We start from the raw sequence: 72,089 nt of genomic DNA, 5'->3' as shown, positions 1-72,089 counted from the left end.
TCCGATTTTTTCAATACCGGGCCATACCTCTGATCTGTAGAGATACGTGAACTGACTCCTTTTTTTGTCGCTTAATGCTTTCGCATTTCTGAAAATATCACAGAGTCGCCACCGACCTTTTATTTTATCCAATTAAGGAAAGGTTTATAAAAGACACAGAAAAAAGACCTTTAAGAAATTCTGGGTAAGGGGGTAGGTTATACAAAGGGAAGGTGTTAGCACCCTTTGTATCCATGGTTATCCATGGGCTCTTAAGTTTGCTTAGCTCAATTGTTGATTGATCATTTTTGATTGCTATGAAATTGCTCATATGTGGCTCCCAAATACTTTGTGAATTGAATTTTGTAATGATCCGTGTGTGGATGTATACAAAATGCTTGTTTATCTTTCGAAAGATGTTTTGAAAAGAACGTTAACTTTGTAATAATCCGTGTTTGGATGTATACAAAGTATTGTCTTTTTGGAAAGTTTTGAAAGAAACAGCAGTGTATGAGAATTTTGTTTGTTTTGATTTGAGCAAGCAAACTAGGAGGTCTACCCTGAGTTATAAGGTCTTTATCCTTGTTTCCTTTAAAAATCTATCCTGTCATCGGATATAAAAGCAAGGTTCGATTTTGTACTTGAAACAGTGTAATTTTGACTTTGATTTTGAAAAGAATGAGAAAGGATTACCTGAAGAGGTGCAAGTGTGATTGTGATTGGATTCAGATATTTATCTTTGAAGTTAGTGATCTAACGGTTCAGTTTTATCTTTGACATACACGCAGTTTATATTTGCGGGAAATTAAAGTGCGGAAATGTAAAGTGCGGAAAGTAAATCTACGCTATTACATCGATTGTGCGGGGAATGTAAACTAGCCTATTTACATGAATTTGACATCCTATACATTTATCTAGGAATTTTAAATTGCAAGAAAAATAAAAGGCATGTTTTTGGGTTTTTTAGGATTTATTTTAATTATAATTAATACTTGATTAATTAAATTAAAATGAAGAAAAAGATGAAAATAGGTTTAAACCTAGAAAATAAGTTTAAAATATGTACAAAAGGTTTGTCAATTAATTTTAGAACAAAACTAATTTTTTTGGAATTTTTGAAATTGATTGGCAATTGATTTAAGTTAATTAAAACATAATTATGCAAATAATTACACAAATAATTAAAACTTAATGAGAAAAATAATCCTAAATATGTACAAAATTAGTTTATAATATATAAACAATATTTAACACAAAGAACAATTTTTTTTATGATTTTTTGACTAATTAAAATAATTAATAAGCAAATATATAAGTACATACTAATTAATTATGTAAAATATTGAAATTTTGAAGAAAAATAAAATATTTTTTATTTCAGAAAATAATATATTATTTTAGAAGTTTAAAATATTTTTTGTGGAATTTTTTGGATTTTAAAACTATTTTTTGATTATTTTTGCAATAAAAATAAAATAAAATAGAAAATTAAAAAGGATACTAATCTGGTGTGGAAATTAGTGAAGCCCATGGTATAGGCTGCGTGTTGTGATGCGTTGGATTCATTTTTTTAATGAAGATCTATGGCCCAGATTGAAGAGAACATGACATAATGATAAGACTGCATGCACTGAATTCAAAATGAATTCAAACTCTTGATGGGGTCCACACGCGCCAAAACTGGCCAATGGAGAAGCAAGATTTGTCCACGCGTGCAGTCAAACGTTCAACTACACTGTTCATCATCTTCTCCAAGTTACCTGCGGATTTAGCTGCGGACTTACCTGCGATTTTACCTGCGGATTCCACCTTCGAATTTCTGGATTTTTGAAACCTACAAAAACGCATGAAAATAAAAACCATAATGGCCCAGATCTACTAAAGATGACCTCCTGAGTCCAATGGTGAGGTTAGTTTTCTCATTTGATCACGCTAAGTATGAAAACGAAAAGGTTGAAGCTTTAAGCTTCAACCATGGCACCCCACGATTCTGGGCTTTAAACTCACATGTTAGACGTTAGATCTACCCCATATGATCTCAAAGGGATGGCAAAGGCATTAGATTTTGTTTAAATAAGCTTATCGTATAGATATCAAAAGTTGATAATATGCACGAATATGTTGTTCTTTAAACACGAGTTCTATGAGTATATAGCCATGATTATTGCTTCTAACTTACTATATTAAGTGCCAGGAGATGATTAGAGCAATTGGTTTGTATTGATAGTGATTGAAATATATAATTCGAAAATTACAAAGTTTGGAGAATTTTGAGAATTTTTAGAGGTTTCTTGGCTATGCTCTTGCTATATTTTGTGTCTCTTTTTGGCTCTCTTTGTTGCTGAAGTATGATAGCTCATTTATAGCCCAAAGTTGCTTGGAACTCAAGCTAAGAAGCTTTGTTGCCTTTGTTGAAAGTTTGGTTCTTTAATATTAAAAAACCTTGAATTTTTGACCAACTTTGACTCCATTCAATGCTCTTGCCTTGGACACCAATCTTCTGCCGAAAATTGAAGACTTTGGAGGTGAGTCATGCTTAGAGATCAAGCTACTAATTATCCTTGCAATTTTCCTTTAATTTTAATCTTAAAATAAGATAAAATTATGTCAAAAAATGGATAATATAGAAGTGGGATTTGTCTTGGTCGTGGGAGGCCCATAGTAACATGGCAAAGATGTTTGGACCATAAAAACTTGGCATCTTTTGGAAAAAAAACATTTTTGAGCAATGTTGATTTCATGCATTTTCCCAAAATTTAGCCACCTTCAACAAGGTGTAAATCCTTCAATTTTTGTCATATGAAGGAGATCTTGCACTTTTTGGAAACCTCAAAGAGTCCTCTAACCAATGTCTTTGGTCTCATATCAAAATGATTTTTGGTTCTCCTTGTGTGTCCTTTTGAAAAAAGTGTCTTTTTGTTGATTTTGAAAATGACCTGTAATGTCTTTGGCCATAGTTTTCAAATGGTGAATCCAATGACCATGGGATCAATGGCATTTGAAAGATAATTGAATTTCCTTCCCAATGAGCTTTGGTTGGCATTTTTTGGATGAAGGATGAGAGAGTTATGATCAGTCAAAGTTGAGTTGACTTTTCAGGCAAAAACCCTAATTTTGAATCTTAGGGTTTTGTTGATTTTTGATCTTTCCTTGATGAATTGTGATCATCCAATGATCAAATGATGAATCCTTTGACAAAATATGGACTTTGACAAAAAATTTCATTTTTGACTGTCAGTTGACTTTTCTGGTCAAACGGGTCGTCTGTTGACTGTTTGAGCTGCTGACGGTGCGTCTGAGTGAATTGAAGTTTGAAAATTTGTATGATGGTACTTTGAGATGTATGGATGTATATGAAATCCATTTGAGCTCTCAAAAACTTGTTGCTCCTGTAAAAACAAGAAAAACCCTGATTAGGGACTGTTTGTGTAGGAGACAGTTAAGCGTACCTGATTTTTGTGCAGTGTTTGAGTCTCTGCTAATCATGTGATATTCAGAAGACTTCTTGAACAAAAATCTTGGAATTTTGAATTGTGAAAGATTGATTTGATTGATGGTACAAAACACTGAGAATTGTACTGCCAGCAGTTTGGCTGTCAACTGACTGTTCAGGTATTGAAACAGCAGTTAGAAGTGAAAAATCAACAGTCAAAGTTAATTTTCTTTTTTGTTGTTTTTGTTTTTTTGTTTTTGTTTTATGCGAAAAATGAAAGTTTATTTACATGACTTGTTAGAAAAACACAGACATAATAAATAACTAATATTTACCGTATGCGGGCAAACTTACCGATAATATCCCTGAAAATCATTTAATGCACAGAAATAGAAATATTTGACTGGCAGAAAACACACAAAATATTATCTTAGTAATTAAGCAATATTATGACAAATAGTACAACATTTAATACTGACAGTACAAATATTACATACTACATTGAACAGTACGACAAATGAACGGTACATTTAAGAAATAAGAAATACGGCAAATTTTAAGAATGAGGATTTGATTTTTGAAAAAGAGATTTGAAAAGATTTTTGAAAATAATGGAATATAGTACAAAAATTAGTGGGAAACAAAAGATAATAATAATCTACTTGTTACCAGTACAGTCTGAGTTTCCTGATTCTGCGCCTGCAAAAAGATTTAACTCTGTACCAATTGTGTCAGTACTATTTATCTGTAAATAAATAAATAGCATGTGTGAAGTAATAAACAGTATTTGGTGTTTGCGTAAGAATAAATTCAACTGCAAGCCAAATTACTGTATAAGAAAAATTCTAAAAACTAAGTATTTCATATGTCAGGATATTTGTTGAAATAAAAATCCATGATTATATGAGACTCTTAATTTTCAGATTGGAGTTTTCTTGAAAAATATGTGGGCAAATTTTGGGGTATAACAATGAGGCTGGGGCAATTACTTCAACACTTCATCAGAAACTGAAGTTCATAAGAAATGACAAATTGGTAACCGTATGTGGAGAACGAGCTCTGATCGTAAGCAACCTGTCATCATTCTCCGACATAGAACCAAAAGAAGTTGTTGGAACTAAATTCCAAGCACTTTCCTTGGACAAAGGAAAGGAGAAAGCAGCGTCTATCTCTTCATACAAAGATGCAATCCAAGTTGTAAAGGATGGCATTACCAGTAGTTGGGGACACATTAATATTCCTACCAACAACAAGAACAGAACAGGAATTGGATTCTTTCAGACATCATCAAAAGCTATTCCAGGGATTGAGGTAGTTCTCCCTATTCAAGAAACTTTCGGCAGTGGAGGTTTTCTTCAACCTGTTCAACAAACAGTCAATACCATCGGTACGGAAAACACCGATGAAGAGGAATGGTTATCCTATCTTAACAGAGCAGGATACATCTCCCTACCAGAGTCTGATTCACCTTGCGGTTATCCGACTAAAGGATCTGAAAGAAAGACTCAACCAAGCAGTGATGAAGTTACTGACAGCTTCACCACCAGAAATCATGGTTCATCAGAAGAAGTTCCTCCTATCCCCGAAGAGACCTGGGATACATTAGGAGAACCAAGCGGAAAATTCGACTACATGGTGAAATACTCCGCTCCTGAAAGTTCAAGAATCTCTCTTGAAGATATTGTTCCAACTGGATGGAACATTGATTTTGAGTACCTCTCTCAGCCAAAAGAGATGTATAACCCTTGCTATTCATCATCATCTACTGGTGAAATCATCATTGAGGATTATATCCCCAAGTCACCTTCCGAGGCTACGGATCTAGAGTTCACATATCTAGTCAATGCCATCTTGGGAGAAGAGCAAGACCAAAATACAGAAGAGGACGATCTCGAAAGTGTCTCCGACAACGAGTCTCTCCATTCAGAATATTGGAAGTTTCCTCAAAAGAAAAACCGACATACTCCACTCGGAAATGGGTATGCTCACACCGCTCAGTCTGCTGAAGTAGAAGAAGATCGTCTGAGTGTTGCAAAGACAGTGGTTGGTAAATCAAGACCTACCACAGGCCAGCTTAAGCCTAAGGTTCCAGATTACTTAGTGCACAATGGGGTTCGCCACTACTGGACAGCTGTTGAAGTTTCAACTGTTGTTCGCACTCCTAAGTAGGAACTTTCACCGTTATTTTGTCCTCTCACCATAGCCCAGGGTGAAGAGATGTTTCATAGGGCTTTGCATTTTACTATTTCTTAGGAAAATGTCCCTCTTTGCTTCGCCCAAAGCAATAGAGTTTTGTTTTATAGGGTCTTTGTTTCAAGAAATGACTGTCAATAAATAAAAATGTCATTCTGTTCCTTCGTTTAGTTTTCCCTTTTCTTTTTTCGGAAATTGGTAATCCTAAAAAACACCCCTAAAAAACATCAAAATATTTCATTAACTGCATACACCGAGTCTTCCCTCGTTGTCTAAATAAAACTTATCACACATATGCAGATTAATCATAAAATACCCCGTTGAAACGTGCGACCGTATGACTTCTCCAAGCTTTGAGTTTCCTGTATTCGAGGGAGAGGAAGAAGAAGACGAAGAAATATCAAAGGAAATTTCACGATTACTTCAACAAAAGGAAGAGGCCATTCAGCCATACAATGAGCCTCTAGAGATCATTAACCTTGGTTCCGATGGAAACAGAAAAGAGGTTAAGATTGGAGCTTCGCTCAGTTCAGAGATCAGAGAGAGTTTGATACAACTGCTCAGAGAATTCTCAGATGTCTTCGCTTGGTCTTATCAAGATATGCCAGGGTTGGATACCAGTATAGTGGAGCATCACTTGCCATTAAAAGCAGAATGCCCTCCGGTCAAGAAAAAATTAAGAAGAACTCATCCGGAGATGGCCATGAAAATCAAAGAGGAAGTTCAAAAGCAGATCAACGCAGGTTTCCTCGTCACTTCAGAATACCCTCAGTGGTTAGCTAACATTGTTCCCGTTCCTAAGAAAGACGGAAAAGTCCGCATGTGCGTCGACTACAGAGATTTGAACAAAGCTAGCCCTAAGGATGATTTTCCTTTACCACATATTGATATGTTGGTAGACAGTACAGCAAAATCCAAAGTGTTCTCATTCATGGACGGATTTTCAGGATACAACCAAATCAAAATGGCACCTGAAGACATGGAAAAAACAGCTTTTATTACCCCCTGGGGCACGTTCTGCTACCGTGTTATGCCTTTTGGACTAAAGAACGCAAGGGCAACTTATCAAAGGGCCATGACTACGCTTTTCCACGACATGATGCATAAGGAAGTGGAAGTCTATGTGGACGACATGATTGCCAAATCAGAAAATGAAGAAGATCACATACAGAATCTGACAAAGTTATTTCAACGCTTACGGAAGTTTCAGCTTCGCCTGAACCCCAATAAGTGTACCTTTGGTGTCTACTCAGGAAAACTCCTTGGTTTCATTGTCAGCAAACGAGGAATTGAAGTAGATCCAGACAAAGTCAAGGCAATTCAAGAAATGCCTTCGCCCAGAACCGAGAAACAGGTTAGAGGATTTCTTGGACGTCTGAATTACATCTCGAGATTCATATATCTCATGACTGCAACTTGCGCTCCTATTTTCAAACTTCTACGGAAAAATCAAAGTTGCGTCTGGACAGACGATTGTCAGAAAGCGTTCGACAGCATTAAGGAATATCTGCTCGAACCACCCATCTTGTCTCCTCCAGTGGAAGGAAGACCTTTGATAATGTACTTAACCGTCTTAGAAGGTTCCATGGGTTGTGTCCTTGGACAGCAAGACGAGACAAAGAGAAAAGAGCATGCCATTTACTACCTGAGCAAGAAATTCACTGACTGTGAATCCCGCTACTCCATGCTCGAGAAGACGTGTTGTGCTTTGGCCTGGGCTGCCAAACGTCTCCGCCAGTACATGATTCGACATACTACTTGTTTGATCTCTCATATGGATCCAATCAAGTACATCTTTGAGAAGCCTACCTTAACAGGGAGAATTGCCCATTGGCAGATGTTGTCATCAGAATATGACATTGAGTATCACGCACAGAAAGCCGTGAAAGGAAGCATTCTAGCTGAGCACCTGGCTCACCACCCACTCAATGGTCATGAATCAACCAGTTTCGACTTTCCGGACGAGGACGTCATGTACCTCAAGATGAAAGATTACGACGAGCCACTACCAGACGAAGGACCTGAGATAGGATCCCAGTGGGGCTTAATCTTTGATGGAGCTGTCAATGCTTATGGACGAGGAATTGGGGCAATCATTGTTACACCTCAGGGTACCCATATTCCATTTACTGCCAGATTAACTTTCAAATGCACAAACAATGAGGCCGAATATGAAGCCTGCATCATGGGTCTCGAAGAAGCCGTGGATCTAAGAATCAAACACTTGGATGTATACGGAGATTCTGCTTTGGTCATCAATCAAATCAAAGGAGAATGGGAAACACGCCAACCAGGGCTAATTCCTTACAAAGACTACGCGAGAAGATTGTTACCATTCTTCGACAGGGTAGATTTTCATCACATTCCTCGTGAAGAAAACAATTTGGCTGATGCATTAGCCACACTCTCTTCCATGATTAGGGTAAATCATTGGAATGACATTCCTCGGATCGATGTTATGCGCCTGGATAGGCCCGCTCATGTTTTCACAGTAGAAGCAATCATCGACGACAAACCGTGGTATCACGACATCAAGAACTTTCTTCAAAAGCAAGAGTACCCTCTTGGGACGTCAAAGAAAGATAGAAAGACTTTGAGAAAGTTAGCTTGTAGATTCTTCCTGAATGAAGATGTTCTGTACAAGAGAAACTTCGACATGGTTCTGCTCAGATGCGTTGACAGAAAAGAGGCAGAAGTACTCATGAGAGAAATACATGAAGGTTCCTTTGGTACTCACACCAATGGACATACCATGACAAGGAAAATACTGAGAGCAGGATATTATTGGCTGACGATGGAGTCAGATTGCTACCAGTACGCAAAGAGGTGTCACAAATGCCAGATCTACGCCGATAAAATTCATGTGCCACCATCTCTTCTCAACATACTCTCTTCCCCTTGGCCTTTCTCCATGTGGGGAATCGACATGATTGGAATGATCGAGCCAAAAGCGTCCAACGGACATCGCTTCATCTTGGTAGCTATAGACTATTTCACCAAATGGGTTGAAGCAGCTTCATATGCAAACGTTACAAGACAAGTCGTCGTCAGGTTTATCAAGAATCACATCATCTGTCGCTACGGCATTCCTAGCAGGATAATCACTGACAATGGGTCAAATTTAAATAACAAAATGATGAAGGAGCTTTGTGAAGAATTCAAGATCGAACATCACAACTCATCTCCTTACAGACCAAAGATGAATGGAGCTGTAGAAGCAGCTAACAAAAACATCAAGAAAATCATTCAGAAGATGGTCATCACTTGCAAAGATTGGCATGAAATGCTCCCGTATGCTCTTCATGGTTATCGTACATCAGTACGTACTTCGACTGGAGCAACTCCTTTCTCCCTTGTATATGGCATGGAGGCAGTCCTACCTATAGAGGTTGAGATTCCATCAATGAGAGTTTTGATGGAGGCAAAATTAACAGAAGCCGAGTGGTGTCAAAGCAGATTCGATGAATTGAACTTAATCGAAGAAAAGCGCATGACAGCTTTATGCCACGGTCAGCTATATCAACAAAGAATGAAGAAAGCTTTCGACAAAAAGGTTCGACCTTGCACAATCAAAGAAGGCGACCTTGTACTCAAAAAGATTCAATCTTTTCTCACAGATTCGAGAGGGAAATGGACTCCCAATTATAACGGCCCCTACGTGGTCAAGAGAGCTTTCTCAGAAGGAGCCTTAATACTCACGACTATGGATGGAGAGGAATTCACCCGTCCTGTGAACGTCGACGCAGTCAAGAAATACTTCGCCTAAATAATTAAAAGAACAGCTCGCTAAGTTGAAAACTCGCAAAGAGCGACTTAGGCAAAAAAGAGCGTCTCGGTGAATCGAAAACCCGAAAGGGCGATTCAGGCAAAAGTTAGAGACATAAAAAATATATTAATCAATCCCGGTAGACTTAAAACCCGAAAGGGGTAGTTTACGCAAAAGTTAGGGATATATGGCAAGTAACTGTGTTCAGGACAAACTTGATCATTCAAAATCCAAAGCGGAGTATTCATCATCAGCAGGTCATCTTCTACGAAGCACGAATACAGTGCAACTCGGAGTGGAAGGGAAAGATAACGGTCGTCACGTTTCATCGTAGCGCTTTTCCCGAAAATTACCAATTTCCAACTTTGTAAATACTCCATGGAATCAAGCATTTGGCTGATTACCATTCCATATATAATAATTTGAGCCTTGTGCTTTTCCTTTGCAATCTAGTCTTATTCAGTTTCTTGGAATGCATTTTAAGTTTAAACAGTCAATTTCTTGAAACAAATGTTTTCATAAAAATAAAATTTACTCGCAAAAATAAAGGTGAAATTTCTTTCTGAGGTTTACAAACAATAGGAAGAATGCAAATAGTTGCTCCGAGAACGGTTGAGACTCCGGGAACCAAGTTTTCCCCATGAGGTCGCTTTGCGAACATCTCCCGATGACGGATCTTTACTTCAATTCATATTACTTACTTCGGACAGCGGACAACTGATAACCAGATATTCCCAACAGAGTTCGAACTACAAGAAGAGGACATCTTCTGATCAACAAGAATTCAAGTCGTATCATAGGATTTTACATCTGCGACAATTCTATTCACATTCACTTTACATTTTATCATTGTCATAATATTCATGCATACATTACATCATAATTGCATAGCCGAATCAGGCTTTGATCCTGTGAATGCCTAAGTCATTGAGGCATGAACTCAAGTTTCCCCTGCAAGTTCCGGAGAAACTTTTTCCTTCGAAACAACAGTTCATACACAAGGATCTCACCAAGCAAGTCAACAAATGGTTGTCTCCCTCAAGGAGATAGTTTATTCATTTTTGGAATTCCTCAGCTGAGATTCTCCTGCAGAGCGACATTCGACAGTCTTCTTCAGATAAGATAGTATGCTTCACATTTTGGAATTCCCTACAGGTTTGGTATTTCCTCAGCAGGGTCAAGAGGTGCCACTTCTTGTCAAAGAAAAATTCAGAATCTCCCGGCAGATCGACAAATGATTCCCCAGCGGAGTCAGCGAATGATAGTCTTCGTCCAGAAGATAGTTCAGATTCCCCAACAAAGTCAGCAAAATGGCAGTCTCTTTCATCAGAAGACAGTTTGCTCACTTTCTATCATAACAAAGTCAGCGAATGGCAGTCTCTTTCAGCAGAAGACAGTTTGCTCACTTTCTTTCACGACAGGGTCAACAAATGGCAGTCTTCCCCGGCAGAAGACAGTGTGTTCCCCTAGCAATTGGCAAATGGCAGTCTTTTCCCAGGAAAAGACAGTTTGTCTGTTAAATACTCAAGAGATCGGCAAATGGCAGTTTCTTCAAACAGTTTGTCTGTTTCAGGGATGTTTAGTTCCCCACAGAGTCGATAAATGGTAGTTTTCCTCTTAGGAAAACAGTTTGTTGATTCCCCAGGCACCAGTCGACGAATGGCAGTTTTCACCCCGAAAACAGTTCGTCCGCCTTCAAACAAAGTCATTAGCCCCTCAAAAGAGCGCGGGCCCATATGACAATCTTTCAAAGATGCCAGGTAAAAAGGGAAGATTTTGAAGTTTCTTTATTACCATCAAATGGTATCTCATCTCCAAGTGCTGATGAGAAGTTTGATGAGGAAACAACCCCTTAAAGTTTCTTTATTACCATCAAATGGTATCTCATCTCCAAGTGCTGATGAGAAGTTTGATGAGGAAACAACCCCTTAAAGTTTCTTTATTACCATCAAATGGTATCTCATCTCCAAGTGCTGATGAGAAGTTTGATGAGGAAAAAATCTTTGAAGTTTCTTTATTACCATCAAATGGTATCTCAACTCCAAGTGCTGATGAGAAGTTTGATGAGGAAACAAATCTTTGAAGTTTCTTTATTACCATCAAATGGTATCTCATCTCCAAGTGCTGATGAGAAGTTTGATGAGGAAACAAATCTTTGAAGTTTCTTTATTACCATCAAATGGTATCTTACCTCCAAGTGCTGGTAAGAAGTTTGATGAGGAAACAAACCTTTGAAGTTTCTTTATTTACCGTCAAATGGTATCTTACCTCCAAGTGCTGGTAAGAAGTTTGATGAGGAAACAAACCTTTGGAAATTTTCTCTTTATCTGAGATATTGTCCAAACACAACTAAGGCCAGTTTCGAGATATGGACATCCGAAACAAGGGGGAGGTTGTTTACCTTTTTCTAAGTATTAACACTTAGTTAAAGAAGATGGATTGCGCATCCTACATTGCCATCCATTCACCAGAATCCACATCAAGTATTTCTGCAGGAGTTTGTCTCCTCATCCCCCGCCAAGTGCGACAACAGGATCAAATCATGCAAAGATTTTATCATCTCAGGAGCGCCCAATATTCGGGCATTCTTTGATATTTAAGTCTCTTTTACGCGGGAGAGATCAAGATATCAATCTCTCTCCCTCCAGATAAAAGACACTTAAATAGGGGAATCTGTCATACCCTAATTTTTGACCCCCCTGAGATGACATATCTTCAGGATTTTCATCAAGTCAAAGTAAGTACCCAGGGCAGTCTGGCATTCAATCGAGGGTGTTCAAAGACAAGAAAACTCAGGCAAAGGATCAATCAATAGAGGGATTAGTCTCTAATACAATCATGAGACTCAAAAGCCTCATTATTTCACCTATGATTGATTAGACACCCAGTCATCTAAGTACAGAATTACTCAGATCAACAGACTAGGGTTTGGAGCCTATCAAGGACTAAAATCAGGGATCACCTTTGGGAAACCCTAAACAACCCCAGGGGATCATTCAAAGACATCAATCATCTTCAAATAGCTCATATGACAAGATCCACTGGACATCACACCTCAATTCAAAGTCTACACTCATCATTGTCCTCTGGTCGACAATTAGGGTTTTTGACCTAATTCACCAAGATAGTTGACTTTTAATCAGGGCATGGACCCAAAACTCAAGACATGATTCAAGAATCTCTACTACCTCAATATAATCTATTTACATCATTCATTTGAGGAGAAGATCTTGATTCTACACAAAAGTCCAAATCTCACCATATCTGGAAAAAAGTCAACTGTATGGGATCACCATTGACTTTTAAGATTTTTGGTCAAACCATGACTTTCAAGGATCAATATCATCAATATATGGATATTAAAGTCATTTGACCAAAGAAATTCAAAGAAATTCATCAAGGAGCAAAAAGTCGGGAATTAGGGTTTTTGAGGGCACTGTGAGAACTCAAAATTTCACCTACACAACTCAAAAAACTTCCAACATGAAAGTTGTAGATCTTGCAAAATAAAACAACATCTTACAAAGGAACTTTTTTCAAAAGATCAATCATTTAAGAGTTTTGGAAATTTTGGAGTTTTAGGCCATAAACACTTAGAAATTTTTCTAAGTGTTTTAACCTAGTTTTCTTCCAACTTTGGCCTCATTTTTCACAAATTTGCCAAAGGATTCTGAAGAAACTCCAAACTAATGATTTGAAGTAGATGTTTAGGGCTTTCCAAATTGTGTTCAACCTTCTCCAAATTCATTTTGAGCTAAGAGTTATGCTTGTTCAAAGTTGGCCTCATGAAGTGAAATTATAGGTCATGCATCATTTTGGAACTTTGGAATTTTGTGCACATGACCTCAATTATGGATGCTACACGACCCATAACACATCTGAAAACATGCCATGCATTCATTTTCACCATACCATAAGGATTGAAGAAGATTCTAAAAACAAGAACATGTGATTATGTAATGATTACATTTGTGAATTTATGGCAAATTGATGAATCACCCAAGGAATCTTCTCACCAACCAATTAGAGCTCATTTCTGGCTCAGAATTGTCCCCTAAGATCAAGCAAAATCGAGGGCTAGGGGATTGATCAAATGGAATCAAAATTCTCATCATTGCATAAGAGATATTTGCAAACTTCCTTCATGCTTAAGAAACCAAACTTCTTTCATTAAGCAAGCTCACTCTTCTGCAACTATACTGAACCAATTGCCTATAAATAGAGGCCTCATTCTCATTCAAAAAACACACCAAAGCAACAGAATTCTTGCTTTCTCTTTTCTTTCTTCATACTTAGTTTTTTCAAAGGTCCTTTGGCAAGAAGACTCGGATTCTTCAAACCAAAGCTCTCTCTTTGAAAATAAGTATTCAAACACATTGAGGGAGGCATTTAGAGGTGATCCAAACCTCTGGAACACTTCTGGGCGTGGAGAATCATCACCTCCACCTCTCATTTGGAGCACTTGCAGTTGGAGGATCATGGAGTAATTCAGGAAGTTTCAAGCCAAGCCAATCATCCAGGCACACTCCTCAGGTCATAGTGAAGCTAACCAGATGGCTGCAGCTCATCTGTAACTCCAAATTCAACAACCTCCATGTCTACTTGAAGCTTAAATCGAGGGAGGTCCATAGAGCAATTCAGAAGGATTCAAGCTCCAATAAGCATTCAGTTAGCATCATTGAGTCTCAAGGAAGCTATTGAGATCATTCATTCAAACCCAGGTGCTCTCAATCATCCTCACGACCTCCATTTTCAGAGGTAAGTTCCTGAACTTCACTTCTTTAATTTAAGCACTCTTTGAGTTAAAGCTCGATTCTATCTTGTTTAGCATCATCAGAGGATTGAAAACCCTCTATCATCATTCATTTATCTTTCAGTATAGCCATTTAATTTGATTTTTAAGTTTTAGGGTTCTTCACGATTTCTGGTAAATTAGTTAGATGTAGTTAATATCCGTCTGTGTTAGTTACATATTTAGAATCGTGAGTGAATTTAGAACAAGTTTCATCTTTATATCGCTGCAAATGGTTGAGAATTGAGAGAATTCAGAAATCCAAATCGTTGGAGCTTGAGGAAGAAGATGACAATGGTGGTGGCGCGCAAATTTCAAACCTCAGGGCAGAGTTTATTTTATATTTAATGATAGGTGTTTCATAAACAACTGAATAACTTGCCCTAGTGGCCACACATGCGCTCTTAGTCTCCTCATGCCCAAAGTCTGGGGTTCGAATCCCCCTCGCCCCAGACTTTTTATTCCTTTTATTTTTTTCATGATTTACACGCTTATCTGAAAATATAATGTGTTGGATGTGTATCACTATCACCATGCGCGTGCTGGCCCAGTGGTTTGGTTTTGGGTATGTGACCTAAAGGGCGTGAGTTCAAGCCTTGGTGGAGACATTCCTAATTTTTTATCACTTGTCACACCTATTTTCTTCACAACTTCACACAATTAATTCACCTATCAAATTAAATCATTTTCACTTCATTTTTCATACACCTATTATTTAATATATCTATTTTTGTGAATAGTCAAAAAATCATAAAAATATTATTTATTTCATGTATTTTAATTAGGTTTAAAGTAGTATGTTTTTAAGTGTTTTCTTAAATACTTTAAATATATATTGTCACTTTATTTTAACCTAATCATTTTGTAAATAATTTTATGATAAAACCCTAATTGTTTAGGTCTTAATTAGGTAAAAGATCTTTATTTTTACCTTAATTAAGTTGACTTTTGTCAATTTTCAAAACTGTTTTCAATCTCCGAACAAATCAAATGATTAAGGTTCTTAAACAACAGAACCTTATATCATTTACAAATCATTTTCAAATTGCTCTCATAACCAGTACTGTAAAGTACTGGGCCTCTAATAGAGTGTAAGTCCCAAACACCTTCTCTTCTTAGCTTGTTTTCAAAACTGTATTTTCAAAATCTTCTTTCTGTTTTTAAAACATTCTTCTGGTATTTGAAGGGCATTATTCCCGGTGAAACTCTTCAGATACCTATGTGACCTTTGTCCATCTTCACTTCTTCTGTTTTCAAAAACCATTAACTGTTTATCCTATATATTCAACTGTTATCCATCAATTACTGGTAAGGCTTTGTACATACTTCTTCAAAGGCCTCCACTCCATCCAGGTTAGGCTTTACAAGCTTTCAATTTACAGTCTTTATTTAAATTACTGTCAAATATAAATTGTGCATATATATTAGTTTAGAACTACGTTTGAGTGTAAACCCTAGGACAGTTAAACTATATATATATTATAGGAATATGACCTAGGATTGAGAATGTCTTCCCGGTGAAGGCTCTTTCCTAATTAGAGATCTTTAGTTCAAACCCCCAAGATGAATTATTCCCGGTGAAACATCTTGGCAAAAACCTTAGAATCCAAAAATATAGGACACATCCACCCAAAGAGGAATTATTCCCGGTGAAACCTCTTACCCATTTGCTTAGAGCCAAAATAAGTTCAAAACTACATAGCTTTCTCTTGTGCTATAACAAGGACCCTCGATTAGCCTCCTCTTGGGCTTTGTACAAGGACCCACAGGCTTCTTAAAAGCATTTCCAGCTTCCTCTTGAGCTTGTATACAAGGACCCATCAGGTTTCTTATAAACAAAGGAACAGGTCTTTAGTCACCTTTTAGCCTACCCTGGTGAGTTTTCTTCCAATTTAAACCAGACTTTAAACAAGCTAAGTTTGTCTCAATTTTGCATTGAGTACACCTTTTGGAATGAGAGACATGGACAGTCTCTGTCACCCTTATATTCATCAATCTTCCTTAGCAGAGTCTAGGATCTATGTTTATCTTCTCCTCAGCATGTGTCAGCCTTCATCTTGGGCTTTAAACAAGAAGTCTCCACTAGATAATCTTTCTGCCAATCATTTTTTATAAAATCCCCTGGAAAGGGTTAGCCTCCAAATCATTTCTTTCATTTCAATAAAATTCCCTGGAAAGGGTTAGCCTCCAAAATCATTCTTTCATTTTTATAAAATCCCTGGAAAGTGTTAGCCTCCAAAGTCAATTAATAAATGTCAAAAATAAAGATTCATTTCTCTTAGGAGATAATTTCCCCAAAAAAGTCAAAACCCCTGGAAAGGGTCAGCCTCCAAAAACATGATAAAGTCAGTCTTTTGACAGACAAATTCACCAGCTGAGTCAAAATCCCTGGAAAGGGTTAGCTTCCAAAGAAAAACAGTCTTTTAATAAATAAAATCTCCTCAATAGAGTCAAAACCAACAAAAACAGTTAGCCTCAACCTTGGGCTTCATACAAGGCACCCAAACAATAAAACTCCCCTGTCAAGAGTCAGCCTCAACCTTGGGCATTGTACAAGGCAGATAATAGAGTCTCCCCAGTGAGTTCTTCATCATTCAGTAGCCACAACCTTGGGCTTTGTACAAGGCAGATAAACCATATTTTCATGTGTCAAAGATTCCTAACACCTAGGATCTTTTCCCCATAGAGTCATCCATACTCAGTTTATTTAAGAGTCTGCCACAACCTTGGGCTTTGTACAAGGCAGAAAATAATGTTTTCCCTAGCTAGAGTCAGCCACAACCTTGGGCTTTGTACAAGGCACATAAAATATTGTCATTCATTCAATTATCCTCAGCAATCAGCCACAACCTTGGGCTTTGTACAAGGCACACAAATAGAGTCTCCCTAAGTAGAGTCAGCCTCAATTCTGGGCTTTGTACAGAACACAAAAATACCCTGTAATTAATCCCCAATGGAGTCATCTCCCAGAGTCAATAATAATTAATAAATCAATCAAAAAGCCTCAAGCTTGGGCCTCATACAAGCCAGCTAAAGTCAAATCTTTTATACAGTAGATAGACATAGCTTATCTCTATAGAGAGATATTTTTACTACTCTACCACATTCAAACAAACAAACATTTCCATTTCAATTTCAATTTTAATCAAGTCTCCCATTTAGGATTTTAAAAGGCATGAGCTGGCAGTAAAACCCAGACATGTGGTAACTTTCCCTAATTTGGATGAGCAACTTTCTTTCATTGAAGAGGCATTTGACTGGTATACTTGCACATACACAAGTAAGGTCCCCCTCTTGAATGAAATGAATTCAGTTATTCTGTCACTCTTTTAAATGTTTGTGGTAGAATAGTACTAATACCTCTCTGTAAAGATGATTTCATGTCTCTTTACTGTAAACAGAGATTTAATTCAAAGCTTCAACCTTGAGCTTCAAGCAAGGCACCAAAAACAAGTAATTTCCCTAGTTAGTTCCCCGAACTACATTAAGCTCTGACTTCCACTAGGGATATGTAGGCATGAGGTTCACAAGGAATCTCAGCGAGCTAATAAAATACCAAAAATAGTCTGTCTGTCTGTCTGTCTTTCTTTAATCAATTTATTTCCTTCTCCTAACACAAAGGAGAAACTTTCCCAATCATTAGCAATAAACACAATCACAATGACACAGAGAAGGTTCCTGTAGAGTACTACAGATATGTAGGGTGTTTAAACACTTCCCTATGTATAACCGACCCCCCGGACTCCAGAATTTCTAGTCTAGGTGAAATCCCCACACTTAGCAAACTACTAGGGTTTAGTTGAGATCTTTTTTTCCCTTTCCTACTCGTAGGACCAATAAGAAAGTTCGTGTGATATCGTAGGAAGAACTGAAACAAAATTCATCCCACCACGGGCGCATTCTCCTTCCAAATTTCGCGTGAAGGGTTTAGCGTGCCGTCCTCCCAAGTGAAACGGGGAGGTAAAGAAAACGACCACCACAGTTACTGATGACCATTTCTGAGATTAAAAATGGCTACTGATGGCCATGTTTCGAGAATGTTGGTTTGAGTTGGAGTAAAATATGGTTAGACTTGGAGCTAATTCGAAGAGGATTATCTTTAAAAGACTTAAACGTTTTTGCGAAATACGTAAAGTACTGAGGCTGAACGTGTCTTCGTGGTATTCTCGTTTCTAGTCACGTTGCCACGCGTCGAAAGAGGATTCAGGCGGGATGATTTGAATTTCAAAGTAGTTTGTGTAACCGCACAAAGACAGATGGCATCCCAGGGATTCTTGTGGGCAACGTGGCATTAGATTAGTATAGGACCGTTAGGGTCGAAATTAGTATAAATAAGGGTCTTAATGTTAGGATTCCGTGTGTTCATTTTGTACAAGTCACTCACAAATTACTCAAGTATCAAGTGTTTAGAGAACGAGTTCGCTGAGAAATATACGTATGACACCAACATCAATTTAAATACATTTGTATTATCCTTTATTCAAGTATCTTTTCATTATTACTACTTTCATTTACTTTCCGTTATTTATATTCCTGCATTTCTTTCATTGCTTCTAAACTTTCATTTCGAAGCACTTTACATTCCTGCATTTTACATTACTGCATGTTGTATTTCTGCACTTTACTTTTTCTGCAATTTACATGCTTTTATTTATGTTTCTTCGAAAGTTATATTAACTTGTATAACCAGTATTGTTTCAAGTGAACATTCATAAGATCGAATCACATAACAAGTTTTCTAGAAGTCAAAGAAGGCAAACATGAATCGAATCATTTCAAAAGACATTTGTTTGACTATGTCCTAGGATCAATCTAGTCGATCCTGCGAGTAACCAAAGTATATTTTATAGTTTGGAGGACTAGCGGTTGTTTACCGGAAATCACCGTAAACAAATTGGCACGCCCAGTGGGACAGTGTCAAACAGATTGTTATTAATTGATTGTTTTGTTTTGTCTAGAAAATATCAAGACCTTGTATGAACCTTAGGAACGGTAAATTAACCAACAGTGCACAACCGATTCCTAAACGAAGGTACAACAAGAAAATGGTCAATGCGGCCAGTGGAGGGGGAAATCAAGATCCCCCACAAGGGTCAGGAACAGTAGCGACAAATTCTACGCACGTTTCGACTTCTACTCAAGAGGCACAGGCTATACCGGTTTCGACAGGATCTGAACCCATAGGTAGTTCCCAGGCGATACCCGAAAACACTACAGGGACAACAGGGACTATACCAGTTTCGAGTTCGACCACCGCGCCTCCATTCATCAGCGCAAGCGAGATACCACCTTTCTCGACAAACGCTGCAAGTCAGTTATTTTCCCCAGGACCATCATCCACTTTCGAAGGTTGGAGACCCAACAATCCATATGGAATGCCATATTCATATATGATAGGATTACGAGGATCAGGGCCTACATACACTGCAACTAACCCGACGGCATTTTCTCCTAATGTCAGTTTGATAGGTCGAAGCGGACAGAATACTGGCTTCTCTGCCCAAGTACCCCCTTTTACCACAAATAGTCAAGCAGCATTTTGACAAGAAATGGATGCAAGTAACCATGATATGTTAGGAACTCTTGCTAAAGAATTGGGCTCCATCTTGAATCCGTTAGCAACAAACATTGCTAGGACTAACCAGGATAATGTGGAAACTTTCCAAAAAATATCATCTCAAATAAATCGAATGGCAGATTTTTTAGGAGTTCCACAAAATAGACGAAGGAACAACCAATCAACTTATCAGGAAGGGGGACCCATTCTAGAACCAGTTAGAGCCCCAGTACCGCCACCTAGGCCAACACCAGTCGAACAAAACCAAGTGGTAGACTTAGAAACTCGAAGTCAAATGACTAACGTTGGCCAACAAGCAGTTGCCCAGCAACAACCTAATCTAGTTGTAGTAAGAAGAAACGAACATCCTGATGAAGTGGTGCATAGGGTTAGGAGAGACAATTTGGCAACAGAGAACAATATCACTGCCATGATAGAGAGAATAATGGCTAACAATGGCCTTAATACCGGACTTCGACGTCCAAATTATACATCCCTCATAGCAGAATATATCATGCAAACAGAATTGCCAAGGGGTACCAAAGTACCAAAATTTACTAAATTTTCAGGGGACACCAATGAGTCTACCGTGGAGCACATAGCCAGATATCTGACGGAAGCAGGAGATTTAGCAGGGAACGAAGATTTAAGGATTAAATACTTCCCTAGTTCGCTAACAAAAAATGCTTTTGTTTGGTTCACCACGTTGCCCCCAAATTCCATAGATGCATGGGCACACTTGGAGAGATTATTCCATGAACAATTTTACATGGGTCAAACCAAGATAAGTCTGAAAGAATTGGCTAGCATCAAGAGGAAGTTCACGGAATATATAGATGATTACTTAAACAGGTTCCGTTTGTTGAAATCAAGATGCTTCACGACTGTCCCAGAGCATGAATTAGTTGAAATGGCTGCAGGTGGTTTAGATTATTCAATTCGAAAGAAATTGGATACTCAATACCTAAGGGATATGGCCCAATTGGCAGACAGGGTTCGACAAGTCGAACAAATAAAAGCAGAAAAGGCCAGAGCAAGTAAAAGTTACAAGAAGGAGAGAGTAGCATACGTCGAAGCAGACGACGTTGATGGCGAACCTTTCGAAGATTCATATAGCATGGAAGAGGTCGAAATAGATCTTGCTGAATTAAAAGAGGCGCCACCATATTCTTGCAAATTGCTCACCCCTTCTAATGGAAAAAATCCAGTAGAGAATGATTAAAGAGATAGATTTCCTAAGAAAACTTATACATTTGACGTCACTAAATATGACGAAATATTTGACTTATTAGTAAAAGATGGCCAGATGATAGTACCTCCCAGTTCAAAAATTCCTCCGTTAGAACAACAGAAGAAGCGAGGTTTTTGCAAATATCACGGTTCTTTAGGACATAAAACTTCATAATGTTTTCTTTTCAGGGATCTAATTCAGAATTCTATCAAGGATGGACGTCTGAAATTCGCTGAAAAAACCAAGAACCATATGAAGGTTGACGCAGACCCTTTGAGTGTGGCTGACACTAACCTGTGTGAACCACTTGACGTCAACATGGTAGAAGTATCTGAAATTGATGTTGTTGAATCGGAGATAATTTCAGGTGGAAAGCAGGCTACTGAAAGCCTAAATGCCAATTCGATCTTCAATACTGATGTTGAAGAGTCCTTGGATGCTGAGATGACTGAAGATCTGAAAGGAAAAACAAGTGAGGCCACTGAAGACCTCACAGTGAAGCTTCAGCAGATACGAATTTCCGAGGCTCCTCCGGCAGTTGTTAACATGGTCAATGTTAGACGGCCTTTATCTGAAATAGAAGAACTAGAAAAATGGCTGATAAGGGAGAAAGGAAACATTGAAATCCCACCAAGAGGGAACAGTCTGAAGGATTATCTCTGGGATTGTCATATGGAAAATGGTGAAAAATGCTGATGTGCCCAAGATGTTCAGTTATGCTAAATCGAAGGGTTCAAGCCAATTTGAGAGGGCCCTGCGAGAAAGAATGGAGCAGCCTTGGAGAGGAGGAAACTTATTGCTAAAGGTGTACCCAAGGTCTGAAGAAAGCTTGGTGGGTTTCTTAGTCAGATGTCACAAAGATAACTCTGAGATTGCATTGTGCCCTAGGTGTGGAGCAGTTTATGATGAATTACTAGCAAGATCATTCGAAAGGGTATATCTCTACATGGGTCGGGAAACTCAGGGACTTCGTCCCAACTTGTATGGGTTCGGTAACAGGACCCCATCAAGAAGGCCTGACAGCCCACACCCTAGAGCTCGAAGGGTCACATTCAAAGTTCCTGCAGACATACCCAGGGATAGATGGATGCAAGGTGGTGCCAGAACCAACAAATGGCGAAGTTGCGACCAAGGAGGAAGAATTGCAATGGCATATAGGAAGCAATTCCAGACTTCCAATCGAGAGACGTACAGGTTAGAGAACTACAAAGGCAAAAATCCTATGTCCAGATCCCAATGGAGAAGGCACCAGAGGATGAAGAAAGCCCAAAGGGAATACAAACCAAGGGAGACTGGAGAATCAAGTAGCAATCAAATCCCAATACAGGGGGCAAGGACAAATAAGCCTCCAGTAGAGCGTAAGCTGTTCGATTCTGAAAATGAGAAAGAAGAAGAAAAGATGCATTCCAGCCCTTGGAAGGAAGACGATAGGATGACAAATGATTTCGACTCAGACGGGGTATCGTCTATAAACCTCAGTTGCAATGTTGTGTCAGTACTCCCTCATGAGTTTAACCAAGAAACAGAAGTTGAAGATTGTGAGGAAGCTGATGAGGAAGAGATGGCAAGGCACAGACCTGTGTGTTACTATGTGCTAAACAATGGGGCAGTTGAAGAGCAGAACGCTTTCTTCGAAATGCCTGATGAAGGTATGAGGAACCATTTGAAACCACTCTACATAAGGGCCAAGATTGAGAATGTTGGCATTAACAAAGTCCTGGTCGATGGGGGGGCAACAGTGAACCTAATGCTCCAATACATGTTGAAGAGAATTGGTATGTTCGATACTGACATAAGACCACATAACATGGTTTTGTCTAACTATGAAGGCAAGATAGGGCAAACTTTAGGAGTAATTCAAGTAAATTTAACTGTGGGTTCCGTCACCAGGCCAACGATGTTCATGGTGATACCAGCAAAGGCTAATTACAATCTTTTGCTTGGAAGAGAGTGGATCCATGGAGTGGCGGCTGTGCCTTCGACGATGCATCAAAGACTAACCATTTGGAGAGAATATGGAATAGTAGAAAACATCGAAGGAGATCAAAGTTACTACATGGCGGAAGTCAATCAGGTCAATAAAACTAGTTTCGACAGGAATTTGGCGAATATAGGACCTTGCCATGCTGCTGAAGATATATACACTCCAATCAGAAATGCTTTATACTATTTGTATTTACATCCTAATGGATTCCAATGGAATAGAGAGATAATGGACGGTCCAGAAGATACCCCACTAGTGGAGCATTTACCAACAATACGGCCAACAGGCTGGGATGACGACGTTGGTCATGTCTGATGTAACACCCTTCTAAAACCCCGCGGAATAACAAATAAAATTCAGAGTAAAACATGAAAAGGGTATTACAATTTCAAAATATTTAAAACATTAAGCCATGTCACGTCTTATGAGGAACTTCAAAACATATTATTCAGTAATCATGTTAACACAGCGGAAAATACTTCAAAACTGAATAACATAAAACATCGGGATTCACATCCAAATTCATCGATCTAAACCAACAAAACATTATTCCAACATAAGAAATAATCCATCATTCAAATTCTAAAACAAACGTTGCCCCAGTGTTACAAGACCAGAGCATGACACCGACACAACCTTACTAACGAAGTAACTCTACGAGTTATTGATCCGCTGTCGCTCGCGGGTCAAAACGAGTAGTTTTCAAAACGTAGTATAGCGACAATGGCTCGAGTCGTATCGCAAGGATTCTTGATTTTTATTAACTAAAAGCTAAATCGATTAAGGGGGGGGTTGGTTTGGTCGGAAAAAAAAGGATTATAAAATAAGCTGCTTTGAAAATAAGTGATTATAGAGTTAAGCTAATCTGCTGTTTCGGTTCCTACTATCATCGATAAATATAATTCTGCGGATTTTATTCACATTCGAAGCACAAAAACATTCAACAAGCGAGAATGGAATTATAAGAATTATGATCCTCTTTCACCGGATTAAGCAAACGGTTCAACAATTAGCGGAATAACGATTTAAGCAGACGATATAACGCATATAAATTCAGGAAACATAAATCAATCGAATGAACAATGTTATTCTATGATAATTCGGATTAAGCAAACGAATGACACAAAATAAGATTGATATGAATAGTAATTATATTGCAAAATAATATTAACCTCAAGTCTTGGAATCCGAATTACAGCAGATCAACTCAATAGGATTAGTTCGCCATGGGATCGTACAAAAGCTTCGAAAATTCCGTGAATAGTGATGGATGATCGTGAAAAATCGTGAATGGTGACTCAAACTATTATTTTCTTCGGCTGCTACCCTAGGAGCAATTAGCACGACCCGTTTCACAACTTAACTGGGTCAAATGTGTGATCCAGGCCCAATACAACTAACCCAAACAAAATACAAAAAATAATGCAGCAGCTTGTACGAGTTTTCTGGCCTTGTTGGACTCTGAATTTGCTTCTGACTTCTGAACAAAAATCGTAGATCTTTTTCTTAGATTTCCAACGACTGGTAGAACGCTTTAATCCGATACTCCAAGCTCCAGTTATGAATTTATTCGTGCAGGCTGTTAATGCTGAAAAATTAATACGAAAAATAAATAAGTGCAAAAATAAAATAAAATATAAAAACATATTAAAACATAAAAATAAATAAAACAAACCGAAGAAATGCTTGAGTACAAACATGGAAGAACGTGCATTAAAATGCACTGATCAAATTCCCCCACACTTGAACTTTTGCACTCCGAGCAAAATGAAAAGAAAGCAGAAATACATCAACAGTTACTCATCCTAGGCTACAAATCTTCTTCGGGTAAGTTTGCATCGACAGGTACTAATCTTGCACACTAAGGACATCGTAAGAACACTAACCACAGATATGCAGACATAAGGCTCCTAAATACACAAACCAATTCAAATCATATTATTATACCATAGCCTAACTTACTCATCCTTTTTGCTCTTTTTCATTCAGGCGCAATCACATTAAGCCCGTTATCTCCACACACTTATAGCAGGACAACCGGTTAGTGATTCTGATCCTTTTGCACGGGGTTCCGGTACTTGCGTGGCATAACCCTTTGCTTACTCAGATGCAGTTGCGGGGGATCGGACCATAATCCTCCCTACCTGTCATACCCTAAATTTGTCCTACCCCTAACTTATTTCTAACTGGCTTCGACTTTGCATCCATGTACATACCTTCCATTAGGTCATCTAGCATAACTCATGCATTCATTAATCAATAAACTTGACAGGAGATCAAGGTCATTGATAAAGCGGGGGTGTCGCGTGGTTTGGAGTTCTTATCTCTGGCAGACTCGTTTCTATTAAGGTTTTCAATTGAACCATGGATTGAGGTTTACTTCCTTATGCTTGGAATTATCAAAGACATCCTGAGTGTATACGAGTTTGACTCACTTGATTATCGGAAGTACAAATCATTGATTTTGAATTTTAAGCAAGAGTTCAGTATGGAGCATGTTGGAACTTATGAATCATTTCAAGATGAAGGACATTTGGTATAACTTTTAGATTTGGTCAAAGTCAATCATGAAAAGTTAACCTTTTGACCAAAATCCATACAAATCTACTTTGGCTTTCTTCATCTTATCATGATGCCATTTGATTCAAGTATTGTGAGAATAAAGTGATGATTTGACAGTTCATTTGAGTACATGGAGAGAACAAATGTGTTTCAAGTCTTATTTGAAAAAGGAAATTACCACTGCATTATCAATTATTCCATCAATTAGAGTGCTTAAACACCTTCATTACACTTTCTCATGTCTCAAAATACGATACAGTCGGCATTACATACATACATTACATTCATCAAAAAATAACAATACAATTCATCATAAAATGGCATTACAAAAGACCACAGCTTCCATACAATTCGAGACCGTTGCTACCCGTGTCTTTAAACCAGCCCTGTATATGAAAACAAAAGAAAAAACAAAGCATTCAGTTCAACCATACAAACCCAAACATATGCATACCATACATCCATCAAGAACCATACAGGAAATCCAATCCACCCTGCATTAAAAGACCGAGTAAACCGGTTCGGAAAAAGATTACAATTCTCTGCATTCAACATACAAAACTAAATGCTAACTCTGTACAAAACCAAACAGCATCATTCAAATTACCAAACACTTGCATTCATCACCACGGCATTCCATTAACTGTCCTAACAATAATCAAATAAACAAACTTATCACTATCCTAGTTACATAGTCATGCATCCATTCTTTTAACTCATTCAGATTTTGAACAATTAAACCACCAGCATCACTATCATACCATACGCTACTAACTCCTGCACAATCCAGAAAAGTTTCTAACAGTTCAGTCATCACCGCGAGTTCATAACAGTACATATGTTCATACAGTCAAACAGTTTACACTTCCAACAAGCCAAAGCAAATTTCATCAGCCATATAAACTCATACATCAACCATCACAGTCCTAACCCTACCATCAATACTCAAAAAACAGTATGTAACCATTAGCACCATACTTTAAAAACCAATACATACCTCAAAACAGTCTTAGAGCTCAGCCCTTCATGTCAACTTCTGGCTGTACCGAAACCCTCGTCTACCTCTCCGCGACCTAGTCCCTGTCTTGTACATTGCAGCCTATCAACTTGTCACCATCTGCAAATGATACCGGCCTTGCAATCCAAAATCTCGAGCTGCCAATACCAAGCCATGTACTTCACGTTGCTAATGCCAAATCCCTGCAACCCTCGCTTCGACAAAGCCAAACCTGCATGGTTCAAAAACCAGTCCACACTAATCAGAGGCTGCCAATGTGTCCTACACAAGAAAGAAAACTCCAATCACTAACAGCCTTACGACTTCTCATAATAAAATCCCTATACAAAACCATTTCTGACCTATAAAAATATAACCTCTTTCAACAATCAGACCTCACAAAAATATTCATCAATGAACATACAAATCCATACCACCTGCAGTGTTATCACCATAAACCCAGTCAGCGACATTCAAAGGCAGTGCAACAGTTAAAAGAGAAGCATTTAGTCCAGTTCCATAAACACGGGGAGTATCGGTTCAGTGACATGAGCTTACTAGCAAATGAAGCTTTCCGGAAACGGATGAATGAGGATCTTGAAGGCTATGTTCCAATATTTGTGATTGCTTCCACCAAGAAACCTGCAGAGCCAAAGTTCATCTTAGTCCCACACCCAAATAACTAAAAAAATGTGCTGCAAACTTAGTCCCACATTCAAGAAAGGAAAAAACACATCATGAGCTGTGATCCTGAGTCCCACATCTAAGAGCTCATACTGATTGCCCAATCATTGCCCTATAAAATCAACTTCACCCACCTAGAAGTCGACACCTAAGCACTATCAGCTTTCATCATTGTCTCGCTTGCAGACTTTGAAGAAAGAAGTGAAAAGCCTCAGTTCAAACACTCTCACTGCCACCCTCACCACCACCATACGCTCTGTAACGCCCGTATAATTTTAATATTAATTTAATTTTATTATTGAATTAATAATTAGAATTATTAAAGAAATTGTGGAAATAATGAATAAATGAGGTTTTGGCTTTTGGGCCATATGTGGAAATAGAGGAAGAAGGGGGGGTAATTCTGAAAAACCTTTTTCTAATTTTATTATTTCATAAACATTGGAATTGGGAAAAAGAAAGAGCGTGAAAGAAAGAAGTCTGAAGAACGAAGAACGTGAAGGAGAACGATAGAGGGAGAGACCAAGAATCCAGAATCATCTAAGGTAAGGGGGGACTTGTCTGATTATCATCTATTATCGGGTTAGGGGTTGGTAATGCTGAATAGATGTAGAATTCGGATCAATTGAGTCATATGATAGGTTTAGGGATTGTGTCAATTGTATGATATTTGACCCCTGTGTTTGAATCTATGATGTATGTGTTGTTATAATCTCAATTTATGTATATTTGGTGCATTACGAGACGTAATTTGTGTTGTTTGTGCATTCTAATTCTCCATGTTCGCACTAGTATGTGTTGGGGTGTTTGGGATACATGGAATGCTGTTTTTCTGCAGATTGGGGTTGTTAGAATCGCGGTTCGCGCCGCGTACATAGGGGAGGCGCCGCGAACCTGAAGGCGTAAGGTCAGGAAGTCTTGTTGCGTTCAGTACGCGCCGCGAACAGGTGACCGCGCCGCGAAGGCGTTGTTCCGATTCGTTCCGCGCCGCGAACATGTGGCCGCGCCGCGAAGGCGTTGTTTCGATTTGTTCCGCGCCGCGAATGTGTGATGGCGCCGCGTGCTGTTGATGTTTTGTGATATTTTAAGAAAGTTCAAAAAGGCATAACTTTCTAACCGTTGGTTCATTTGATGCGCCGTTTTGGGCTAAATGAACCTTATCAAACGATCTATGGGATGATGATTTGACTGGTTTTAGAATGATGATAATATATGTTGCTATTTCTTGATGATGATGATGATTGTAGCAAATATGTGCATGTTTTCGACATGATGATGATAGAATTGTGGTTGAATGATGTTAATATATATGAACATACTTGGATGATGATGATTAATGAGGATGATGATGATAATGATATAAGTATGTTATATATGTTGCACTCATTCATGTGCATTGTTGATACTGTATCCATAAGGGAAGTGTTGGATCAGTGAAGGGCATGATTCCCATTGTGTGGAATCTGTGCTGGCAGGGCCGTATCTGGATGACGATAGATCGGTCATGGGTTATTCCCATTGGATGACGTTGGTACCACATGCATAGTGTCAGTTCATTCATATGCATGATTTATGACATGATTGGAGGTATTCCAGTGTTGTAAATGCTGATGATGCGTTGGTTGTTATTTGTTTTGTTTTGATTGTCTGTTTATGAAACAATTGGGTGGATGATGCAACTGTGACGTGTTATTGCTTTATAACCTTATAACATTTGTTAATTATGACGAGACTCACCCTTACATGTTGTCATTTTCAGACTGAGGATAACGGCTGTTCGACTCGGTGAGGATTAGCTCATGAGTCAGTGTTTTTAGTTAGCGTCAGGTGTCATGCTCTGGTAGTTGTAACACTGGGAACGTTTGTTTGTAATTTTGATTGTAACTCTATATTTATCTATTTTGGTTGAAGTCTGATACATTTAGTAATAATGTAGACTTGATGTGGTATTTTTCCGCTGCGTAGAACATGGTTTGGATAATGAGTTATGATTTTCAGGTGTTCCAATGATGCATGACTTATGTGACGTGTATTTTTGTTATTTATGAATTGTGATACCTCTCTACATGTTACTCTGATTTAATAATTTGTTTAATTGCCGCGGGTTATTTAGAGGGGTGTTACAATAGTGGTATCAGAGCATAGTCGGTCATTGTGTCCAGAGTCTTAGTGTCAGTGTCAGTTTTCCTATGTATACGACTAATACGAGTTATTGGTCGATGCTTTGTTCTGACTGGATTGTTGCATTTAAGCAGAACAAATGGCTGGAAGAGGAGGGAGAAACGATGATGCTCTTGCTGAGGCTCTGGGCATGATTGCTGGTGTGCTTGGAGGAGGGACTGTAGGAGCAGGGATTGGTGCTGATAGGCAACTGGGGAATTTTCAGAGGAACAATCCTCCATTGTTCAAAGGCACGCACGATCCTGAGGGTGCTCAGAAATGGCTCAAAGAGATCGAGAGGATTTTCCGAGTCATAGATTGTGCTGAGAATCTCAAGGTGAGGTTTAGTACCCACATGTTGTCTGAGGAGGCTGATGACTGGTGGTTGACAACAAAAGCTGAACTGGATGCCGGCGGTACAGCGGTTACTTGGGCTATATTCAAAAGGGAGTTTCTGAGGAGGTATTTTCCTGAGGATGTCAGGGGCAGAAAAGAAGTGGAATTTTTGGAGTTGGTTCAAGGTAACATGACTGTACCAGAGTATGCTGCCAAGTTTGTGGAACTGGCAAAGTACTATGTGCACTACAACAACGACGAAGCCAGTGAATTCTCGAAATGTGTCAAGTTTGAGAATGGCCTTCGTGATGAGATCAAACAGGGTATCAGGTACCAGAGGATCCGGAGATTTGTTGATCTGGTGGATTGTAGCAGGATTTTTGAGGAAGATAGCGTCAAGCTGAAGTCATCTCACTCTCGCGAGTTGGTTGACAGAAAAGGGAAGAAGCCTATGGACAGAGGTAAACCATATGGTAGAGGTAAACCTGTTGATTGGAAGAAACCCAGTGGGGGAGATTCCAGTGCTCGTATCAGATGCTACAATTGTGGTGAGATGGGACATCGTAGGAATGAGTGTAAGCTGAACCAGAAGAAGTGCTTCAAGTGTGAGGAAGTGGGTCATGTCGCGGCTGATTGTAAGAAGAGGGTTGTGACTTGTTACAACTGTGGTGAAGAGGGTCACATCAGTCCTAATTGTCCTAAGCCAAAGAAGAACCAATCGGGAGGAAAAGTTTTTGCTTTGACCGGGTCAGAGACTACTCCAGAGGACAGATTGATTAAAGGTACGTGTTTCATTCATGGCACACCTTTAGTTGCGATTATTGATACTGGAGCAACTCATTCTTTTATTTCTTTGGACTGTGCTACGAGGTTAAATCTTGAGATATCTGACATAAATGGAAGTATGATTATTGACACGCCTGCGTCGGGTTCAGTAACTACTTCGTCTGCATGCTTGAATTGTCCGATTGATATTTTTGGTAGAGAATTCGGAATGCACTTAGTGTGCCTTCCGTTGAAAGAACTTGATGTAATCCTGGGAATGAACTGGTTGGAGTTCAACCGTGTTCATATCAACTGTTTTGAGAAGACGGTAATTTTTCCTGAAGAGGGTTGTGCTGATAATCTGGAAATGACAGCTAGGCAGGTGAATGAGGCTATCGGAGATGGTGCAATAGTATTTATGTTGTTCGCAATGATGAATGTGAAAGAAAAGGTGGCTAGTAGCGAATTACCTGTGGTGTGTGAATTTCCAGAAGTTTTTCCTGAAGATGTAAATGAATTACCACCAGAAAGAGAAGTGGAGTTTTCTATTGATTTGATTTCGGGAACCAGTCCAGTGTCAATGGCACCGTACCGTATGTCGCCGTCTGAGCTAGCCGAACTGAAGAAGCAGTTGGAAGAATTGCTGGAGAAGAAATTTATTCGTCCTAGTGTTTCTCCGTGGGGTGCGCCTGTGTTACTAGTAAAGAAGAAAGAGGGTTCGATGAGGCTGTGTGTAGATTACAGACAATTGAACAAGGTTACTATCAAGAATCAGTATCCATTGCCGAGGATTGATGATTTGATGGATCAGTTGGTTGGAGCGCGGGTATTTAGTAAAATTGATTTGAGGTCTGGGTATCACCAGATACGTGTGAAAGATGATGACATTCAGAAGACTGCTTTTAGAACAAGGTATGGACATTATGAGTATTCTGTAATGCCGTTTGGAGTTACTAATGCACCTGGTGTTTTTATGGAGTATATGAACAGAATATTCCATCCTTATCTCGACAAGTTTGTGGTGGTATTTATCGACGATATCCTGATATATTCTAAGAATGAGGAAGAACATGCCGAACACCTCAGAACTGTGTTAGAACTGTTGAAGGAGAAGCAACTTTTTGCCAAACTGTCGAAGTGTGAATTCTGGTTAGAAGAAGTTAGTTTTCTTGGACATGTGATTTCTAAGAATGGTATTGCTGTTGATCCTACAAAAATAGAAGCCGTGTCTCAGTGGGAAGCTCCGAAGTCAGTATCAGAGATTCGTAGTTTTCTTGGCCTTGCAGGTTATTACAGGAAGTTTATTGAAGGATTTGCAAAGTTAGCATTGCCGTTAACTAAACTGACCAGGAAGGGACAAGCCTTTATTTGGGATGCAAAGTGTGAAGAAGGATTCCAAGAGCTCAAGAGGAGATTGACTAGTGCTCCTATCTTGATTTTGCCAAGTCCGACAGAATCATTTGTGGTTTATTGTGACGCATCACTAATGGGTTTAGGTGGTGTGTTAATGCAAAATCAGCAAGTAGTTGCTTATGCGTCGAGACAACTTAAAGTGCATGAGAGGAATTATCCGACTCATGATTTGGAGTTGGCAGCTGTAGTGTTCGTTTTGAAGTTGTGGCGACACTATTTGTATGGTTCAAGATTTGAGGTATTCAGTGATCATAAGAGCCTGAAGTATCTCTTTGACCAGAAAGAGTTGAATATGAGGCAGAGAAGATGGTTAGAATTCCTGAAAGATTATGATTTTGGTTTGAATTACCATCCGGGTAAGGCAAACGTTGTTGCTGATGCATTGAGTAGGAAAACCTTGCATATGTCTATGCTAATGGTGAAGGAATTGGATTTGATTGAACAATTCAGAGACTTGAGTTTGGTATGTGAAGGTACTCCTACTAGTGTCAAATTGGGTATGTTGAAGTTGACTAGTGGCATTCTTGAAGAGATCAGAGAGGGTCAGAAAGATGATGTTGAGTTAATAGATAAGTTGACTTTGATTAATCAAGGCAAGGGTGGTGAATTTAGAATTGATGAAAATGGTATACTGAGGTTTGGTGATCGAGTGTGTGTCCCTGATATTGTTGAACTCCGGAAACGTATTTTAGAAGAAGGACACCGTAGTGGGTTGAGTATTCATCCTGGTGCTACCAAGATGTATCATGATTTGAAAAAGTTGTTTTGGTGGCCGAGAATGAAGAAAGAAATTGCCGAGTTTGTGTACTCTTGTTTAATTTGCCAGAAGTCAAAGATTGAGCATCAGAAACCGTCTGGGTTTATGCAACCGATGTTTATCCCTGAGTGGAAGTGGAATAGCATATCAATGGATTTTGTTTCGGGTTTGCCGAGAACTGTCAGAAATTGTGAAGCTATCTGGGTTGTGGTAGACAGGTTGACGAAGTCTGCACATTTTATACCGGTGAGAATGGATTATCCGATGGAGAAGCTAGCTCAGTTGTATATCGAGAAGATAGTTAGTCTTCATGGTATTCCTTCAAGTATCGTGTCAGACAGAGATCCGAGGTTTACGTCTAAGTTCTGGGAAGGTTTGCAGAAGGCTTTAGGTACTAAACTGAGGTTGAGTTCTGCTTATCATCCGCAGACGGATGGACAGACGGAGAGGACAATACAGTCGTTAGAAGATTTGTTACGTGCTTGTGTGCTGGAAAAAGGAGGTACTTGGGATAGCTATCTGCCTTTGATCGAGTTTACTTACAACAATAGTTATCATTCGAGTATTGGTATGGCTCCGTTTGAGGCTTTGTATGGTAGGAGATGTAGGACGCCGTTGTGTTGGTATGAATCTGGTGAGAGTGCTGTGATTGGGCCAGAAATTGTACAACAGACTACGGAGAAGATTAAGATGATTCAGGAGAAGATGAGAGCTTCTCAGAGTCGTCAGAAGAGTTACTATGATAAAAGAAGGAAGACACTTGAGTTTCAAGAGGGAGATCATGTGTTTATGAGAGTTACTCCTATGACAGGAATTGGTCGGGCATTGAAGTCAAGGAAGCTGACTCCGCGTTTTATTGGGCCGTTCCAAATTTCTGAAAAAGTGGGAGAATTGGCATATCGTGTCGCTTTGCCGCCGATGCTTGCAAACTTGCACGACGTGTTTCATGTGTCTCAATTGAGGAAGTACATTTCAGATCCGTCCCATGTGATCCAAGTAGACGATGTACAGGTAAAAGACAACTTAACGGTTGAAACATTGCCTGTGAGGATTGAAGATAGAAGACTGAAGCAATTGCGTGGCAAGGAAATAGCTTTAGTCAGAGTAGCTTGGGGAGGACCAGCTGAAGGGAATGTCACCTGGGAGCTAGAGAGCCAGATGAAAGATTCCTATCCGGAGCTCTTTGCTTGAGGTATGTTTTCGAGGACGAAAACTCTTTTAGTGGGGGAGAGTTGTAACGCCCGTATAATTTTAATATTAATTTAATTTTATTATTGAATTAATAATTAGAATTATTAAAGAAATTGTGGAAATAATGAATAAATGAGGTTTTGGCTTTTGGGCCATATGTGGAAATAGAGGAAGAAGGGGGGGTAATTCTGAAAAACCTTTTTCTAATTTTATTATTTCATAAACATTGGAATTGGGAAAAAGAAAGAGCATGAAAGAAAGAAGTCTGAAGAACGAAGAACGTGAAGGAGAACGATAGAGGGAGAGACCAAGAATCCAGAATCATCTAAGGTAAGTGGAGACTTGTCTGATTATCATCTATTATCGGGTTAGGGGTTGGTAATGCTGAATAGATGTAGAATTCGGATCAATTGAGTCATATGATAGGTTTAGGGATTGTGTCAATTGTATGGTATTTGACCCCTGTGTTTGAATCTATGATGTATGTGTTGTTATAATCTCAATTGATGTATATTTGGTGCATTACGAGACGTAATTTGTGTTGTTTGTGCATTCTAATTCTCCATGTTCGCACTAGTATGTGTTGGGGTGTTTGGGATACATGGAATGCTGTTTTTCTGCAGATTGGGGTTGTTAGAATCGCGGTTCGCGCCGCGTACATAGGGGAGGCGCCGCGAACCTGAAGGCGTAAGGTCCGGAAGTCTTGTTGCGTTCAGTACGCGCCGCGAACAGGTGACCGCGCCGCGAAGGCGTTGTTCCGATTCGTTCCGCGCCGCGAACATGTGGCCGCGCCGCGAAGGCGTTGTTTCGATTCGTTCCGCGCCGCGAATGTGTGATGGCGCCGCGTGCTGTTGATGTTTTGTGATATTTTAAGAAAGTTCAAAGAGGCATAACTTTCTAACCGTTGGTTCATTTGATGCGCCGTTTTGGGCTAAATGAACCTTATTAAACGATCTATGGGATGATGATTTGACTGGTTTTAGAATGATGATAATATATGTTGCTATTTCTTGATGATGATGATGATTGTAGCAAATATGTGCATGTTTTCGACATGATGATGATAGAATTGTGGTTGAATGATGTTAATATATATGAACATACTTGGATGATGATGATTAATGAGGATGATGATGATAATCATATAAGTATGTTATATATGTTGCATTCATTCATGTGCATTGTTGATACTGTATCCATAAGGGAAGTGTTGGATCAGTGAAGGGCATGATTCCCATTGTGTGGAATCTGTGCTGGCAGGGCCGTATCTGGATGACGATAGATCAGTCATGGGTTATTCCCATTGGATGACGTTGGTACCACATGCATAGTGTCAGTTCATTCATATGCATGATTTATGACATGATTGGAGGTATTCCAGTGTTGTAAATGCTGATGATGCGTTGGTTGTTATTTGTTTTGTTTTGATTGTCTGTTTATGAAACAATTGGGTGGATGATGCAACTGTGACGTGTTATTGCTTTATAACCTTATAACATTTGTTAATTATGACGAGACTCACCCTTACATGTTGTCATTTTCAGACTGAGGATAGCGGCTGTTCGACTCGGTGAGGATTAGCTCATGAGTCAGTGTTTTTAGTTAGCGTCAGGTGTCATGCTCTGGTAGTTGTAACACTGGGAACGTTTGTTTGTAATTTTGATTGTAACTCTATATTTATCTGTTTTGGTTGAAGTCTGATACATTTAGTAATAATGTAGACTTGATGTGGTATTTTTCCGCTGCGTAGAACATGGTTTGGATAATGAGTTATGATTTTCAGGTGTTCCAATGATGCATGACTTATGTGACGTGTATTTTTGTTATTTATGAATTGTGATACCTCTCTACATGTTACTCTGATTTAATAATTTGTTTAATTGCCGCGGGTTATTTAGAGGGGTGTTACACGCTCAAAACAACAACTCTTAGAGCTTCAACATCTGAAGCTCTAAGCAGCGAGCTAAACCTCCATCACACCTTCAATCATCATCTCTCAGATCTCAATCACTCACAGCACAGAAGTTACAAAAAAAGAAGAATCGAAAAAGAGAAAAAAGAATAGAGCAAGAGGAGTTACCGGGATTGAAGGAGTATCGCGTCTATTTCGCCTTCGCAGCTTGGAGTCTCCCGGCCTTCTTCGACGGTCTTCGCCGATTCACGCTTCAGGTACCATTCACACCTTGTTCCGATCATGTTTGCTTAATCCTTTTCGTTTTGGGTCGTAAAATACGATGAAGCTTCGATTAGATCCCAATTCCTCTGTTAAATCTCGATTGAATATTGAGCGGTAAAGACTGAGAGCCAATTTGATTGAGGACCTTGGTTTGGAGAGATGAAGGCGCGTACGGTGGCGTTGGTGAGCTTCGACCGGAGAATGAAATTCATCGCCGTCGCGCCATCGTTTTCGTGAGAATGGGAGAGACGAGCACGAGGGAGACGAATCGTCGTCCCTTTTGTTTACCCTAACACACTAAACGCACCGTTTTGTTGTTTTTAATTTTCTATTCAATTCATTGTTTGTTTAATTGATATAAAAAATGTGAAAACCAAAATCTGAATTCTCCTTGGGCCTGTCACGAAATGCTGAAGACACCACTCCTCGAGGCCCATCTTAAAACCATTTTTTAGGATATAAGAAAATGCTGTAACAAAAACCTTTGGGCTGGGCCCTGCGCCCCTATTACTCTTCACACCCATAATCCAGTTCACCCCCCCTGTTTCCATGATTAGAATTTAAGTTTTAATTAGAGTTTTATCATTTTCTTTTGTACAATAAAAATTGCTAATTTTCTTCCTCTTATTTTAGACTTTAGTACATATTTTTTCATATAAAAATGTTCATAAAAATGTTAGCTTTAGGTTCACATTTTAGCTTCTTTAGCTTGATTAAAATTCAACTTCTTTCATAAAAAACCATAAAAATAAATAGTACCTTTAATTCACTTTTGTGCTATATTTTCTACTTGTTCTTTTTATGCTCTTATGCTATTTTCATATATTCCACTTTTTGCTTTATTTTTCATGTGTCTTCTATTCCTAACCTTAGGTAGAAACCATGACAATATTAGGTAGAAATTCCCATTCATATTAGGCTAGTTTCTTTTTCTTTTGCACCATAAAACATCTAAAAATACTTGAATAAACTCCCATTAAAAAATACCAAGAAAACGCATAAAAATGACTAATAAATACTTTGACTAATAAAAAGGGAATGATAGCTTGTAACTTCCCTTGCTTAAGGGATGTTCGAGTGCTTGGAGCTCCCTTGCTTAAGGGTTCCATTCAGGCGTAAGTTCCCAACCTCTAAAAAACACAAACCAAAGAGTAACTCGAGTTTCCCTTGCTTAAGGGATTTCCTCGAAACGCTCAAACTCTCTCTCTTCTCTCCTTTCTTAAGGGCATTGTTATCTCCGCTCCATTGCATCCTAGGCTGTCCCTTATGCAAGAGCGCGGGCGTTAACGCCGCCCAACTATAAAACACAAAACAAACAGAAAATCTTGAGCCGAACTACGGCGCTCTGATTCCTGAAAAGGATACGTAGGCATCAAGTCGCGGGGCTTGAACGAGCACACTTGTAAATAATTCCTTCTTTTCCCCGTATTTCCTTTTGCACTCATTCGCATATAGACATAGACATAGTACACACCCTTTAGATAGAAACAAACATAGGTGGATACCATCGAGTACGATGGGCGTGAGGGGTGCTAGCACCTTCCCCTTGCGTAACCGACTCCCGTACCTAGATTCTCTGGTCGCAAGACCCTGTTCCTTCCTTTGTTAGGTTTCCTGATATTCCTTTCCCTTATGGGATAAATATATTGGTGGCGACTCTGTTCATTTTTCGCGAGCGTGCGACACTACCAAGTTCAGCACCAGAAACCGCTGAACCAACTAACAAAGAGTTTTGAAAACTTTTTTTTTTGAAGATTACACAACCGTTGGGTTAAGTGACCGGGTGAGGATCACCAAACTTAGAAGGTGTATTACCTTTTTCTTTTCTCTTTTTTTCTTTTCTTTTCGGAACATTCACTTATATTCATCGGCTTCCTGCGTAAAGTGTGTGAGAGATGGTGCCGACTGCTGAAATAAACTTCTCAAGAGCTGTCAAAGAATGAGAAATTAAGGCTAAAACATAATAACAAATTCAAATCAATTTCCGTATGCAGGAGACTTACGGTGTTAGAACGATACCGATCTTGTGAATTTTTCCCAAGTCTCCGCAAACCCGACTCAAATCAGTGTGTAGCCTAAAACTTTCAAGAAGATGCATTTTTTATTGAAATTAAACAAAATACTAACACACAAAACAAAAAAAACAAAAAAAAAACAAATAAAACACACAATTTCCTCCCCCACACTTAAACTAAGCATTGTCCTCAATGAAAAGACATTACTAATAAAGTAGAGAGAAGGAAAGAAGGACTCCCTAATCAAGTTGCAGTGTAGTCAGGTGCTTCTAAAGAAAGCTCCTCTATGCTGACATCTTCAGGCACCGGACTTTCATGGAATAACTTCAGCCGCTGCCCGTTAACCTTGAAGACTTTGTCAGTACCTGCACTTTTTATTTCTACTGCACCATGAGGGAAAACATTAGTAACAACAAAGGGGCCAATCCATTTGGATCGAAGTTTCCCAGCCATTAGCTTAAGGCGGGAGTTAAATAGTAAAACCTGTTGGCCCACAGAAAATTCCTTCCTAGAAATCATTTTATCATGGAAGTGCTTAGTTTTTTTCTTTATAAATCCTAGAGCTCTCATAAGCTTCTAATCTAAGCTCTTCCAACTGTTGCAATTGGAGTTTTCTTTCAATACCTGCTTGTTGCATCTCCAAATTACAACTCTTCACCGCCCAAAAAGCACGGTGTTCTATCTCAACAGGAAGATGACACGCCTTACCAAAAACAAGTCGATAAGGAGACATCCCAATGGGTGTCTTGAAAGCTGTCCTTTGAGCCCAAAGTGCGTCTTCTAGACGACGGCTCCAGTCTTTCCTGTTTGGCTGCACCATTTTCTCTAAAACCTGTTTGATCTCCCTGTTTGAGATCTCAGCTTGCCCATTAGTCTGTGGGTGATATGCAGTAGAGACTCTGTGCACAACTCCATACTTTCGGAGTAAGGCTTCCATGGTGCGGTTACAGAAATGAGTGCCTTGGTCACTTATGATAGCTCGCGGTATTCCAAACCTGCAAAAGATATTAGACCTGACAAACTCTGCAACAACTTTAGAATCATTAGTCCTAGTGGGGATAGCTTCCACCCACTTTGAAACATAATCAACAGCAAGTAAAATGTAAAGGAAACCAAATGATACAGGAAAAGGACCCATGAAATCAATTCCCCATACATCAAATACCTCACAGAAAAGCATAGGCTGTTGAGGCATTTCACTCTTGCGAGTGATGTTTGTACCTGCTATCTGGCACTCTTTACAAGTGCGATAAATCTCAAAAGCATCCTAAAAAATAGTTGGCCAAATAGAAGCCTGAATCAAGGATTTTTCTTGCAGTCCTTTGAGGACCGAAATGTCCGCCGACTTGAGATGCATGAGAAAATTTTAAAATAGATTCAATCTCATTGTCGGGGACACATCTCCTGATTACCTGATCACTACCAAACTTCCATAGATATGGATCATCCCAAACATAATATTTGGCATCACTCTTGAGCTTGTGAACCTGTGATCTAGATGCACCTGTAGGAAAAACACCAGCAACAAGAAAATTAACAATGTCAGCAAACCAAGGTGTAATCCCGTGCAAAAGAAACAACTGCTCATCAGGAAAGTCATCCTGAATAGGAAAAGGGTCTTCATCTCTCTCTATCCTGCTCAAGTGGTCAGCCACTAAGTTCTCAGCTCCACTTTTGTCTTTAATCTCGACATTAAACTCTTGGAGCAGCAACATCCACCGAATCAATCTCGGTTTTGCATCCGGCTTCTTCAGCAAGTACTTTAAAGCTGCATGGTCAGTAAAAACAACAACCTTGGAACCTAGCAAATAAGATCTGAATTTGTCAAGAGCAAAAACAATAGCTAGCAGTTCTTTTTCAGTGGTAGTGTAATTAGACTGTGCAGAATCTAAAGTCCTAGAAGCATAGTAAATAACATGGGCAGCCTTGTCAACTCTTTGTGCAAGGACAGCCCCAACTGCATAATTGGAAGCATCACACATAAGATCAAAAGGAAGTGTCCAATCAGGGGGTTGAATGATGGGAGCGGAGGTCAATGCTTTCTTCAAGAAGTCAAACGCTTGTTTGCATTTGTCATCAAAATCAAAAGTGACGTCATTCTTCAACAAGTTCGACAGCGGAAGAGCTATCTTGCTGAAATCCTTGATGAAACGCATGTAAAAACCTGCATGACCAAGAAAAGAACGAATCTCGCGAATGCAAGAAGGGTAAGGCAGTGTAGAAATCACATCAATCTTAGCAGGGTCAACAGAAATTCCTTTTTCAGAAATAATGTGACCAAGAACAATTCCCTGCTCAACCATAAAATGACACTTTTCATAATTCAACACAAGGTTAGTCTCGATGCATCTTTCTAAAATCAAGTTTAAACTGTTCAAGCATGCATCAAAAGAAGAACCATGAACAGTAAAGTCGTCCATAAACACTTCCATGCAATTTTCAATAAAATCAGAGAAAATACTCATCATGCATCGTTGGAAAGTGCCAGGAGCATTGCAAAGGCCAAAAGGCATCTTCCTGTAAGCAAATGTACCGAATGGGCACGTGAAAGTGGTCTTTTCTTGATCTTCAGGTGCAATATGAATCTGAAAGTAACCTGAAAAACCATCAAGAAAACAATAATGTGATTTACCAGCTAGCCATTCAAGCATCTGGTCAATGAACGGCAAAGGAAAGTGATCCTTTCTAGTAGCCTGGTTCAGTCTCCTGTAATCAATACAAACTCTCCAGCTGTTCTGGACTCTAGTGGGAACAAGTTCATTCTTTTCATTTTTTACCACTGTGAGTCCAGATTTCTTGGGTACAACCTGCACTGGACTTACCCACTTACTGTCAGAGATAGGATAAATGATACCTGCTTGCAAGAGTTTGGTTACCTCTTTCTTTACAACATCAAGAATCAAAGGATTAAGCCTCCTTTGGGGCTGCCTTACTGTTTTCGCTCCATCCTCAAGTAAAATCCTATGCATGCACATCGAAGGACTAATACCTGGAAGGTCGGCTAATGTCCACCCGATTGCTTTCTTGTGCCTCTTCAATACCTGCAAAAGTCTGTCTTCTTGATTGAAATCAAGGTTAGAAGAGATAATAACAGGAAGTTTTTCATTATGCTCCAAGTAAGCATATTTCAGGTTCCCAGGGAGCTCTTTTAGCTCTAAGGATGGGGGCTGCTCGATGGATGGAAGGCTTGGGGCAACCGGGATGTCAAGAGCATCGACGGTAAAAACAGCTTCATCGGTAACAACTTCACCTGTAGAAAATGTATCAGGCTGCAAGGAAGCATCAATCTCAGCACAAAGGACACAAACGTTAGTGTCAGTGCAATCAGGACATGAATAATTATCATCAAAATCAGAGAGAGATGGAAAATCAAGTGCAAATAATTCAGAACAACTCTCATCAACTAATTCAGAAAATCAACTCAATATTAAAAACCGAATGCTCCTCCATAGGGTGTTTCATGGCATCGAAGATATTAAATTTTGCGACGATGTCACCAAATTCCATGGACATGGTTCCATCATCAACATCAACTTTTGTCTTCGCCGTTTTCATGAACGGTCTGCCTAAGATGATGGGAGCTCTTCTTGACTTAGTTTCTCCTTCCATGTCCAGAATGTAAAAATCTGCAGGAAAAATTAAATCGTTAACTTGAACGAGGACGTCTTCCACTATGCCGGTGGGACGTGCATTGCTCCTGTTCGCCAGTTGAACGATTAAACCTGTATGCTGCATGGGACCAAGACAAAGGTTATTATAAATAGAAGTAGGCATAACATTAATGCCCGCTCCTAAATCAAGCAAACAATTATCAAATTTCTTATCCCCGATGGTACAAGGAATAGTAAAAGTTCCCGGGTCTTTGCACTTTTGTGGCAAGACCTGAGAGATGGCCGAAACAGTTTGTTCGGGCTGAATGAAAGCAGAGATGCTTCTTCCCAAGTTGACTCTGTCACTTCCTTTTACTTTTCTCTTGTTTGTACACAAATCCTTCAGAAACTTTGCATACCTTGGAACTTGCTTAATCACATCAAGAAGCGGAATGTTTACCGCTACTTTCCTAAACATATCCAGAATTTCTTTTTCTTTGTCTCCCTCCTCAATTCTTTTATTTTTCAGAACTCTATGTGGGAAAGGAACTGGTGGCACATACTCATTTTCTTTATTTTTTTCAGTTCCGACCACAACAGAAGAAGGAGAAGAAAGCTCAGCTGGAGGAGGTTCAGAAGAAGAAAGTTCAGAAGTTACCTCAATGATTTTTTTATTTTTTTCAGGGGCTGGTTCTGTAACCTTTCCGGATCTCAAAGAAATAGCGCTCACATTAGCATTACCATTCGGATTGACAACAGTTTGTGCTGGAAGTTGGTTTGAACCTTGAGCTTGCATATTATTTATTTGAGTAGCAAGTTGTCCCATCTGTGTGGTCAAGGTCTGAATGCTAGTGTCGGCTCTTTGTTGAAACTGAAGGTTGTTCACGGCCATTTGTTTAACAAGATCTTCCAAGGATGGTCCGGAAGTGGTAGCTGGAGGAGTGTGATGTGGCTGGGGTAATGGAACGGTGAGCTGTTGTTGGGAAGGCTGCTGATTTCCATATCGAAGGTTGGGATGATTCCTCCAATTGGGGTGATATTTGTTGGTGGACAAGTCAGGAGTGTTGTTGTACCTGTTCTGGTTGTAAAGGTTGGCTGCATAAGCTTGAGGCAGCTCGGTAACAGTATCATCTTTCAGAAGAGGACAAGTATCAGTGGGATGATCATGAGTTGTACAAATGCCACATACAGTTGCTGTTTGAGGTTTCGCTACTGCAAGTTGTTTGACTAGAGCGGTCAGCTCATCAAGTCTGGTTTCTAAAGCTCTGTTCGAGGAACCTTGAATTTGATGTACACCCTTGGTTTGGACAGAATTGGTTCGAGTGGTGAACTGCTGGGAATTTAGGGACATATTTTCAATGAGGGCCCTGGCAGCAGCTGGAGTTTTGTCAACAAGTACTGAATGAGAAGTTGCTCGGTAATCTGATGTTGAGGGCAGCTTAAAACCAACTTCTTGAACCTATCCCAGTATTCAGCCAATGACTCGTTGTCTTGTCTAATGCCACAAATCTCTTTTCGGATTGAAGCAGCTCTAGATGCAGGAAAATATCGCTCCAAGAACACTCTCTTCAGAGCATTCCAGCTTGTGATTGAATTCGGTTCGAGATCATATATCCAGTCCTTCGCTGCACCCTGCAAAGAAAAAGGAAAAGCACGAAGTTTGATATGATCTTCAGTGATACCTTCGGGCTTCAATGGTGTAGAGCACACCACCTGGAATTCCTTCAAATGTTTGTGTGGATCCTCACCTGCAAGACCATTAAACTTTGGCAACAAGTGTATTAAACCCGATTTTAATTCAAAAGGAACAGCCACAACATCATATTCAATACACAAGCCATTATAATTAACATCAGGGGCTGCAAGTTTCCTTAGAGTTCTATTTTCAGCCCTTTCAAAAGCAAGTTCAGAATCAGAATCAAACAAATTATGCAAATAATCAGACTCAGAATCAGACTCAGCTATGGTCGGTGAAGGTGAACTATTGCTAGCCTGGCCTGCTCTACGAAGTGTGTGCAAGGTTCTCTCTACCTCAGGATCAAAAGCAACAAGTTCAGGACAGGAAGACCTAGTAGCCAGGACTAGTGCACAACAAACGCAGCAACAATCGTGAAAATGCCAACTATGTCCCTAAAACAAACACAATGAAGCAAATCGATTTAAAATAATACAAAAAAATAAACTGACACCGAAAATAATCTAATGACGTAAAAATAGAATTTTGGTATTTTTTTCGGAATTTTTCGACTCTATGAAAACAGAAAATAAATCATTAAAAATAGTAAAAGGGCGTTATGGACAGATTTTCGAAACGGTGAAATTTTCCCAAAAACCGATTTTTTCGACTCTAGAGGCGTTATGGCCGAAACCGCGAGGAACCTATGGCCAAAACGCACAAACACTACACCTAAGACTCTAATATCAGTTAATATTCACAAGAATCCCCGGCAACGACGCCAATTTGATCCGCTGTCGCTCGCGGGTCAAAACGAGTAGTTTTCAAAACGTAGTATAGCGACGATGGCTCGAGTCGTATCGCAAGGATTCTTGATTTTTATTAACTAAAAGCTAAATCGATTAAGGGGGGGGTTGGTTTGGTCGGAAAAAAAAGGATTATAAAATAAGCTGTTTTGAAAATAAGTGATTATAGAGTTAAGCTAATCTGCTGTTTCGGTTCCTACTATCATCGATAAATATAATTCTGCGGATTTTATTCACATTCGAAGCACAAAAACATTCAACAAGCGAGAATGGAATTATAAGAATTATGATCCTCTTTCACCGGATTAAGCAAACGGTTCAACAATTAGCGGAATAACGAATTAAGCAGACGATATAACGCATATAAATTCAGGAAACATAAATCAATCGAATGAACAATCTTATTCTATGATAATTCGGATTAAGCAAACGAATGACACAAAATAAGATTGATATGAATAGTAATTATATTGCAAAATAATATTAACCTCAAGTCTTGGAATCCGAATTACAGCAGATCAACTCAATAGGATTAGTTCGCCATGGGATCGTACAAAAGCTTCGAAAATTCCGTGAATAGTGATGGATGATCGTGAAAAATCGTGAATGGTGACTCAAACTATTGTTTTCTTCGGCTGCTACCCTAGGAGCAATTAGCACGACTCGTTTCACAACTTAACTGGGTCAAATGTGTGATCCAGGCCCAATACAACTAACCCAAACAAAATACAAAAAATAATGCAGCAGCTTGTACGAGTTTTCTGGCCTTGTTGGAGTCCGAATTTGCTTCTGACTTCTGAAAAAAAATCGTAGATCTTTTTCTTAGCTTTCCAACGAATGGTAGAACGCTTTAATCCGATACTCCAAGCTCCAGTTATGAATTTATTCGTGCAGGCTGTTAATGCTGAAAAATTAATACGAAAAATAAATAAGTGCAAAAATAAAATAAAATATAAAAACATATTAAAACATAAAAATAAATAAAACAAACCGAAGAAATGCTTGAGTACAAACATGGAAGAACGTGCATTAAAATGCACTGATCAGTTATCCTCACCCAGCACAAGCCGCTATCCTTTAATCTGAAAAATAATCAACAGTAAGGGTGAGTCTCATTCACATTTAACCAATGTTATAAGATATAAATAATAAAATATTCAATCACATATTATTCACCCAATTACAGTTATAATCAGATTCAGGCTATACAAACATACACCAAATACAACAATTGGCCAAACACACAATATTATAACATTGGACAACTTCCATTCATGTTATAATAAATCAAACACCTAATGCAATGCAACTACATGCATGTGGTACCAAACATGGGATAACCCATCTCACCGATCCACCACCATAAAGATTCGGCTACTTCTCTCACTAATTCCACACAATGGGAATTAGCTACCGCTGCCCCACCACCATAAGGGATACAGCCCACAACAAAATGCCTTATGAATGGATGCACACATATCACATACTTACAACACCACCGATCCGATGAACAACATCGTCTCACATAACTCAACATATTTATCACCAACAAGTATGTACATGTATCATGCATTATTCATAAACATCAATCATCATCACACAACCAAAACAATCACCACATGATCACATTATCAACATTATAATCATGTTATCACAACATCGCCACTTCAATCATATGAACAACATTATCATATCTCGACTCATCACATAGTGCATACGACAATAATACACTCCACAATTATGTACCAAGTACATCAAATCAACACAACAACAATATGAGATTTACATCACCATAATACCACGTATAACACATCCATCACAATTCAACATCTTGAATTATCCACCATTGGTATAACATACATTCATCATGTAACAATCACAACAATACATAGAACTTATCATTTACCAATTCCATGTATCACAATTAGCACATAATACACAATACCCATACCTGTTATTCTTAAATAACATTAATCCACGACATACACAAACACAATTACATGTCATTTTCAAAACCACATAATAATTAATTTATATAGTTCTAATTAATTTATTTTAATCACAAAGAGCATTTCATTAGCTTCGTAACGCTTCGAACGGCACCCAAAACGGACTTACGGATCAAAAGTTATGAGTTTTATAAAAACAAGTATTTTTCAAAAACGTACAGCGGTAACCGATTACCCAAACACCACTAATTGGTTACTGAGACTCAAAAACTCAAATTTGCTGTTTTTACTATGGGTAATCGATTACCCACCCTACGGTAACCGATTACTTCGAGCCTGCAACCCAAAATCACTATTTTTACAGCACCGACATCATTCCAAACCATACCAGAACGTACCATAACGTATTGCAACGTCAAACAGCATCAACAAACACAATTTGGCATGTTTATAACTCATTTCAAACACCCAAACACTACCATACACAATCAATGCAAACAATTCAACAATTCTTCCAAAACCTAACACCCTAAATCTAACCATAACCCAATTGACACAAACAACATGCTCAATCTATCCTACTATCTATAATCTCATAATAGAAGTTAAACGGAAGAGTCCCCCCTGTCATACCCCAATTTTTGACCTAAGATACCACCTCATATCATTGCATATGCATCATTTGCATCTCTAACAAATTGCATAGCTTGTGTTTGTTACTTGTGACTCAACAGGATTTAATCAGGAAATCACTCATCAGTACAAGTAACAATCAATTAGGGTTTTGTTCTCCCTTCATCTCAAAAAGAATTATCTTCATCAATAATCAACATTTGGTCCTCAGAGATTCATTTCAACAAGCTCAACAGCTTTGAATCGACTGAATTAGGGTTTTGACTGAAGACAGCACACTCCTGACTTTTGCTCAGAATTTGACCTAATGGCCTGGGACATGATATAAAGGCCTCAAGTACATCATTTTGACCTAATCCATTGGCTCATAACATCTCCTACACAAAGATTGATCAGACAAATCCTCAGATCAGGGTTTTGAACTATCAGGGACTGAAATCAGGGATCACATTTGGGAAACCCAAAAAATCCCCAGGGAGTCAATCAAAGGTTTCAATCATCCTCAAATAATCCCTATGACAATATCCCATGGAGATTGCATCTCAATTCAAGGTCCACAGTCATCAATTTCATCAGGTCGACAATTAGGGTTTTTGACCTAATTCACTGAACAACTGACTTTTTAATCAGGACATGGTGCCACAACTCAAAACCATGGCTCAATATCCTCTAATGCTTCAATGTGATCCATTCATACCATTCATTTGATGAGGATAGCCTGTTTCATTGAAAACTCCAGAAACGCGATTCGTCTAAAAAAGTCAACTGTACAAGATCACCATTGACTTTTGGGGAATTTTGGTCAACCATGACTTTTGAAGTTTTTAATCATCAATATATGATATATGAAGTCATTTGATCAAGAAAAATCAAGAAAATCAATCAAGAATCAAAAAGTCAAAAGTTTGACTTTCATACTTAGAAAAATTTCTAAGTGTTTTTCATGGTTTTTTCCAAACTTTGAAAGGGAATTTCTCAAAATTTCACCTACAAACTGAAAAAAACTTCCAACATGAAAGTTGTAGATTTTGATCCAATAAACAACTTTGACACATATAAATTTTTTCCATAAGATCAACCATTTAAGAGATATGGGGCTTCAAAGTTGGTACTTTTTGAAAACTTCTCTTAAAACTTCATTTTCTTCAAAGTTCATGGAACTTTTTCACCCATTTCCTTAAGAGACTTGAGGAAACTTTCAACTAGGCTTTTGAAGTATGTAATATGAGCTTTCCAAAATGTCAAAGAGCATGAAAAAATATGGAGTGTAGGTATGGTTTTGAATTATGCATTTAGTGATCATTTTCACTTGAATTTTCACCATTTTTCACTAAGTTTCAAGACTACATGACCTATAATCCAAGCAATGATGCAAAGAGGCAATAATTGAAGAGATATTTTCTGATATGAGATCAGAATGGAAGAGGATAAGAAGCTTGGGATTTAACCATGGTTTAGTAACTTTTAACCATGTGCATTAAATGTAAAGATTCCATTTTATCTTCAATTGCCAAATCACCAATTCTTGATCAACTTGCAAAGCTTTGTATTCAGAAACCTTGGCCTATAAATAGAGGTCCAAACTCCATTCAAAATCACACCAAAACCTCACAATTATAGGTTTTCTCTCTTCTTTCTTGAATTACAAGTCATGTGTTTCAAAGTGAGGTAGAAAACTCAACCTCCATCTCTTGCAAGTTCTGACCAAAGTGATGCTTCCCACAAACCACAAACATCATATGGGATGTGTTTGATCCATCCATACACCCCAAATCACCCTAAATCTCAGAATCACTCTTCAACCACCATATTTGCATAAAATGAGCCTTAACATATCAATTCTCATACCAGGCCATATCTGTCCAAGTTAATCATCTAAACACACTCCATATACTTCACATGAACTGTTCCAACCATCATACATGATCTGAAACATCAAAATCAACTAGCTTGATCCTCACTTGAGCTAAACTGCAGTTCGGGTACCACAAGGTGATCAAGAGGTTTCCAGTTCATTCCAGGCATTCAAACACATCACATAAGGTTCATTGAAGCTATCCAGATCATCACAAAGCATCTGTAACACCTCCAGGCACGATTTCAATTTCCAGTTTGGCCGTTTTTGAGGTAAGTGCTCATGAACTTCAAACTCCATCATACATGCATCATAAATGAAAAATGAACATACCATCTTGTTTCTGCACCTATGAGGATCATTAACCCTCAATCAATTGCATCATAACATGATCATACACGATTTCACATTGAATTTCAGTTCTAGGGTTCTTCGTGTTCATCAGAAAATTGATAGCCTTAGAGTGAAAATAAATGAAATTAAAGATCACCATCATGTTCCTTATGAAAAACCGAGTGAGATAGACTATCTACTTGATCAAAACAATCCAGTTTCAAAGATTTTCAAAATCAAATGGGGATGGTGTTCTTGGCGCGTTTTTTTGTTCAGAAAATTCAAATTCTTGTTTTTCAATATAACTAAATGGACGCGTGTATGTTACAAGCCACAAGCGTGGCTCAGTTGGCTTTTGTTTTGAGAAATAACCTCCAGGTCGTGGGTTCAACACCCTTAGGGGCCAAAACCTCTTTTTTATCACTTTTTTTCTTATTTTTCTTCACAACTTCACCATTTGTTTTAACCAATCAAATTAACTCATTTTTTATTCATTTTTTAAACACTTCTCATTTAATATATGTATTTTATGAATATCCAAAAAAATCACAAAAAAAGATTTATTTAATATGTTTTTAATTAGGTTTAAAATGATACATTTTTAAGTGTTTTTAATTACTTAAAATTTTGTTTTTCATTTAATTTTTAACCTAATCACTTGTAAATTTTTTTTGTGATCAAACCCTAATCATTTAGGTCTTAATTAAGCATTAAAATTTGTTTTAACTTAATTAAGTTGACTTTTGTCAAATTCAAATCGTTTTAAGACGAGCGATCGCGATTCTTTTTCAAAACGATAAACCACTTCTTTTTGATTAAATCTTTTTAATTGATCATTTGATTTTCAAAACGAAGTGGGGCCTCTCGAATATTAGAGAGTGTAAGTCCCATTTCTTTTCTTTTTGTACAGTTTGTTTTTTTTTTCAAAACAACAAAATTTCTTCAAAAATAAAATATTTTCAAACATTTTTCAAATCATTTTCAAAACAACCAAACTTCAAAGAAACAAAACTTTTCAATATACCATGGGCCTCCATGTAGGTATAAGCCCCAAGCCCTTTTGTACATACCCATTCCAGTACATGAAATTAGGTATTTCATTGTACGCATTTTTGTACATATCTCGATCAGTTGTTTTTTTTAACTTTGAATAACAAACCAAAAATGAAGGTTTCTTTAAATCTTCACAAAAAATATCATGGGCCTCCATGTAGGTATAAGTCCCAAGCCCCTTTTGTAAATACCTGTTTACATAGCTTTGAATAAACTCAAGTGGACTTCTCCCCGAGTGTGAGTCTCGAGCCCCGTGTATACAAATGGATCAAGCTCACAGGTATATTTCCTTCATAAACTCCATTATATACACACTTTGTCATATATGTATAACTGTTCATACTTGTTCATGTACTTGTGCATATTTATTTGTACTTGTTCATATGTGTGATTGTGTTATATATACTTGTTCAACTTAGTACAACACTAGGTTCCCCATAGCCTCCTATTTGGCTTCGTGCAAAGAATCTCCACTAGTTTAGGTTAGGACATAGAGTATGGTTTCCCGGTGAAATCGCTCTAAGAGCTCAGACCAACTATACCATGCCTCCCCTTGGGCTTTGTACAAATGAGTGACCCTCCCATAGCCTCCTCTTGGGCTTACAATGCAAGGACCCTGGATTGTCCCTCCCATAGCCTCCTCTTGGGCTTACAATGCAAGGACCCTCGGATAGCCTCCTCTTGGGCTTCGTACAAGGACCCACGGGCTTCTTATAAGCATCCCCAATATCCAAAACCAAATACCCTAGGAGATTAGACATTTTTCATCTCTATGCTAGGAGTATCTCTTATATATCATCACAAACAATCAATCAATCAAACTTTTTTGCCACAAGGCTGGCTAATCAATCAACTTCTTTTTGCCACAAGGCTGGCTAATCAATCAAACCGTTTTACCACCGTACTGGCTGATTAATCAAAGTTTTTGTCACAAGGCTGACTTCATTGAAACTTTTGCCACAAGGCTGGCTGATTAATCAAAGTTTTTGTCACAAGGCTGACTTCATTGAAACTTTTGCCACAAGGCTGGTTAAACAAACAAAAACATCTTTATCATTCTAAGCACCATAAGTGGCATGACCCAGGGCTTATAATGAAAAGATTTTCAAACAAAAATCAAACAGATGTATGTGATGATATAGATTAGATACATCTAGCATTTAGACGACATTTGTCTATTTTCCTTTGCTTCCACTAGCATAAGTGGGAACTACGATTGCTCTGACTTTCTCAACATCCCTTTGAGAATACGTAGGCACAAGGTCGATCCTTGGCGAGCAAAACAAAACAAAAAAAACCATTCAAACCTTAGCACCCGTAGACCCCGAGCTACAGATGCTCTGATTCCCTCTAGGGGATATGTATGCAGAGGATCGCAATGATCTTTGCGAGCATAATCAAACAAACACCTTAGGTCCCACCAATTTCACAAGAACCTCTCAACAATATGGAATGAAAAACAAAGAAAAGAAACCTATAGAGTACTATAGATACGTTGGGTGCTAATACCTTCCCTTCGTATAACCAACCCTCTTACCCGAGATCTCCCCCCACTTTTAGGTTATTGCAGCTTTTTTCCTTTTCCTCCTTTGGAAATAATAAAAAGTTTGGTCGAAACAAAAGAAAAATCATTTTATGAGCACTCGAGCCCAAAGAAGGCATCAGGTGTCTCATCCCACAAAAAAGAGGAACAAAACGGTTTTTCGCCCGCGACAGAAAAATGGCGACTTCACTGGGGACCATCTTTTTATTGTTTCCAAAGGAAGGGTTATTTCTATTTTCTTTATTTTTTCATTTCATTTTTTGTTATATGTGTGGTTCTGGTTCTGTTACTTGCGTGGTTCTGTTACAAGTGATACATTATGGACAAATCCTAACCCGGATTAAGTACACATAAGAAATTAGGTGGAGGGTATAGTCATGTGCAGGCGCACGTGAGAATCCTTCCGCTCAGTGGAGGTTCCTTGTTGGTAATATATGTTTAGCATGTTTCGTAGCGAAGACATTATTACTTTCATTGAACTGTAGAAGCTGAGAGACCGTAGAACCCCAACCCATCCTGGCCTTATTAGGTTGTGGTGCAGAAACTATTCAGGTGAAGACTTGGATTAGTTGTCATGCGGAGAACCACACTCAGACGGGTTTTTCTTGAGAATATTACTGGCTCATGAGTTTAATTGTGGAAGGCCGGTAATATCCGAAAGAAAAATGTAGACTCTGACGTATCAGTAGAACATGTCATGCAGGTGATTAACTAGATCTATCCCATTTTTGGTTCTCTGACCTCATGCTCGTGACTTTGGACCTTTGAACCTATGCGTTACCATGTTTGTGTTACCATGTTTGTGTTACCATGAATGCGTTACCATGTTCGCGTTACCCTGTTTGCGTTACCATGTTTGTTTCACCATGTTTGAATATGTGGCATCCATGCATCCATGCATCCATACATTCATTAAAAAACCCATCTTTTTCCATAAAAAACATGATTTTTTCAAAAATTTTAGAGAATTTTCTTTGCAAACATTATAGGATTAAGTTATGGAAAAAAGGTATACCAAAAAGTACGGTTTCAAAACGCCTGATGTAGAAAGACTGATAGAGTTAGCATCTTCTGTACAAGATCCTTCTAATTTTAGGAAAAGTTATGGAAAGCTTTTGCCTATCCTGAATACTCATGTTGATGAAGGACTTCTCAAAACTCTGGTTCAGTTCTATGATCCCGTCTACCGTTGTTTTACCTTTCCGGACTACCAGTTGGTACCAACCTTGGAAGAATATGCCAATCTTTTGGGTATTCCTGTGTCTGACAAGATACCCTTCAATGGTTTGGAAGCCATTCCTAAGTCACACGTCATTGCAGCAAGTACCCATTTGAAAAAGTCTGAAGTAGAGAGTAATTGGACTACCAAAGGAAACCTCCCGGGTTTAACTTCACACTTCCTGGTAAAGAAAGCCTTTGATTTCATTGAAACTGGTAGCATGATAGCTTTTGAAGCTGTACTAGCCTTGCTCATCTATGGGTTGGTTCTGTTTCCCAATGTCGATAACTTCGTTGATATCAATGCCATAAAGATCTTTCTGATTGGAAATCCTGTTCCGACTTTGCTTGGTGACATGTATTTCTCTGTCCATCATAGGAATCGCCAAGGCGGTGGAATCATTGTATGTTGTGCACCTTTGTTGTTCAAATGGATTGTTTCACACTTACCTGAGTCTCCTATTTTCACGGAAAACCGAGAAGGCTTGCGTTGGCCTCGAAGACTCATGTCTCTTACTAATAATGATATTCATTGGTATACCTTGGCTCGCTGTGGTACAGAAACCATTGAAAGCTGTGGAGAGTTCGCCAACGTACCCCTCATTGGTACACAAGGAGGAATTAACTACAATCCGGTCCTGGCCCGATGACAACTCGGGTATGCAAATTCAGTTAAACCTGTTGGTCCCTCAGTGGAAGGTTACTTCTACCGAGAAGGGGATAATCCTAAAAAGTTGAAAGCAAGAATGATGAGAGCTTGGTACGACGTCCGATGGAAAGAAAAAGGTGAGGAAAGAAATTGCATTGCCATGGACGCCTACACCTGCTGGGTAAAGAAAAGAGCCAAGGAGTTCCAAATGCCTTATTCTTATGAAAAACCCATGTTTCCTGCAGTGCCTCAACGACCCAACATTCCAGCTATGGAGGAATACCAACGCACTTTGGCTAAAATGAGGACAGAAAAAGATGCTTGGGAAGAAAAGTTTCGTAGCACTGAGGTGGAAAATAGAAAGTTGAAGAAAAGAGTGAAAGATCACGAAGAAACTCTCTATTATCAAGATGGATGGCTCATGAGTAAAGATGAGAAGATTCGTCAGAAAGACGCTGCAATCAAGAGGTATATCAAAGAAAGCAAGAAAAATCTGGAAGGCTCGACAAGCAACGCTCCGACTCCTGATGATTGGAAGAATGTTGTTGACAAGCTGAAAGCTGAAAAGGCCGAATTGAAAGCTTACTATGGGAAAGAAATCATGAAGCTCAAGCTGCACAATGCATTTGGTTCTTCGTCTGATGAAGATGCTTAGGATTTTATTTATCATTTACTTTTGTAAGGAGCTACGCTCCAATGTTGTAACATTTCCCATTATTGCAATAAAAGAAAAATGAATGAATAAAAGATTTGTTTGTGTTCAAATGTTTGCAAGGAAATAATCTTTAAAATGTTTGGAAAAATCATAAATTTCTTTTTAGCATACATCATTCTGCATATCGAGTCTGTTTTATAGAGTCTCATCTTTTGGATCTTTCTCCAATAGATCGTCAAGCTGTCGCGTCTCAAAGTTTCTCGACCGCGCTCGCAATCAGATCACAGATACAATACTCGTTCAAGCAGAAGAAGAGTAATGGAACACTCTGAACAAGAGAATATTGAGCTTCGTGGTACGGTGACCACCCTTCAGGAAAAATTGGAAAGTCTCACTACTCTGGTTGACTCCTTAATGGCCGCACAGAATCAGCCGCCACCACCCAACAGTCAAGCAACAGTAACATCTGAAGTCACTACTCCGGTTTCTACAGTTGCATTCGGTATTCCATCTTTCTCTATGCCAGAAGGTTGGGGCCCGCCTTTTAGCTTTGGTACAGGTTTCCGTCATAATTTCTCTGGGGTTCAAACAGCTACAACTGAAGCGCCTGCTGCACAAGGTTCGGCTTTTATTCCACATTCAGGGGTAACTTTTTCCCAAATCACTATGGCACTTTCTCAACCCACTATGACAGTTCCGACCCCTACGGTTCACACTGTTCCCTACGATGGAAATGAGATTTATCATGATCAAGGTGATAGCACAAATCAGCGTAATCTTGTGGGAGATCTCCAAGAGCAGTTTAACAAGATGCAGTTGGAAGTTAAAGCTATCCGTGGAAAAGATTTGTTTGGAAAGAATGCCCAGGAGCTATGTTTGGTTCCCAGTGTACAAATACCTGCTAAGTTCAAGGTCCCAGACTTTGAGAAGTACAAAGGTAGTTCTTGTCCACAAAGCCATCTTGTGATGTATGCTAGAAAGATGTCTACTTATGCAGATAATCATCAGTTGCTTATCCATTACTTTCAAGACAGTTTGACTGGTGCCGCACTGAAGTGGTACACAGGCTTGGATAGCACTAATATTCGAACATTCAATGACCTAGGTGAGGCCTTTGTCCGACAATACAAGTATAACTCGGATATGGCTCCGGACAGAGATCAGCTTCGATCCATGGCTCAGAAAGACCATGAAGCTTTCAAAGAGTATGCCCAACGATGGAGAGAAACTGCTGCTCAGATTAATCCACCGTTAAAAGAGAAAGAGATGACAAAGATCTTCTTGAATACTCTCAGTCCGTTTTATTATGAACGCATGATTGCTAGTGCTCCAAGTGATTTCACCGAAATGGTAAACATGGGGATGCGTCTAGAAGAAGGAGTTCGAACCGGACGTCTAACTAAAGAAGGTGGATCTTCAGGTGGAACCAAAAAGTTCGGAAGTGGTTTCCCAAAGAAGAAAGAACAAAGTGTTGACATGGTATCCCAAGGGAGGCCGAGAGGAAATGTCAATCGTCAGCGACAGGCAGCTGCTATTGCGCCAGTTGTTAATACAACACCAAATCCGGGATTCACTCCGCAATTTCAACAACAACAGCCTCGACCACAGGTTCAGCAGCTTAACAATAATCAGAATCGTGTACAAAGAGCTCCACAGTTTGATCCGATTCCAATGACGTACACAGAATTGTACCCTGCTTTGGTTGAAAAAGGTCTCGTTCAAACTAGAGCACCACCACCAGTACCTGAGAGACTCCCATGGTGGTACAAAGCTGAGGTCTCATGCCCTTATCATCAAGGAGCACCTGGCCATGATCTTGAGCATTGCATAGCTTTGAAATATGAAGTTCAGAGGTTGGTTAAATCTAATCTCCTCTCTTTCAGAAATTTGAATCCTAATGTGCAAGCAAATCCGCTGCCCAATCATGGAGGGCATGTTGTAAACATGGTGTACGGATGTCCTGGCCAATACCGAGTCTATAATATCAACTTCTCAAGAGCAGATTTGGTACAAATGCACGCCACTCTTTGTCGGGGGCAGAATTTTCGCCAGCAACAATATGGTTCCTGTAGAATATGTTGTGTGGATCCTCACGGGTGTTCGATTGTGAGAAGAGATCTCCAAGTTTTGCTAGATAATGGTACTATTGAGATCTACAGAAATAGGGATGAAAATGAAGTTAACATGATAGGATGTTATCCGCATGAGCTTTTAGTCTCAGATATCAACTCGGAAATGCCTACAGTTAACGTCATCGTTCCTCATTTCAACATGCCTGAGCGCATGGAAGTTACATACAACAAGCCGAAGGTTCCTGTTGCTCCTTTGATCATCTGTCTACCTGGACCTGTTCCTTATGACTCTGACAGGGCAGTTCCATACAATTACAATGCTACAATGATAAAGGATGGACAAGAAGTTCCTTTACCTACTCTCTCATCCGTTGTAAACATCGCTGATGTGAGTCGAGTAACAAGAAGTGGACGTGTGTATACTCCACTACCTCCAAAGCAGCCTGTTGCTCCTGCAGCCGGACAAAATCCTGTTGTTATACCAGTAGGGAATCCTGTGGAAACTCCTGTCAGTAATACAAACATTGATTTTGGTCAATCCAGTGGAACCAATGTCAATCCTGACTTTGATGAAATTTTGAAACTTATCAAAAGAAGTGAATATAAGATTGTGGATCAGCTTATGCAGACTCCTTCGAAGATCTCAATACTTTCATTGCTTTTAAACTCAGAAGCCCACAGGGAAGCCCTGATGAAGGTCTTGGATCAAGCTTTCGTAGATCATGATGTGACTGTTGATCATTTTGATGGGATAATAGCCAACATAACAGCTTGCAACAATTTAAGCTTCTGTGATGAAGAACTCCCCGAGGAGGGTAGAAATCACAATCTTGCTTTGCACATTTCTATGAACTGTCAGTCGGACTCTTTGTCTAATGTACTGGTAGACACCGGATCTTCCTTGAATGTGATGCCAAAGACGACTCTTGCTCGCTTGTCTTACCAAGGAATGCCTATGAAGTTCAGTGGTGTAGTAGTCAAAGCATTTGATGGATCGCGAAAATCTGTTATCGGCGAAGTCAACCTTCCCATGACAATTGGTCCACATACATTTCAAATCACCTTCCAGGTCATGGACATTCAAGCTGCTTATAGCTGTCTGTTAGGACGACCATGGATCCATGAAGCAGGGGCAGTAACTTCTACGCTCCATCAAAAGTTAAAATTTGTAACAAATGGAAAATTGGTAACAATAAGTGGGGAACAAGCCTTGATGGTGAGTCATTTATCCAATTTCTCTTTTATCAGTGCAGATGACGTGGAAGGAACTCCGTTCCAAGGTCTCTCTTTAGAAGACGAATCTTCCAAAAAGAAAGCATCAATCTCTTCTTACAAAGAGGCGGTAAAAGTAGTGAAAGATGGAACTACCACTGGCTGGGGGCAAGTTGTGATCCCTACCAAGAATGAAACTAGAGCAGGACTCGGATGTTCACCAACATTCTCAAACTGCACCAAGAAGGATGAAACCCTTCGTCCGATCAAAGAAACATTCATTAGTGGAGGGTTCCTCAATCCAATTCCTCAAGAGGTTAATGTCCTTATCGAAGAATGCATCGAAGAAGGTCTACCTGATCCTGAAGAAGAATGGAAATGTTATCTCAATGACTCGGGGTACATATCTCAGGAAGAACCATATTCTCCGTCAGAGAGACCCAAAGGCAAAGAAACTGAGCCTGTTCCTGCAGAAATCTGGGACACCTTGGGACAACCAAGTGGGAAATTTGATTATATGGTGAAATATACTGCGCCTGAAAGTTACAAGATTGCGATTGAGGATATCCAACCAACTGGATGGGGAGATTCCTTTGAATATGATAGTCAACCAGAAGAGGTTTATCAGCCCTGTCAATTTTCTCAGCAGCCTGAAATTACTGAAGGTTTCAGCTTCAATGCATCTGCCAAGGTTTATAATCCTGAAGATGGTTATTATCACATAAATGCCATTTTTGAAGATGAAGGGGAAGATGGTCCCGCAACTGACTCGGAAAGTGTCGCTAACAATGAGTCTCTTCATCCTGAAGACTGGGAAATACATCCTGAAAATTCTGAAGATTGTGACTCGTCTTATGCTCTTCAAGAAGTAGAAGAAGACCATTTCAACTCTACAAAGAACAAGGTTGACAAACCAGGACCTTCAAATCCTGCTCGACCAGCGGTCGATGTCAATACTGAAGATAATTCTGGGGAGAATTTTCCTGAATACATAATACACAGAGGAGTTCGTTGCTACTGGAAAGCTGTCGACGTTCCGAATGTTGTTCGCCGCTCAAAGTAATCACCTCACTGTTATTTTGACCTCCTGCCTTGCCCAAAGCAGAGAGATGTTTTATAGGGCTTTGCTTTTAAATATTCCGCCCAAATAACTTTGTGTATAGGGCTTTGTTTTAAAAGTTTCCCTCTTTGTCCTGCCCAAGGCAAATGAGTTTGTGTTTAGGGCTTTGTTTCAAAAATGAATCATAAATAAAGTGTCATTTTGAATTCCCTACATTATGTGTTTTACTTTTTGCTTTTTTCTGGAAATGGTAATCCTAAAAAACCAAAATAAATAAAAAAAAAAAAACTTTTTCAAAAAAAAAAAATCTGCATACACTCCTGCATTCATAAATTTTCTGAAATAAGTATAAATCACATGTGCAGATTTACTATTGATAAACCCATTGAATGCAATAACCCTATGCCCTCTCCCAACTTTGAGTTTCCTGTGTTCGAAGCCGAAGAAGAGGAAGAAGAGGAGATCCCGGACGAGATCTCTCGATTACTTAAGCACGAGGAAAGAACCATTTTGCCTCACAAAGAGCCTTTAGAAAAGATCAACTTGGGTTCTGAAGAAGACAAAAAAGAAGTGACCATTGGATCGCTGCTTGATACTGATGTCAAGAGTAAGTTGACAGACCTTCTCAAAGAATATGTTGACGTGTTTGCCTGGTCCTACCAAGACATGCCTGGGTTGGATACCAATATTGTTCAGCATTACTTGCCATTGAAGCCAGAATGTCCGCCAGTTAAGCAGAAATTGCGAAGGACTCACCCTGATATGGCTAACAAGATCAAAGTGGAAGTTCAAAAGCAACTCGACGCAGGTTTTCTTGTCACCTCAGAATATCCTCAATGGTTGGCTAACATAGTGCCAGTTCCGAAAAAAGATGGCAAAGTCAGAATGTGTGTTGACTACCGTGACCTGAATAAGGCCAGTCCAAAAGATGACTTTCCATTACCACATATTGACATGCTGGTTGATAACACTGCTAAGTTCAACGTCTTTTCTTTCATGGACGGGTTCTCTGGTTATAATCAGATCAAGATGGCTCCCGAAGACATGGAGAAGACATCTTTCATCACCCCATGGGGTACCTTTTGCTACAAAGTGATGCCGTTTGGATTAAAGAATGCCGGCGCAACTTACCAAAGGGCAATGACTACTCTCTTCCATGACATGATGCATAAAGAAATTGAAGTATATGTGGACGACATGATAGCCAAGTCCAGCACAGAAGAAGAACATATTGAATACCTTTTGAAGTTGTTTCAAAGATTAAGGAAATATCAGCTTCGCTTGAATCCTAACAAATGTACTTTTGGGGTTAGATCTGGAAAACTCTTGGGTTTCATTGTCAGCCAAAGAGGTATTGAAGTAGATCCCGACAAAGTCAGAGCTATTCAAGAGATGCCTGCACCAAAGACTGAAAAACAAGTAAGAGGATTTCTCGGACGATTGAACTATATCTCCAGGTTTATCTCTCAGATGACTGCTACTTGTGGGCCAATTTTCAAGCTTCTCCGCAAAGATCAAGGGGTTGTATGGACTGAAGATTGCCAGAAAGCGTTTGACAGTATCAAAGAATACCTGTTAGAACCACCGATATTGATTCCTCCAGTTGAAGGAAGACCATTAATCATGTACCTTACTGTGTTGGAAGAATCCATGGGCTGTATGCTTGGACAGCAAGATGAAACTGGTAAGAAGGAGCATGCCATCTATTACCTGAGTAAGAAATTCACAGACTGTGAGTCTCGTTACTCCATGCTCGAAAAAACATGTTGTGCTTTGGCTTGGGCTTCAAAACGTCTCCGCCAATACATGATCAACAATATTACTTGGTTAATCTCCAAAATGGATCCGATCAAGTATGTCTTTGAAAAGCCTGCATTAACAGGAAGGATTGCCCGATGGCAAATGCTGTTATCCGAATATGACATTGAATACCATGCTCAAAAAGCGGTCAAAGGAAGCATTCTTGCCGATCATTTGGCGCATCAACCAATTAATGAATATCAATCTCTCAAGTTTGACTTTCCTGATGAAGATGTCATGTACTTAAAGATGAAAGATTGTGATGAGCCGTTACCTGAAGAAGGTCCTGAGCCTGGATCAAGATGGGGCCTAATTTTTGATGGAGCAGTAAACGCTTTTGGCAATGGAATTGGGGCAATCATCATCACTCCCAAGGGTACTCATATCCCGTTCTCCGCCAGATTGCTATTTGATTGCACCAACAACATCGCAGAATATGAAGCCTGTATCATGGGTCTCGAAGAAGCCATTGACTTAAGGATCAAGATCCTAGACATATATAGAGATTCAGCCCTTGTGATTAACCAAATCAAAGACAAGTGGGAAACTTACCACCCTGGCTTGATTCCTTACAGAGATTATGCAAGACGTCTGTTGACTTTCTTCAACAAGGTTGAATTGCATCATATACCTCGAGATCAGAATCGAATGGCAGACGCCTTGGCTACTCTATCTTCCATGTTTAAAGTCAATCACTGGAATGATATGCCTACAGTCAGAATTACGCGCCTTGAAAGGCCCGCCTATGTATTTGCAACCGAAGTAGTCATCGATGATAAACCGTGGTTCCACGACATCAAACGCTTCCTTCAAACTCAAGAGTACCCGCTTGGGGCATCAAACAAAGATAAGAAGACTCTAAGGAGGCTTTCTGGCAGTTTCTTCCTGAACGGAGATGTGCTATACAAAAGAAACTTCGACATGGTTCTGCTCAGATGCGTGGATAGACACGAAGCAGACATGTTAATGCATGAAGTGCATGAAGGGTCCTTTGGAACTCATTCAAATGGGCATGCAATGTCCAGAAAAATGTTAAGAGCAGGATACTATTGGTTGACAATGGAATCTGATTGTTATAAACACGTGAAGAGATGTCACAAGTGCCAGATCTACGCAGATAAGATCCATGTGCCACCGACTCTACTCAACGTTCTCTCATCTCCATGGCCTTTTTCCATGTGGGGTATCGATATGATTGGAATGATCGAACCGAAAGCTTCAAACGGTCATCGTTTCATCTTGGTAGCCATTGATTACTTCACCAAATGGGTCGAAGCAGCATCTTACGCCAATGTTACAAGACAAGTGGTTGTAAGGTTCATCAAGAATAACATCATTTGCCGATATGGTATTCCCAGCAAGATCATTACTGACAATGGTTCAAACTTAAATAACAAAATGATGAAAGAACTGTGTGAGGAATTCAAGATTGAGCATCATAACTCTTCTCCTTACAGACCAAAAATGAACGGCGCTGTTGAAGCCGCCAACAAGAACATTAAGAAGATCATCCAGAAAATGGTCGTCACTTACAAAGACTGGCACGAAATGCTGCCATTTGCTTTACATGGGTACCGTACTTCAGTGCGTACTTCAACAGGGGCAACTCCTTTTTCTCTAGTATACGGCATGGAAGCTGTGCTCCCCGTAGAAGTTGAAATCCCATCAATGAGAGTCCTCATGGAAACTAAGTTATCAGAGGCTGAATGGTGTCAAAGCAGATACGATCAGTTGAACTTAATTGAAGAAAAACGTATGACTGCACTATGCCATGGACAGTTGTACCAAGCAAGGATGAAACACGCCTTCAACAAAAAGGTTCGACCTCGTGAATTTCAAGAAGGTGACCTCGTGCTTAAAAAGATCTTGTCTTTTCAACCAGATTCTAGGGGCAAATGGTCTCCTAATTACGAAGGCCCGTATGTTGTCAAAAGAACATTTTCTGGCGGCGCCATGATTCTTGCAACCATGGATGGTGATGAACTCCCACATCCTGTGAATGCTGATGCAGTCAAGAAATACTTTGTCTAAAAAAAAAATACAAAAGAACAGCTCGGTAAGTCGAAAACCCGCAAAGGGCGACTTAGGCAAAAATGAGCGTCTCGGTGGACTGAAAACCTGAAAGGGCGGTCCAGGCAAAAATCAGAGACAATAAACAGAAAAATACATCCTGGTAGATTGAAAACCTGAAAGGGCAATCTAGGCAAAAATTAAGGAATTATGACAAAGTAACTGCATCAGTCTGTACTTCGTCACCTGAAGAGTTTGTACTTCATCAGAGGATCTTCGATCAAATCATCGCCAATCTGAAGTGACCAGCACAGTTGGAACTCAAAGTTGTTGGGGGGAATAGTGGTTATTGCTTTCAATGTAGCCTTTTCCGCATAATTACCATTTCCAACTTTTGTAAATACTCTATGGAATCACGCCTTTAGCTGATTACCATCCTATTAAATAAATTTGAGCCTTGTGCCCATTTGTTTGCAATCTCTAATTTCTTTTAGCTTGCAAAATGACGCTTTAATTGTGTTATTCACTTTTGAAACAAAAAAGAAAAAAATAAGTTTTAAATGAATTTACTTCACTTTTCTTTTTCAAAATAAAAGCGAAATTTTCCTTTGAGTTATGAACAACAGAAGGAACATCAGCAGTCTCCATAGGATGAACAAAAGGATTCTCCCTGAAAAATTGTTGAGACAACGGTATTCTGGTCCCAGAAAAGAATTCTTGAAGCAATTATCCCTCGAGGTAAAGAAGCTCTTCTATCCCCAGTGAAGAAGCTCTTCTATTCCCAGTGAAGAAGTTCTTTTATCCCCGGTGATGAAGATTTTCCATCTCCAGTGAAAAAGTTCTTCCATCTCAATAAGAAAAGATGCTTATCTTCCCCAGAGAAGTTGAAAGCATGCAGCATCATTCATCACCTGTGTTATCTACACCGTGTTGAAGAACATTTGTCAAGTATCTGGTTGTATTGCGACGTCGGTCCCTCTCCAGTATACTTCTTTGTCTGTCAGTTTTGTTAACATGCATGCGACATTCATGACATTCATCATTCATACATATTTGCATCATTTATGCATTCTTGCATTTTTCAATGTTTGCTTCGAAATCATTCATTCAGGATATATTTATCCTCAAAAAGAAAAAAGAAAGAAAAAGAAAAAAAAGAAAAAAGAAAGAAAAAGAAAAAAAAGAAAAAAAAAAAAAAAGAAAAAAGAAAAAGAAACAAGTATGGGCGTGTCATCTCTCCAAGTAGGTTGTCACCCATAAGCAGAAATAAAATCTTCTTTCTCCAGTTCCCCACTGAGATCATTCCTCGTGGAAGAAGGTTGCTTTAGTGTCTCCTCTCAAAACAAAGGAGAAAATCCCCATTTGAGTTCATTCCTCATGGGAACAAAGTCTTGTTTGACTGTCTCTTTCCAATTCATTCTTGGTTAGAACTTTGTCTTTACCAAAAAATTCAAATTCCGATTCCTCAAACAGAGTCATGAAAAAATAGACAATAAGCAATAGCCTCGTCATCAGAGCAGCTTATGTCTCTTCCAAAAGTTTTTTCCTCTCAAGGAAATCAATCATGAAGACCATTTGACGACCGGGGCCTTATTACTGTTCACAAGGCTGAATAACCAGTAATTTCCCTAGCAAAGTCTCCAAAATCATTTTATCACTTGGCTGATAATTGATCATGTCTTCGAAACCACTATCACAAGGCCGGTAGTCGGTAACCTTTTGTTCTGGTTATATTATTAAACATGTCTATCACAAGGCTGATAGTCGATAATATTAACCAAACCTTTGAAACTCTTTTTACCTTGTCAAGTCTATCACCATGCTGATAGTCGGTAATATAGTTTCATACCTTTCACCTTCGCATTATTAAACAAGTCTATCCCCATGCTGATAGTCGATAATGTCGATAGGTAAGCTTTTCTTACAAAGCTATCATTCCCCGGTGAAGCATACACTTGCTTCCCCGAAAAGAAAGAAAACGGATTCTCTTCCTAAAACGGATTGAGACATCCTTCCCAACCTCTTCTCCCCAGCGGAGTCAGTTTGATATCCCCCGGTAAAGACATCCTTGCATCATTCGCAATTTTGGTATCTTAGGTCCAAAATTCGCGTCTTCTGATATTTAAGTCTCTTCCACCCTATCAAAACGAAGATTTTCAATCTTCATGTCTCAGGTTGAAGAAACTTAAATAGGGGCATCTGTCATACCCCAATTTTTGACCTAAGATACCACCTCATATCATTGCATATGCATCATTTGCATCTCTAACAAATTGCATAGCTTGTGTTTGTTACTTGTGACTCAACAGGATTTAATCAGGAAATCACTCATCAGTACAAGTAACAATCAATTAGGGTTTTGTTCTCCCTTCATCTCAAAAAGAATTATCTTCATCAATAATCAACATTTGGTCCTCAGAGATTCATTTCAACAAGCTCAACAGCTTTGAATCGACTGAATTAGGGTTTTGACTGAAGACAGCACACTCCTGACTTTTGCTCAGAATTTGACCTAATGGCCTGGGACATGATATAAAGGCCTCAAGTACATCATTTTGACCTAATCCATTGGCTCATAACATCTCCTACACAAAGATTGATCAGACAAATCCTCAGATCAGGGTTTTGAACTATCAGGGACTGAAATCAGGGATCACATTTGGGAAACCCAAAAAATGCCCAGGGAGTCAATCAAAGGTTTCAATCATCCTCAAATAATCCCTATGACAATATCCCATGGAGATTGCATCTCAATTCAAGGTGCACAGTCATCAATTTCATCAGGTCGACAATTAGGGTTTTTGACCTAATTCACTGAACAACTGACTTTTTAATCAGGACATGGTGCCACAACTCAAAACCATGGCTCAATATCCTCTAATGCTTCAATGTGATCCATTCATACCATTCATTTGATGAGGATAGCCTGTTTCATTGAAAACTCCAGAAACGCGATTCGTCTGAAAAAGTCAACTGTACAAGATCACCATTGACTTTTGGGGAATTTTGGTCAACCATGACTTTTGAAGTTTTTAATCATCAATATATGATATATGAAGTCATTTGATCAAGAAAAATCAAGAAAATCAATCAAGAATCAAAAAGTCAAAAGTTTGACTTTCATACTTAGAAAAATTTCTAAGTGTTTTTCATGGTTTTTTCCAAACTTTGAAAGGGAATTTCTCAAAATTTCACCTACAAACTGAAAAAAACTTCCAACATGAAAGTTGTAGATTTTGATCCAATAAACAACTTTGACACATATAAATTTTTTCCATAAGATCAACCATTTAAGAGATATGGGGCTTCAAAGTTGGTACTTTTTGAAAACTTCACTTAAAACTTCATTTTCTTCAAAGTTCATGGAACTTTTTCACCCATTTCCTTAAGAGACTTGAGGAAACTTTCAACTAGGCTTTTGAAGTATGTAATATGAGCTTTCCAAAATGTCAAAGAGCATGAAAAAATATGGAGTGTAGGTATGGTTTTGAATTATGCATTTAGTGATCATTTTCACTTGAATTTTCACCATTTTTCACTAAGTTTCAAGACTACATGACCTATAATCCAAGCAATGATGCAAAGAGGCAATAATTGAAGAGATATTTTCTGATATGAGATCAGAATGGAAGAGGATAAGAAGCTTGGGATTTAACCATGGTTTAGTAACTTTTAACCATGTGCATTAAATGTAAAGATTCCATTTTATCTTCAATTGCCAAATCACCAATTCTTGATCAACTTGCAAAGCTTTGTATTCAGAAACCTTGGCCTATAAATAGAGGTCCAAACTCCATTCAAAATCACACCAAAACCTCACAATTATAGGTTTTCTCTCTTCTTTCTTGAATTACAAGTCATGTGTTTCAAAGTGAGGTAGAAAACTCAACCTCCATCTCTTGCAAGTTCTGACCAAAGTGATGCTTCCCACAAACCACAAACATCATATGGGATGTGTTTGATCCATCCATACACCCCAAATCACCCTAAATCTCAGAATCACTCTTCAACCACCATATTTGCATAAAATGAGCCTTAACATATCAATTCTCATACCAGGCCATATCTGTCCAAGTTAATCATCTAAACACACTCCATATACTTCACATGAACTGTTCCAACCATCATACATGATCTGAAACATCAAAATCAACTAGCTTGATCCTCACTTGAGCTAAACTGCAGTTCGGGTACCACAAGGTGATCAAGAGGTTTCCAGTTCATTCCAGGCATTCAAACACATCACATAAGGTTCATTGAAGCTATCCAGATCATCACAAAGCATCTGTAACACCTCCAGGCACGATTTCAATTTCCAGTTTGGCCGTTTTTGAGGTAAGTGCTCATGAACTTCAAACTCCATCATACATGCATCATAAATGAAAAATGAACATACCATCTTGTTTCTGCACCTATGAGGATCATTAACCCTCAATCAATTGCATCATAACATGATCATACACGATTTCACATTGAATTTCAGTTCTAGGGTTCTTCGTGTTCATCAGAAAATTGATAGCCTTAGAGTGAAAATAAATGAAATTAAAGATCACCATCATGTTCCTTATGAAAAACCGAGTGAGATAGACTATCTACTTGATCAAAACAATCCAGTTTCAAAGATTTTCAAAATCAAATGGGGATGGTGTTCTTGGCGCGTTTTTTTGTTCAGAAAATTCAAATTCTTGTTTTTCAATATAACTAAATGGACGCGTGTATGTTACAAGCCACAAGCGTGGCTCAGTTGGCTTTTGTTTTGAGAAATAACCTCCAGGTCGTGGGTTCAACACCCTTAGGGGCCAAAACCTCTTTTTTATCACTTTTTTTCTTATTTTTCTTCACAACTTCACCATTTGTTTTAACCAATCAAATTAACTCATTTTTTATTCATTTTTTCAACACTTCTCATTTAATATATGTATTTTATGAATATCCAAAAAAATCACAAAAAAAGATTTATTTAATATGTTTTTAATTAGGTTTAAAATGATACATTTTTAAGTGTTTTTAATTACTTAAAATTTTGTTTTTCATTTAATTTTTAACCTAATCACTTGTAAATTTTTTTTGTGATCAAACCCTAATCATTTAGGTCTTAATTAAGCATTAAAATTTGTTTTAACTTAATTAAGTTGACTTTTGTCAAATTGAAATCGTTTTAAGACGAGCGATCGCGATTCTTTTTCAAAACGATAAACCACTTCTTTTTGATTAAATCTTTTTAATTGATCATTTGATTTTCAAAACGAAGTGGGGCCTCTCGAATATTAGAGAGTGTAAGTCCCATTTCTTTTCTTTTTGTACAGTTTGTTTTTTTTTTCAAAACAACAAAACTTCTTCAAAAATAAAATCTTTTCAAACATTTTTCAAATCATTTTCAAAACAACCAAACTTCAAAGAAACAAAACTTTTCAATATACCATGGGCCTCCATGTAGGTATAAGCCCCAAGCCCTTTTGTACATACCCATTCCAGTACATGAAATTAGGTATTTCATTGTACGCATTTTTGTACATATCTCGATCAGTTGTTTTTTTTTAACTTTGAATAACAAACCAAAAATGAAGGTTTCTTTAAATCTTCACAAAAAATATCATGGGCCTCCATGTAGGTATAAGTCCCAAGCCCCTTTTGTAAATACCTGTTTACATAGCTTTGAATAAACTCAAGTGGACTTCTCCCCGAGTGTGAGTCCCGAGCCCCGTGTATACAAATGGATCATGCTCACAGGTATATTTCCTTCATAAACTCCATTATATACACACACTTTGTCATATATGTATAACTGTTCATACTTGTTCATGTACTTGTGCATATTTATTTGTACTTGTTCATATGTGTGATTGTGTTATATATACTTGTTCAACTTAGTACAACACTAGGTTCCCCATAGCCTCCTATTGGGCTTCGTGCAAAGAATCTCCACTAGTTTAGGTTAGGACAAGTATGGTTTCCCGGTGAAATCGCTCTAAGAGCTCAGACCAACTATACCATGCCACCCCTTGGGCTTTGTACAAATGAGTGACCCTCCCATAGCCTCCTCTTGGGCTTACAATGCAAGGACCCTGGATTGTCCCTCCCATAGCCTCCTCTTGGGCTTACAATGCAAGGACCCTCGGATAGCCTCCTCTTGGGCTTCGTACAAGGACCCACGGGCTTCTTATAAGCATCCCCAATATCCAAAACCAAATACCCTAGGAGATTAGACATTTTTCATCTCTATGCTAGGAGTATCTCTTATATATCATCACAAACAATCAATCAATCAAACTTTTTTGCCACAAGGCTGGCTAATCAATCAACTTCTTTTTGCCACAAGGCTGGCTAATCAATCAAACCGTTTTACCACCGTACTGGCTGATTAATCAAAGTTTTTGTCACAAGGCTGACTTCATTGAAACTTTTGCCACAAGGCTGGCTGATTAATCAAAGTTTTTGTCACAAGGCTGACTTCATTGAAACTTTTGCCACAAGGCTGGTTAAACAAACAAAAACATCTTTATCATTCTAAGCACCATAAGTGGCATGACCCAGGGCTTATAATGAAAAGATTTTCAAACAAAAATCAAACAGATGTATGTGATGATATAGATTAGATACATCTAGCATTTAGACGACATTTGTCTATTTTCCTTTGCTTCCACTAGCATAAGTGGGAACTACGATTGCTCTGACTTTCTCAACATCCCTTTGAGAATACGTAGGCACAAGGTCGATCCTTGGCGAGCAAAACAAAACAAAAAAAACCATTCAAACCTTAGCACCCGTAGACCCCGAGCTACAGATGCTCTGATTCCCTCTAGGGGATATGTATGCAGAGGATCGCAATGATCTTTGCGAGCATAATCAAACAAACACCTTAGGTCCCACCAATTTCACAAGAACCTCTCAACAATATGGAATGAAAAACAAAGAAAAGAAACCTATAGAGTACTATAGATACGTTGGGTGCTAATACCTTCCCTTCGTATAACCAACCCTCTTACCCGAGATCTCCCCCCACTTTTAGGTTATTGCAGCTTTTTTCCTTTTCCTCCTTTGAAAATAATAAAAAGTTTGGTCGAAACAAAAGAAAAATCATTTTATGAGCACTCGAGCCCAAAGAAGGCATCAGGTGTCTCATCCCACAAAAAAGAGGAACAAAACGGTTTTTCGCCCGCGACACCCCCTTACCTGAAGGCTGGTTCTTTGTTCTTCCTCGCGTCGCACTTCCTCGCTTCTCTGCTTTTTTCACGTTCAGGCTTCTCTTCTCCTTTTTGGTTCTATTTTCACAAATCCTTCTCTTTCTCTATTTTATGAAAATAGTTTATTATTAGCAATGGGCTTCACAAATGACACCCCCTCCTACTAAATGCGACACTGGCCCATTAGCCTTATTTTCCATAATTCTCCAATAAATCCAATAAAATGCCAAATAATTCCAATAAATAATTTAATTTCAATTTAAATTAATTAAGGGAAAACACGGGGTGTTCCAACTCTCCCCCACTAAAAGAGTTTTCGTCCTCGAAAACATACTTCCAGTGAAAAGTTCCGGATAGAGTCCTTCATCTGACTCTCCAGTTTCCATGTAACATTTCCATCAAGTCGGTCCTAAAAATCCATCTGACATAACCAACTTAAAGCATGTCTCATGCATTCAATCTCAACTCTTACGTCGCATATGCCCCTCCAAAGGTGTACCTCTCGTTATCCCCCCAAAATGTTAACAACAATGGAATAATTGAGGTACAACCCACACAATACGCCCAATGACTAAATAAGACATGAATAGTCAACCAAACGCGTACTCATAGTTGTACACTATCCTTCATCTTACCATCTCGAAATCAAATTCATTTTCAAACCGAAAGAGAACCCAACGTCCACGTCAGCAAGATGTATAGCGTTGCTCTAACCTTTCCATCTTAGAAGGTTATACATACACAATAGGATCCCATCCTAGAAAGAGAGATCACAACCTTATTTAGGACAAGGATGTTCCCACAATCCTATCCGCCCTTCTCAATATCTTACTACTTAATATCACTTTCATTAGGACATTTACTTATTTGCATCTGTGAACAAGGTTGTCATTCAACATTTATATTGATTTTCGCTGCACACGTGAAAAATAATTCCTTACCCATAGCATGATTACACCTGATCCACTCTGCAGTAATACATTCCACCTAACGAATGTGCCAACCTTAAACATACTTTTACATTTGAGCGATAACATAATACTAACACTTTTCACCAACTACTTTCTTCAAGAAAACTCAATAATCATATTCCTCATATCATTAAATTTCAACTATCTGACTCCTCTCAAGTCAGACCAACAATTATCCAACACGTTACATTTCATTCCCGCTGCACTACTCTGATTACTCATTACAATCATCATTACCAATTAGATTTTCGAGTTTTTACCCAATTCTGGCCCTCTTTACTCATCCGTTTCAAGAATTATTCTTTACCATACATGGTACCGATCTATCATTTAGCAATACTTACTCGTACTCAAAAACAGATTCTTGGTTTACTTTATCTATAAAAAAATTCTAACCATCAGAACGAGTACACACAAGTAGTTATAATCACACCCATCAACTTCAATATACCATTGCTTACGAAATAGCTCAAAATGAGTCCCGCTCTTCTCTAAGAATTAAATCAACTTCGTCCTTCTTAGAGTATAACTCCTCATTATATTTGGAAATCTGTAATAACGCTTTACAACAACACAAAATTATGATAATATCATATAGTATCAACTCATCGTCTTCACTTCGCCGAATACATACTCATTAACTACGTACAACCACAATAACATACTCATCATCTCAGAAATTACTCAAAAGGGTTCTAATTCTCTGGTACAACATCCTTACATCCACTAGATCCCAAATCCAACATATAGGTCAATACATATTCTCTACGTAGGCTTCCGAGATATTACTTCCTCACTGTCCACGAGTAGTACCCATAACATTACTCCACATCACACTTTCGCTGTGCGACTCTGATTACCCGTCTTAAGTCATCATCCAATATATTGCACTCTTTCGTATTCACTTCTTCATAAGTTCACACCACATGGTGAGTGATTATTCTCAAGACTTAGTATTCTTCACATCCCAAACCATTAAGGTAACAAAACAAGTTCATCCCATCTATATGATTCCGTCTACTACCAACAAGAGATTAAGGGTGATCAAGTCCTCAATTTGTCAATAGATAGCCGACAACCATATGTAAGCATAAACCGTTGTTACTACATAATAGTGTCCTTTCCGAGTTTGCACTCAAACTCATTAACATCGTCATAGTTCAATAATTCACTTTGAGTCTTCACAACTCGCACACTTCCCTCTTATTGGATCTTGTCGGTGAGACACCAACGTCCAAATATTTCACACAATCCGCTTCATAGTCACTTAGCATCACACACTTGTTAAGTACTTTCAAACTTCATAATCACTAATATTCTCGAACCTTACTATTCATCTCGTTCCAAATCAAATCCTCATCTTAGCAAAAGACCGCGACAACATTCATAACTCGTGGTTTTACTCTAAATTCCATGGCATCTTTCGCGCCCAAATATCATTCCACTCGACATCTCAATAAAGTCTTCCTCACATCAACAGGTGTTAGAAATTCTCTACAATTCTTCTTTTATACCTATCGTTACTTTGTCATCACAAATACGACTCCAAGAGATCTAAAGTTTATTCCACCTTTACTACTAATTAACTTCTCACTAAAATCCATCGGTACTCAAATCATCTTTATGACCAAATATCTCATCAACTTATTCATCAATAACATGTTCTACTCAATTTTGTTTCAAACAATCGCGGTAGTAGGCATTCTTATTCAACAAGTTTCACGCTTCCGTAACCGACTTCAGAACCTCTCCTAATAGGATCACTCTACTGTATTTATAAACCTCCCATAAGGTAGAACATAATCTCTCTTCTTCGTAGGTTCAAACGAC

Source organism: Vicia villosa, linkage group LG7 (assembly GCF_029867415.1).
Source record: "Vicia villosa cultivar HV-30 ecotype Madison, WI linkage group LG7, Vvil1.0, whole genome shotgun sequence".
Lineage (NCBI taxonomy): Eukaryota > Viridiplantae > Streptophyta > Magnoliopsida > Fabales > Fabaceae > Vicia > Vicia villosa.
This window is presented reverse-complemented; position numbering follows the sequence as displayed.